This window comes from Hipposideros armiger, unplaced genomic scaffold (assembly GCF_001890085.2).
Source record: "Hipposideros armiger isolate ML-2016 unplaced genomic scaffold, ASM189008v1 scaffold_1097, whole genome shotgun sequence".
Lineage (NCBI taxonomy): Eukaryota > Metazoa > Chordata > Mammalia > Chiroptera > Hipposideridae > Hipposideros > Hipposideros armiger.
In genome coordinates this window covers 303,799-365,064 of record NW_017732447.1, presented here as the reverse complement: position 1 = coordinate 365,064, position 61,266 = coordinate 303,799, and the positions used below count along the sequence as shown (strand labels likewise).

General features: G+C 40.7%; 3 protein-coding genes and 1 pseudogene across 6 annotated transcripts in view; 1 reads left to right on the top strand and 3 right to left on the bottom strand.

Annotated features, from left to right (window-relative positions):
• The first annotated feature begins 8,762 nt into the window (after window positions 1-8,762).
• VSTM5 (V-set and transmembrane domain containing 5) lies at window positions 8,763-16,156 on the top strand. Its single transcript, XM_019632185.1, has 4 exons — window positions 8,763-8,844; window positions 14,772-15,098; window positions 15,206-15,346; window positions 15,477-16,156. The coding sequence occupies exons 1-4, from the start codon at window positions 8,763-8,765 to the stop codon at window positions 15,518-15,520; spliced, it is 594 nt and encodes a 197-aa protein (XP_019487730.1). The 3' UTR covers window positions 15,521-16,156.
• A 5,350-nt stretch (window positions 16,157-21,506) lies between these two features.
• LOC109376312 (U1 small nuclear ribonucleoprotein C pseudogene) lies at window positions 21,507-21,966 on the bottom strand (annotated as a pseudogene).
• Window positions 21,967-27,366: 5,400 nt separating this feature from the next.
• On the bottom strand, window positions 27,367-47,429 carry MED17 (mediator complex subunit 17). Its single transcript, XM_019632196.1, has 12 exons — window positions 46,913-47,429; window positions 43,235-43,401; window positions 41,473-41,692; window positions 39,657-39,793; window positions 39,483-39,567; window positions 38,543-38,695; window positions 37,462-37,592; window positions 36,404-36,588; window positions 33,630-33,767; window positions 30,842-30,959; window positions 28,950-29,109; window positions 27,367-27,924 (listed from the first exon to the last, which is right to left on the bottom strand). Exons 1-12 carry the CDS (start codon window positions 47,160-47,162, stop codon window positions 27,713-27,715), a joined length of 1,956 nt encoding a protein of 651 aa, XP_019487741.1. The 5' UTR covers window positions 47,163-47,429; the 3' UTR covers window positions 27,367-27,712.
• Window positions 47,430-54,338: 6,909 nt separating this feature from the next.
• BKGD (beta-keto-L-gulonate decarboxylase) overlaps window positions 54,339-61,266 on the bottom strand; it is an 18,752-nt gene continuing 11,824 nt past the window's right edge. For 3 of the 4 annotated variants that reach the window (XM_019632197.1, XM_019632198.1, XM_019632200.1), the window contains exons 6-9: window positions 60,373-60,549; window positions 57,984-58,133; window positions 56,283-56,399; window positions 54,339-55,334 (exon numbers count right to left, since the gene is read on the bottom strand). In XM_019632197.1, coding sequence (XP_019487742.1) covers window positions 55,161-55,334; window positions 56,283-56,399; window positions 57,984-58,133; window positions 60,373-60,549 — 618 coding nt within the window. In that variant the 3' untranslated portion in view covers window positions 54,339-55,160. The remainder of the gene's footprint in view (window positions 55,335-56,282; window positions 56,400-57,983; window positions 58,134-60,372; window positions 60,550-61,266) is intronic. The other variant, XM_019632201.1, reaches the window with a different exon arrangement.

The following is a 61,266-nucleotide window of genomic DNA, read 5'->3' as shown; positions in this document are numbered from 1 at the left end:
AGACTCTTGAGGAAAAGGGGTTCTGAGGTTTGGGGTTGGGTGTTGGGGCCTGAATGCAGAGGTGGTCCTCGCCAGCCTGCCCTGGGCGGATGGCTTTGGTGGATCTACACTAGAATCTCCCTGCTTAACGCACAGCCCCACAAAATCCCATTGACACAAACAACAGATTATAACGCAGTTTTATTTCCTCCTTTAATCACTGTCATTATTAGCATTCACATTTTACAGATTAGTCAATCAGCTGAGGTTTAGAGAGTGACCAGTGCAGGGCCACTAAAGGTGGGAGGAACTATAGGAAGAGCCAGCACTTGTTAAGCATGTATGCATTCACCATCCCTCAGACTTTGCAAGACTTCTATCCTTTAATCCCCTGGGCAACCTTAAGAAGCAAATGCTACTCTTATCCCTGTTTCACAAGTGAGGAAACTGAGACACAGAGAGGTTGTTGTTACTTGCATAGAGTAGCCTTTGGTAGAGCTAGGATTCAAACCTGGGCAATCAGCACTCTTGGCCTTTATGCCTCTCTGGCTAGTGCCCAGCTTTGCAGGCTGCAAATCTCAGAAACCCAGAAAGACTGTCATGGGGCATGTGCCTCTGGCTGTCTGTGGGGCAAGAAGTAGCTGCTGTTAGTCCATCAGGTAGGTAAGTGTGTTTGGCATGGCAATGACCTTTTCCATTGTTTTTCAACCCTCCAGCACATGTTTCCAACCACCATTCTCAGGCAACATCTGTACAGATGTCCCTGGTGTTCATGAGCCTGCCATTCGCTTCACTGTATAATTCATTTGTTCACTCACTCATTCGGGGCACCCTCTACCTACAGGAAGCAGGCCACAGTGGGTACTGGGGATACCATGGTTCACAGTCTCGTCCTCACACAAGCAAACAAGAGTGCCAGCTTGGGGTGGTGAGCCCTGAGAGGAGGGATGTGCCAACGTTCTGGAAGCCCTAGAGGTTCAAAATCCAGACTGGGGGAACCAGGGCAAGCCCTCACAGGGAGCTGCACCTCCTCAGACCTGACAGATGGACAGGAGCAGCCAGAGGAATGGAACAGAGGGAATGCAGGGTGTCCTAGACAACGTTGAAGCACATGCAAAACCTGGAGAACATGAAAAAGTTTTGCAATTCTTGATTGAATGTCTGACTCGTGCACAGCTGTAAGCTCCAGGAAAGCACTCTTTTCCAGCTCTGGGTCGCTCGCCAGGGTCTATCCCTTAAAAGACAGTGAATGCCTGTGCCCCTGCCTGAATGAGGCCTGTGCTCCAGGGCCAGCCCTCAGGATGTGTCATGGGCTCCCTCGCACCAGCTCCTTCCATTCTCTGCCTTTCCAGCCTCTGTCAAAAGCTGCCACCCAGAAAGTCTGATATTCACCATTTACACTGAAGTGTATGTTAAAACACACCCCACAAACACACACACGCGCACACACACACACAAACTCCCTGCATTTGAAGTCTTTTCTCTATCAACAGGACTGTTATGTACTGCATATTTGTGTCACCCTGAAATTCATATGTTGAAGCCTTAACTCTCAATGTAATGGTGGGGCTTGGAGGTGGGGCTTTTATGAGGCAATTAGGTTTAGATTAAGGTCATGAGGGTGAGACTTCTATCATGGGACTAGTGCCTTTAGAAGAAGAGGAAAGCACCAGTCGCCCCCTCCACCATGTGATGATACAGCAAGAAGGTGGCCACCTGCAGGCCAGGAAGAGGGCCCTCTCCAAGAACTGAATCTGTTGCACCTTAATCTTAGACTTCCAGCCTCCAGAACTGTGAGAAATAAAGATCTGTTGTTTAAGCCCACCCCTATCCTGCCCCAGTCGATGGTATTTTGTTATCATAGCCCAGCCTGGCTAAGACAAGGACTTAAAGGCTTTCCTCTTAGAAAGCTTGCAGGCTTCCTGCAGCAGGCCAAGGTGGAGTACCTTTCTTCATTTCCCTTCTCAGTTCTCAACACGGTAAGTTAGCCATCAGGGCTATGATTATCCAGTGTTCCCTCTCACTTGGAAGCAGATGATCCAAGACTGAAATAGGAAAGTTTAGTTCATGGCCTGGAACATAGTCAGCTTGCTTCCTGTGTTTCAACCGCAGCTTCTGAGAAGCAGCCTGCTCCCCCAACACACACTACACACACACACACACACACATGCACAGACACACACATGCACACACATGCACAGACACACACATGCCCTTTAACATCCCTACTTTATCAGGATGGGGCCAGGATAGAGGAGCGGACCCCACTGAGGCACAGCCCAGTGCCCTAGAGAGCAGAGAAACAGAGTGGGGGCTCAGTCTGGATCTAGGGAGGGAGTCGACATGCCAGGAGCTGCCACAATCAGAATGGAATTGTGGGTTCTGGACTTAGCTGGGGGTAGGACAGGTGGGAATGGGAGGGATAGCCAGTGTGGGAGGAATCCCCTTGAAGCCCCTGGGGAGACACCCAGATCCATTGCTCCAGGGCAAAGCCCCACTGGTCACCTGGTGCTGCCACTCATGTGACACATGTTTACTGAGCACCTACTATGCATCAGACTCTGCACTAGCCCCAGATGAAACAGAGACCGGTGAGGTGTGGTTTCCCTCTGCACTGAACTTGCAGATGTACAGACAATGTTTTGCACATGTATACATGTACCTACCAAAAAAAGTGGTGTTTGGATGTGCTTTTAAATAATGCAATAGTGCTATACTTGTTACTTAGCGACTTAGTTTCTACATCAATTTTTTAAAGCTCTATCCATGTTGATAAGCAGAGATCTTGCTGATTCCTCTCAACCTCTATACCTATGTTATCATATAAATGTGCTATTTCTTATTTAGCTAGCTTCCTCCTGAGGGATATTTAAGCTTTTAGCTTTTAGCCCTCACTTAGGGGAGAGCAGACCCCAAATACAGGGTGACAAGTGCAGTGCTAGTGATGAGCCATCCTATAGACGATGTGGGGGGCTGGGGCCACCTCCAGCCTGACAGGTGTGCCCTGCACAGACACCTCCACCCCACAACGTTAATACACCAAAAAAAAAAATGCCTGCGGGATTAAATTGAAGCTATTGAGGGAGGGGTGGCATCAACCAAAAAGTCACCCAAATTCCTTCATTCCTGATCTCCAAGGGTGTCCCAAATATACTGCCTGCTGGTCTGGGAAGGGGCTGCAATCAGGAGACCCTGCTTTCTCCATTATCCCCAGGACCTAAGGACACTTATACATTTCATCCACTATGAGACTTAAAAATATGTATTTTTATATGTCTAAAGTCAGGATGCATGTTACAAATCAATAGCTTTGCTATAATCTCTGTTGGTCTGGACTGAAGTTGAGTCCTTCCCAAGAAGATGTGTGCTGGTTCTGTCAGTCACCAGGAAGCATCTTAACCTGGGGAGTAGGAAAGGCTTCATGGAGACGGTGAGGCTGAGTCTTGAAAGATGAGTAAGTGTATATAGCAGGACAGAGTGGAGAAGAGAATTCTAGGCACACAGCAAGTGCTCAGAAAATAGGTGCACTGAATTCCCCTTGGGGCCTGGCAGGTCTGGGTGTGCTAAGCAGAAGAGGAAGTGGGTGCTGCCTTGGCATGCACATACTGGCGTTTTAGCTGGTACCCCACTGACACTACATCTCCATAAGTTCAGTGTACTCAGGACTGTGGTCTGCCTACATCTGGGTTTTTCCTAGAAAAATGGGCTTGGAGTAGGAAATTATTTTCTTGCACAGCAGAAATGGGAGTAGGAGAGAGGCACGACTGGCAAGTTCAAAGTTGGAAAAAGATCTTCTCCCATAACACGTGGGCTGGGCTGTGAAGGCACCAGTCAACCCTGTGGGCAAAGGGAAAATGACACACTGGACCGTAAAAAGAGCACAGGACATTCCTTGTCCACCCGTGGTCCAGGAAGCACATTGGCCTTTCCGTCTGCTGAGGTGCACTCCAGGGGGGCAGCTCAGGCCTGTACCATGCTGACTCCAGAGGCGCCCAGGTGCTCTGGGGCTTCCTGGGAAGTTCAGGAAGGGCCTCGGGACTGGTCACCGTTCCAGTGCTGGCTGTGAATTCTGTACGTGAGGTCACCTTCCTTCTCTGAGCACACAGCACAATGTGAGGGTGGGCTGGCTTAGTGCTTCTCAGCCAGGGCTGCACATTAGAACCACCTGGCAGCAGGAGGAGATGGGGGTCTTATAAGACCTACAGATGCCAACCCCCCACTCCAGACAGTTAAATTGGTACCACCGAGGGCAGGACCCAGCACTGTTTTGTTTCGCCTTTAAGGTCCTCGGATAATTCTAATGTGTGCCAGGCAGAGAGCTCCTGGATTAGACCATTTCCGGGTCCCCTTTATTAGCCTCATCCTATGGAATCAACTTGTCAGGAAGTGTGCATATTTCTACCCCACTTCTGTTCTCAGAATACCCACCATTGTGTGCAGCGTTGTCTTATGTCTTATTTGTGGCTTGATCCTGACAAACAGACGTTCTCAACATGCTTAAATCAGGAGACAAGGTTTCTTTGCTTCAAAGTTTGGTTTGGTTCAATAAATAGTTCATGAGCCACTCATTTCTTCCTTCATCCACCTCCTGTTCCACACACATTTGTGCAGAGGTATAGGAGGAGGACCCCAGTTTCCGGGTCCCCAGGCTGGCCACTGGCCCAGGCCTGACCATAATTCCTGTAGCCCAGCTCTACAAAGGGCAAACCCAGCAGTGCCCCACCCCCCAGCGTTGTTCAGGACCAGGGAGCTGCCTCCACCATACGTAGTTTCCTTGGTACCTGCGTAGAAACACAGCACTGACTTGACCAAAGCCCGCAGCCATTCAGAAAAGAGTTCAGCTTTCTAGCAAGGGTGGCTCTTGGTTAAGGTAAAAAGATCCCAGAAGGAATGCCACAGGGAGGAATTTCAGGTCACCCAATCTCTTGCCACACTTCCATAAAGGAATCACAGATTTACAAATACTCATTCCAGTTCAACATTTACTATGTGGTTTGGGCTGGAAGAACCAGCCTCCTCCACCCAACATTCCAGCTGCCAGTCTCAGATCTACTACTTCAATCCCTGGTACAACTCCAGCTTCTGTTTACACACCCCTGAGGATGGGGAGCTCACTAACTCAGCAGCTCAATGCATCGTCAAAGAACTTTCAATAATAGCTAGCATTTATTGAGTGATTGTTAAGTGTTAGAAACTGTAATAATCTCCTTACGTGTATTGTCTCACTTAATCTTCATTCTGCTGCAGGAAGTGGGCACCACACTATTGTATACAGCAGGTCCTTGAGTAACATTTTTTCACTCATTGTCATTTCATTCACTGTCATTTCATTATAATATCGATAAGAAAAAAAAAAAAAGAACGTCCAGCTGGGGCCACTGTCTGTGTGGAGTTTGCACGTACTCCCAATGTCTGGGTGGGTTTTCTCCGGGGACTCCGGTTTCCTCCCACGTCCCAAAGATGTGCCTGTGAGGTAAACTGGTGCGTCTACATTGTCCCAGTCTGAGTGAGTGTGAGTGTGCACCGCGATGGAAGGGCGGCCTGTCCAGGGTGGGTTCCCACCTCGCACCCTGCGCTGCCGGCATAGAGTCTGGCCTCCATGACCCTGAACTGGAATCAGCGATCTGGGAGAGAATTATCCTACTTGTTTTTATAAATCTTTCTTAAATGCGTAGCTCACATTTATTTCAATGTTTAACATTAGAAATGTTTGGGGTCTTTATTTAGAAGTTAGGTGATGTTTTCATGATCAGAAATATGCCATAGGGACTTGACTCTTGTTTCTATCAATTAGCCTATGGTGAAACTGGTTTCGTTATATGTAGTTTCACTTAAAGTCAGCTTCCAACTTAAGCCATGTTAAGTGAGGACTTACTGAACTTATTTCATAGGCAAGATACCTGTTTAAAAAGGTATAGAGTGAAACGTAAGGCTTTCTTCCACCCCAGACACACAGCCTCCTCCCCAGAGACAGCTATAGCTCCAGGTTGGTAATGTATTCTTCTAGAGGTACATTTATACGGGTAAGTGGCCATCTCTGTGTGTGTGTGTGTGTGTGTGTGTGTGTGTGTGTGTGTGTGTGTGTGTGTGTACTTCAATGGAAACATTCTGTATACACTATTCTGCCCTGTGCTTTTTCATTATTTTTGAGGTCATCAAGTACGAATGCATATAAGTAGACCTCACTTTTTTTAATGTCTCTAGTATTCCAGAGTATGAATATTGATCATTCAAAGTATGAATATTGATCATTTATTTAACTGGTTGTGACATCATAAGAAATATATATTTGGTCTCTGAGCCTGGTTCTTGACACAGCTCCTAAAACCCTAGTAATTTCCTGAGTGATAGGGGTGATAGGAGCATCCTTTGTTATAATTTTTGGTCTTAGCCCCTGGTTCTGACCCAAAAGCTTTTAAAACCCTTGGAATCGCCAGAGCGATAAGAGTGGTTTTTTGTTTATTAATGAGGAGACTCTTGGAAGGTGAGAGCTGGTTGGCAGAGGAACCAACCATGTGGTTAGAGGGTTGGAACTTTTGGCCTCACCACTGACCTCCAGGGAAGAGAGAAGAGCTGGGGATTGAATTAGTCAGCAGTGGCCAAGGATTTCATTCAATCATGCCTATGTAATGGAACATTATGCCCCGCTAAAAAAAGAAGAAGAATAAAACCAAACCGAAGGAGTTCGCAGAGCTTCTGGGCTAGTGAACACATCAAGGTGCTGGAAGGGTGATGTACCCAGAGAGGAAGGGCATGGGAGCGCCACGCCCCTTCCCCCAGACCTGCCTCGTGCATCTCTTCCGTTTGGCTCTTACTGAGTTGTATTCTTTGTAGTTCTGTCAACTGTTACAGCAAATTATCAAACCTGAGGAGGGGGTCTTGGGAACCCCTAATGTGTAGCCAGTTGATCAAAAGTACGGGAGGCCAGGACTTGTGATTGGCGCCTGAAGTGGGGGGGCAGTCTTGTGAGACTGACCCCTTAACCTGTGGGATTTGTGCTGACTCCAGGTAGTTAGTGTCAGAAGTGTTGGGATAGAGTAAGAAACAGTTTTCCTTGACTTGTGAATACACAGGTTGTCTCCAGGCTTTTACTACTACAACTGACTGACTATATACTTTGCTTCAGTGACGATGCTTATACTTATATCATTGCATCTATGTACCCTTAGTGCTAATAGGATAAGTTTCTAAAAGTAGAATTCTAGGTCAAGAGGTATGTGCTATTTAAATAGCCCTATAGGTTTCATCATAATTGCCCTCCAAGTAGGTTACGCCCATTTACAATCCCAACAGTAATGTTTGAGTATAACTTCTGCACACTCCTGACAATGTAATGTTATCAGTCTTCTTTATCTTTACCGGTCTGATAACGGCCAAGTCATTCAACTTTCCCAGCCCAGATTTCACTGGTCTGTGGTAATTGTGCATGACAGCTTGTACCTAACAGGTGTTACCAATAGAAATGGTGGCTATTGCTATTTTGGAGTGATTTATTTGCTTGGGGTACAAATACATAGAACTTCCAGCTTCTATCTAACCCTGCAGCTGTTCATGTTGTTTGGGTTTGGCTGACATCGGTGACTTCCCAAGGCCATTAAACAGCAAGATCATGGGGGAGCTCCCTCAGGGACTAGCTGATCTTGGTCTCTGAGTAATCAGGCATGGGGGCAGGGGGAGGCTAGGTACAGTAAGTCCCCGACTTAAGAACATTCGAGTTGTGAACTTTCACAGATGCAGCCAATCATGCACCCAAGTCGGACTTAGGAACGAATCTGACTTACGAATGTTCTCCCGGAACGGAACTCGTTCGTAAGTTAGGGACTTACTGTAATTACTACCTGAGCTAACAGGAGGGATAGGTACCCTATAAATTATGTGCATATGTGAGTCATCAACACTATTCCTGACATCTAAACCCAAAAGCCATTATTTGGGGTGACTGTGCTAGCCTCCTACACGAAGCTGTGTTTCCAGAATTCCAGGCTTGCTTCTTTCAAGAATGGCAGAAGTGAGGCAGGGACATGGATATTTTAGTTGTGCAAAACTGTACCATTTCTCCTCCTAACTATTTGACTCTCAACCGACTTGGGACTGGGCAAGGAGTCTTGCCAGCTCCTCCTTCAGCCAGGTCCGTTGTCCCCCTCAGTTCAGCATAGATCCTCCCTTCCTGATCTATCCAAATGGGCAGCAGTTTGTCAGGCAGGGCATACATGTCTTTATTCATTCATTCATTCATTCATTCATTCATTCATACAACTAGCAAACATTTGACCCTGTCCAAAGCATCCACACTTACAAAATGTGCTTGGGTTCAAAGGGTCTATAATGTTTATTTCTCCTTTTGGTTCATAGAACTCATAATAAAAAATACTATCATGTTTTAGTGCTCCAATAATTGTGTTTGTGGGTGTATTGCCAATAATAAACCTCCTCACCTCAGTAGCCTAGCTGGTCATAGCACATGGGGGTGGGTAGATGGGTCAGGGTTCAAATCTTGCAGAAGAGCAGGCTTTATATAAACTATGCAGACCAAATGTCTCCATGGACATTTTGGCACAGGATCAAATATCAAGGACCTTTTAGTGTGGACCAAATGTCTCTGTGGACGTTTTGGACAGGACCGACTGTGCCACAAGGATACATGAGTACATTGTGAGCACCTACAAGTGCCAGCCCTGTGCTGGACACTGGGGTGTCTGAGGGGAACTGGAAACGAGTTCTCACAGTCTACCATGCCTGTGTGCACTTCCTGCTGTTCCCTATCTTCTCCCCAGGTTAGGACCATGTACGGCCACACCCCGCTGTTCCCAACAGTTTGGGCTCCAGCCAGGGGTTCTCCTGAAGGTACACAGGACAAGCACGTTGGTGGGTGCAGGGCAGTGCAGGTGATGTGTGTAAATGAGAAGATAACAATTCTGCTGCCAGACTGCCCTTCCAGGAGCCCAGTTCAGATCCTGCCATGCCTCTATTTGAAAACCACCCTGGATCCACCCTGCCTGAAGAATAACTACCAGATTCCTCATGCTACAGCCAACCTGCACTTCTTGCTCACTGGGTCCCACATCTGAGAATCTGCTGTGCCTCCCTGAGTGGCTTCACTGTTCTCTCAGCCGGGATTGTGCTTCCTCCTTTTCGCATGCTTTTAAATTTTTTTTATCTTCCCGCCTCAGCTGACATGAGTGTCTCTCCCCTTCCCCAACTCCTGCAAACCTGAATCTGGTCCTCTATAACATGGGGATAATAATAATCTCCAGGCAGGCACCCATGAGCCAGTGCCCTACGGTGGAGGAGGCGTGGCAAGTGTAGACTGGATTCAGTGACTGGTGGGAGGTCCCCACTAAAATGGGGGTGCAGTGGGAGTGCTGACCCATGGGGGATGTGTTCTGGAGCCAGGGGGTTAAGGGAAGAATGGCTTTTGTCTTCTCTTGCTTATGGGAGCTGGAGCTGGCTGCCCCGCACCGCCCCTCTGAGCCCCTTGGATGCCTTGGAAATCAGGTGTTGTATACCTTGCAGTTTACTCTTTGCTCTTCAGCATTTCTTTAAGCCTCAGATAGGGTGACCAGTTGTCTTGGTTTGCCCATGATTTTCTCATTTTAACACTGAAACTCCCAAATCCTGGGAAAACTCTCAGTCCCAGGCATGCTGGGAGGCTTTGGTCATCCTGAGGCTGTGACACACTGAGAAGGGTGAGTGGTGGGAGCTGCAGCTCCTGGGCCAGTGGTCAGTGCTGTGCCCTGCTGGGCCTGACAATGTGTGCTTCCCTTCTCATCTTCACAGCCTCCTCCCGAAGGATTTCCCGTCCTCATTCTATAGCGGACAACACTGAGGCTTTCAGAGTGCAGGCACTTTCTCCAGGTCCCATGGCTGGGAGGCCGCAGGGTTGAGCCTCTGTGGATCCTGCCCACATCAGGTGTCTCCACCACAACTCATTGCCCCTGGGAATAACCCCTTTGTAAGGGGTTATTATTATGTAAGGGATCCATTATGCCACCACCCGCTGCAGAATTTTGCATATCAGGACTCCTGAGCCCTAGCTTTCTGACTCCTAGTTTAGCAGCTTGCAGGCTTGATAAGCATGAGATGGCAATGATGGCGATCTTTATTTCCTGGTTCTCAGCCACATCTGATGATCACACTGGCTGGATAAGTAGCTTTCCAGATAAGTGGGTGAAAATGAATTGTCTTGATTAAGGGGTATCCTCTATGACTCCTTAAACTCAGAGACTATGTCAGCAATACATCTGCCTCATCATTTGTTGATAACGCTTCTCTACCAAAATTGTGTTCTGAACAGTATTGACCTCTGGTGTGATTTCAGGACATACATCCTTCTTAAATAATCAGTTTTTAAAAGCAGCAAAGCACTACCTCTGTAATTTATTTTTAAGAGAAGGAGTAAGGAACCATCTTGAGTCCAGTTAAGTCCTCACTGAACGTCATCTATGGGTACTTGGAAAAACGAAATGACATATATAACAAAACCAATTATATGTACCCTAAGCTAATTGATATAAACAAGAGTTAAGTTCCTATGGCATATTCCTGGCTACAAAAACATCACTAAACTTCTAAATGAAGCCCAAAATGCTTTTGACATTAAACATTGAAATAAATGTGAGTTAGACATATGTTTCAGAAAGATTAGTAAAAACGAGTTAGAATTCTTTTCCAACCTGCTATTCCAGTTCAGGGACGTGGTGGTTGCAGCCTGTCTCAGCAGCTCGGGATGTAAGGTGGGACCCGCCCTGGACAGGACTTCCTCCCATCCTAACGTATCATGGACATCGTTCCTTGTTCTTATAAAGTTCATTCTTGCTAATGGCTGCCTGGCATCAATTTTCAAAGTAAAATCTGATTTATTAACCAATCTCCTTGAGTAGAATGTTCAAGCTAGGTCTGATATTGGTCTAGCCGCTAAATTTCTCCAGATTTGTTCTGGAATGATTTTAGCATGTGGTGCAGAGGTAATTACTCATTAATTCCACTTTTTAAACAGTCGACAAGCAGTTTGCCTTTAAACTCTTGGAACTGTTAATTTTGCATCGTTGCTATGGACCATTTATTTCTAATTATATGTGGTAGATTCCCAGGAGGAAGAACTCTTTGTTCCTAAAACCTAATTAAGTGCCTGGTTAGTCTGATTAGGAGATTTTTCTGGTCAAGAGAAAATACAGAAATCAACACGAACTATTGTAGTTGGTCAGTTTCCAGCCATATCAGTGTTAACCTAAAAATAAAAGGCCAAAATGAGAGGCAACAAACATTAATTTGAGATTAAAGAAAGAAAAACAGCTATTCAGGAAGCACTGATTCAGGCAGAAGCCCAAATTTTGTTTCGATTAGGAGACAAAGACAAAGGGTATTTATAAGAAAGGGAAGGGGAACAATTACATCAACAGAAGGAAGGCATTTCTATGGGTGCAGATAAGCTAACATAATGATGGTAATTCTAAAGAATATTTTTAATTTTTAGTCAGGTAGTCATCAGTCCAGTAGTCATAATATCTGCTTTTTTGCAAACAGATCTTTGGAGCACAACGTTGCTTTAGGTCCAGTCCAAAGGTGATTTTGCCCTGTTTTAATATTGCAAAGGTTGGAGGCATAAGATCTTCAAGGCAGTTCCTCTGGCATGGCAGTTCCGGGTTCATTTTAAACTGGCTCCATTTATATTATTTTTTTATATCAGCATCTCCGAAACTTGGACTTCTTATTTTTGTTTTTCAGTTTTGCTGTTTCTTGGGCCAAACTAATTGAAAGCCTCAAATGAAGGTCCCTAAGGCTATTAAAAGGGCTGGCAGTCTCCTTTGATCAACATGGGATGTACATGAAATACACACAGGTGATGATACAAATTTGTCACTAGTTCTAAATATGGTTCTCCAGATCTTACAGTAATCACTATTCCAACTGCTCAGGTTTGAGGTCAGAGAAATCAGAAAATATAGATAGATAAATGATAGCTAGTCAGTCACCAAGTAGAATGAGAAAAACATGGGTTTTACATCAGACAAGACTGCATTCCAATAACACCTTTGCCATTTTCTAGCTATGTGGGCATGTTGCTGACTCTTATGTAAAAAAATATTTATATAAAAGAGATAAGGATTATAAAGTACATACTGTATTTATAAGGCGCTCCCATGTATAAGGCGCACCTTAATTTTGGGGCCCGAAATTTGAAAAAAAATGTATTACATAAAGTTATTGAACTCAAGTTTTATTCAACATAAAACTTATGCAACTCCTCATCACTGTCAAAACTCCCAACCATTAGCTTGTCCTCATCTGTGTCTGATGACGAATCCTCATCCTCAGTTCCATCTATGGCATTTGAAATCTATATCCACTGTATAAGACGCACACAGTTTTTAGACCCCAAATTTTTCGAAAAAGGGTGCGTCTTATACATGGGGAAATATGGTAATCTGTGTCTATAAAACTGGCACAGAAAGCCTTGGCTAAATTACAGTTCTTTCCTATCTATTTGTTAGCTTTTAGATGTGCCTAATTTTTTAAACCACCCAAGCAGGAACAGCTCTATCAGGAATGGCTGACCCTTCTTGCTTCTATAAATATTTGACATTTACTTAATCACTCAAGAAACATTTATTGACCAATCATTATGTCAAGCATTGTGCTAGGTACAGGGGACACAGAGATGAAGAAAACACATGGTTCCTGCCCTCCATGGGCTAACCTAAATTTGACCTCTGTTTTCTTCCTGAGAAAAAGAGAAAGCAAATATGGCAAAATGTTAATAATTGGTGAATCTAGAAGTTATATAGATATTAATTGTACTTGTCTTTCAACCTTTCTGGGAGTTTAACAGTTTTTAAAAATACAGAGTTGGGGAGAAAATACATTTCTATTACTTGCCAACTATAATTCTTGAAAGCTACTATTCCCAATTTTTCAGCATGGAATTTATCAAATTATCTCCGGTTACGTAGCCAGATCTTAGGAGAGCAGCACAAATGGGATATGCTGGGGATGGAAGAGAACAATGAGAAAAGTCTGGGAAAGTAACAGGCGTGGTTACCTGGGGCCACGCAGCAGGGGGCCTAGGGCAACTGGACGCCCAACGAGTGAGAGGGCTAAACAGGAGGTGGAGATGGAAACCCAGGGATGGGCTCCAAACTTGAATCTTTCCCAATTCACTCTCTCGTCTCCAGCCAGCTCTTTCCACTCCTTTCAGTGTGGGGGCATTTGTCACTCTCTGTGCCATCAACTGCCAATCGCTGACCATTGATTTGAGCATAGAGGTTTAATATATAAACGTTGGAGTCGGCAGCCCTTATGTCTCAGCCTTGCAGAGTGAATTGGACAAGCTAGTTAATCCTGGGGAGCCTGAGGTTTCTTATATGTAAAGTCTCAACAGAATTACAGTAGGTTGTGTGAGGCTAAGAGATGATGTGTGTAAAGCAGTTAGCACAGGGCCTGTGCCTGGTACCTACTTAATACTTGTATAACAACATATATATTTCCTTAGCCAATACCACTACTATTCATCTACCCATTTCACGCAGAAATCTCTGTTTGATGCCTCTTTGCATCACCCATTCCCACATCGAATTCGTCAGCATGTTCTGTCCTCCCTACTTCCAAGTACATTTCCTTCAAGGTTATATCTTAGTCTCTTATCCAGAGTCCTCTTTGGCAGCCACCCGAGTACCCTTCCTGCTTCCACTCCGCTCCCCTCACCCCTAGAAAGTGCTCCATAGTAGACATTCTCAAGCTTAATGGAGAATGTCACCCTCCTACTTTATTCTCCTGTGGAGTCCCAGCACCCTTGAGTAAAACCCCACCCCCGCCCCTCACATCACCACCTGGGTATTGCCTGGCTCTCCAACTTTGTCTCCTAAACTCTCTCCATGGTTCACTGAATTCTAACATACTGGCCCCCTTTCTGTCCCTCAAACACGCCAGCATTCACTCTTACCTCGCAGTCTTTGTAGTTGTTCCCACTGCCCGAAATGTGCCTCCCAAATATCTTCACCTGGCTGCCTCTTCTCCCTCCCTGTCCTTTAGGTCTCAGTTCAAATGGCATTTCCTCAGTGAGGTCCTCCCTGACCATTCTATCTAACGGTGGTGTGTACCACCTCCACGCCTACGATCACCAGTGTCCTGTTTTCTTATCTTGAAAGCTGTTGTTATCTAAGATGATCTCGTTGGCTCATTTAGTCCTTGTTTGTCTCCCTTATAAAATGGAAGCTCCAGGGAACAGTAAGGTAACTCTGTGTCTTGTTCACTGTCTTCGTCAGCTCAGGGTGCCGAAACAAAACACCACAGATTGAGGGGGCTTAAGGAACAAATTAATTTTGTCACAGACTGGAAAGTCCAAGATCAAGGTGCTGGCAGAGTTCGGTTGCTGTCAGAGAACTCTCTTCCTGGCTTCTAGGCAGCTGCCTTCTTACTGCATTTTCACATGGCCTTTCATCCATGGGTGCCCATGCAGAGAGAGCACAAGCTCCCTGGCATCTCCTCTTATAAAGACCTCAATCCTGTTGGATCAGGACTATACCTTTATGACCTCTTTTAACCTTAATTCCTTTGAGGCCCCAACTCCAAATACAATCACACTGAGGGTTAGTGTTTCAACATAGGAATTTGCGGCGTGAGGGTGGTGGGGGGAGAATCTAAACGTTCAGCCCATAACATTCACCATTGTAGCATCAGCACTAGAACTTAGAAGGGAGCCTGGCATGTAATAGGCACTCAGTCAAAGAAGTATAGAAGTGCACGTCACTCTCAGTCCATATAAGTTGCCCCACATCTAGCGCTCCATCCTGCAGGTCAGGGCGTGTCACTGTACATCCCCCAGTCTGCCATCAATGCCACGGTGAAAGAAAACATCCTGCTCTCAGTGGAATACTCCTGCCATGGCATTCCCACCATCGAATGGAAGTACACATCCAACTGGGGAGTGCAGAAGATTGTAGAGTGGAAACCAGGGACTCAGGCCAACATCTCCCAGAGCCACAAGGACAGAGTCTGTACCTTTGACAATGGCTCCATCCAGCTCTTCAGTGTGGGCGTGAGGGATTCCGGCTACTATGTCATCACGGTGACAGAGCAACTGGGGAGTAGCCAGTTTGGCACCATCGTGCTGCATGTATCAGGTAAGACAGCTCCATGGGCCCGGCGCTCCTCTGACTGCAAGTGTGGGGGGGTCAACTTCATGATATTAAGAGATTTATTTTTCCCTTGTCCTTACCCCACCCCTTAGAGATCCTCTATGAAGACCTCCACTTCGTCGCTGTCTTCCTTGTTCTTCTTGCTGCTGTGGCCACAGTGTTAATCAGCCTCATGTGGGTTTGTAATAAGTGTGCATATAAATTCCAAAGGAAGAGAAGACACAAGCTGAAAGGTAATCTTCTGCGCCTTGTGATAGTCAATTTATGCTTTAACGGCCAGAGGTGGCACAAGTTATCTGGTTCTCACCAAAAAACTACCTTGTGACTGATTTGCAACTCATTGACTTGTCTTCTGCTTTGCAGAGAGCACGACTGAGGAAATTGAGCTGCAAGATATTGAGTGTTAGCCAAGGCTGAGCCCAATTACATTCCTACCTCAAGAGGAAAATATTATTTTCCAATGAAAGGAGTAAATACACCAATCCACCCTAAGAGCCTCCTGTTGTCCTGCCATAGCCACCCATTCCCGGTGGGACCGCCAGATGATAACAAAAGTGACTGCATGTGGTTGAAAGCTCTGGATTGGACAAAGTCAAGTCTTGTACTTGCATGAACTTCAAGAAGAAGAGTGCTTGAGGCTTTGAGCCAGAGATTTGCTTGGCTGCAGTGTCAGAGCCATGCTAACCCATAACCAGTGGCATAGGGCTCGGGCCCAGGGGATGGCCTTTGGGGGAATCCCATATCAGAGGCCAGAGTATCTCCAGATTGAGTGTGCAGCTCACCATGTGCCTGTCTGCACTGCCTGTGCCCTCCAACCACCTGCTGTGGGAACTGTTGTGAGAAAACATGAGGCTTTTAGACAATCTGCCCAAGAAGCAGAGATAGGAAGAGTTGGGGTGCTGCTGTGCTATAGTGAGTAGCTTAGAGCAAGGCGAGGACCCCTTATGGCCTGGAACTTTAGGGAGAAGAGCTTAATGCAGCGGTTCTCAACCTTCCTAATGCCATGACCCCTTAATACAGTTCCTCATGTTGTGGTGACCCCCAACCATAAAATTATTTTCGTTTCTACTCTATAACTGTAATTTTGCTACTGTTATGAATCGTAATGTAAGTATCTTTTTGTTTTCCGATGGTCTTAGGCGACCCCTGTGAAAGAGTCGTTTGACCCCCAAAGGGGTCGCGACCCACAGGTTGAACATCGCTTGGTTAATGTATTGCGGGACCATCACTGGGAACAAGGAATAAGGAGAAAAATTACCTTTCTTTTCCTCTCTTAACATTAATCCAACATTCATTGGATGTTCCCTCCTGTGGCCGCAGTGTGAGGAAAACAACAGTTTGCTGTGGGCAGCATCTGGCCTTCAGAATGCCCCCTGACAAGCTGTGTGAAAGCTGGGCCTGCATGATGGGTGGCACAGCTGGAAAGTCGGGCAGCTCCGGCTTCGAAATCTATCCCCCTCCGTCACTAGCACTTCCTGTCTCAAGTCAGGCTCCCTCTCTCTCCCAACTGGGCGAAGGAACCCTTGGCACTTACCTACCTCACAGTCAGGGTATCAAGTGATATCAAGGTATCAAGTATGCATAGAGCTTTCCAAGCAACTTAAGACAAGCATGAGGTGGGGTGGCTGGTTAGCTCAGTTGGTTAGAATGCAGTGTTCATAACACCAAGGTTGCACGTTCGATCCCTGCATGGGCCACTGAGTTGCACCCTCCATAACTAGATTGAAACAACTACTTGACTTGGAGTTGATGGGTCCTGGAAAAACACACTTTTCCCCAATAAAAAATCTTAAAAAAAAACCCAAAAGACAAGCATGAGGATTCTTCAAGGATCTGAAAAGCAATCAGCATGATACTGAGTACTAGAAATTGATCAAATGCTCTGGGGTTTGGGGCACCAAGGTGAAATTAGGGACTGCATCACAGCTGACCTTGGCCCATATTCTCTCAGGTATTGGTTACCAGGTTTACTCTCCATCCCAACTTCCATTTGGCAATCTCTAAAACAGGCCTGAATTTATTTTCCATTTATCTTTTCTCTAGTATTCTTAGCTACCGACCGAAGGTACCACCCCAATTATTGGTGGAGGTGGCGATTATTAGTTGTGCCCCCAGCTCTCAGCTGCAAATTTACTCATGCAAAGAAGGAGAGCTAGCACATTCCGTTCTTTCCGCCCTCCCTTCAAGTCCCCAGTGTCCATATCTTCTTCCCATGTGGCAGATAAGGAGTTGCCTGGTGAAGTTAGTAGGAGGCCTTTCCCTGAGTAATAAACCCGGGGTTCTAGGAAGAGATTTCTTGGAGTATTGAGACAGGAGCTATCAGTGATCTAGAGAAGGGCTCTGAAGACACCGCCTGACTCAAAAGGCATGAGGGCAGTCAGTGTACACAACTGATTTGTCACTCGAGCAGCAGACATGTCAAAGTTCTCACTTCAAACACCTGTGCACATGCATGTAAACATGCACACCTGTGCCGTTTCCCCAGGCAGCAGAGGAACCAGGCCCGAGCCAGGACGGGTTCCTTAGATGGGTCTCCAGTGCCCTGAGGAAGCAGGGTGAGGAGAACTGGAGAGAAAAGGGCATCAAAGATAATCTGCTTATTTCTTTCTTTCACACACAAAGCCCATCAGCAGGAAACCGATTTGGTTCTGGCAGCTGCTGGAATCTGTGTCCCCTTTCATTCTACCTGCTTTTCAGAGCTCTACATCTCAGCTTGTCAGAAGTCAGGGTGGAAATTCTCATAGTAAAAGGAGAAATGGAAAAGAATACCCAGTGAGGGGCCTCCATGGGCGAAACCCGGATGTAAATTGGTCCCTGTCCCTGAACATTTCATGAAAGATTATACCCTCAGCTTTCCATTTCTTCATTTTGCACTTTTAAAGCTCTCTCCATCCTGAACATTCCTATGGAAAGTTTTTTATTCCAGAGCCTGAGGTTTTTGTCTGTTTTTCACAAAAGAAAATATGAAATCATAGAGGTTAGCCGCTGTAAATGTTAAGCTGTAAGTTATTATGCTTCAAACTGTGAAAAAAAAAGTTTTTAAGAATGAAATAAAACCTGAAAATATAGCCCTTGTCCTTTGTGTGTGAGCCCACCCCTGCTGAGAACTCCAAGGCCCTGTGGGAGGGTTCCATCAGCTGGAGGCATAAACAGAACCCTCAGCCACAGTCTTGGGTCTGGCATATCTTTTTAAATGACAATAGAATGAATCATGTTTGTTCTGTTACCTGGTTGTGATAATATTCCTTGGCTCTTTTTCTTCTTGAGGGAAAGAATTCAGTCAAGAGACAGCGCTTTGTGCTGGCAAAGGATAGTAAGAAGTTTATTAGTAAAGGCAGATGCACTCCAAGATGTGGAGCGGACCGGTCCCAAGGGGGAAAGGCCTCTCCTTACCTTGTATGAAGGTTTTTATTTCTATGGGTAGAATTGCCTCCTCCTCTCCCTTCTCTTTACCTCTTTCTCTCCTTCTGAGATGCTCAGTCCTCCCTTTTGGTTCTTAGGCAGTTTCTGTCAGTTTTCCTTTTATGGTTTGTTTGAGAAGCTCACTATACAGTCCCGATAAACAGGATGTCTTCCTTCTCTGGCTTTTAACAACACATCCCTCTGATTTAGGGGCATGTGTGAGCCTGGAATCCTGCTGGACTAGTAAGGCATTGGTGCCCTAAGTGAGGGCAGCTGCAAGGGGTCTAGAACCAAGTAGGAGCTGCAGCGAGGCGCTTTCTAAAAAGAACTAGGTCTTTCCTCTTCATTTCTATCTACCTATCATATCCATACACATTCTTTAGCAATTTAGAAAAACAGTACTTTATCACCATCGCTCTTCGCTCTGTTGAGCCAGAGGATGAATTTGAAGTTTTACTTCCAGAATAGGAATAGTAGCTCAACAGAGTCCTATGTGCTTCTAGAAAGGGCAGAAACAAGGATGTGACAATTGTATTACCTCGTTCAACAGTGCAAAAGACACTCGACAGGACACACATGCTTTGTCAATGGAATATCTGCTTAGACATTGTGATCTAAGAAACCAAAAAGATATTATTAAAGAACAAAATTCAACCGAGTGAATTTGAAGCTCTAATTGGCTTTATTAAATGATTCATGAATTGGGCAGCATCCCATCTAGCAGATGGCTAGGTGCTCAGGGGGATTGTACAAAAATGTAAGGTTTTTACAGGCAAAGAAAGGGTGGGACAAGGAAGTTAAGAGTGGGTTATTTCAGGGCTGGCCGAGTGTCTCAGTTGGTTGAGAGTTAGCTTAAGAACGTGAGCTCTGAGCAACAGGGCCACCAGTTCGATTCCCACATCGGCCAGTAATGCTGTGCCCAAGCTGAGCTGCCGCGGAGCTGCTAACAGATGGCAGGATGGCTCAGCTGGTGAGAGCACGTGCTCCTAACAACAAGACTGCCAGTTCAATGGTGGGCTATGCCCACTCGCAACTAAGACTGAACTCAGCACCTTGAGCTGAGCTGCCGCCTGGATGGCTCAGTGGATAGAGCGTGCGCACTTAACAACAAGGCTGCTGGTTCGACTCCCACATGGGATGGTGGCTACGCCTCCAACTAAGATTGCAACACAGCACCTTGAGCTTAGAGGCCACGAGCTGCCGACGGACAGCCAGATGGTGACCGGCGCCCTCCACAACTAACATTCAAGAACAACAACTTGATTGGTCCCCCTCTCCAATTCTCCAACACTGTTTACCTCCTCCAATTCTCCAATTTAAAAAAAAATAAAAGAGTGGATTATTTCAGGCAAGGTCACCTTTCCAAGGAAAAGGCAGGGGGTTTTGTGAAGATTACCTCATTAGTGCTGACAGGAAATTTGAGACTGGTTAGAAATTGCACTCCCAGAAGAGTTTGAAACTGCAATTAGGTTTGCTGTTAAGTCTTGGTGGGCTTAGCAAAAGTAACTCCATTTGGGGTCTGTTTCTTTTTAATAGTATACAGTTGGTCCTTGAACAACATGAGTTTAAAAGCCATGTGTAAATGGCCCCAGGCAGTTCAAACCCATGTTGTTCAAGAGTCAACTGTATTTCCTTTCCACAATTGGGAATCCGTGTGTGTGGAAGGTGGACTATATAGTTATACTCAGATTTTTGACTGCTGAGGCAGGTTGGCACCCTTAACCCTCATGCTTTTCAAGGATCAACTGTATACCATTCTTTCTCATTTCATGGTGTTCTGGGTGTGCAAGAGGGGCTAAAACAGAAAACCCCTATCTTCTGAAGCCCACATGAGATGGTTACTACTGGACGGTACTTCACACTCACTCATATTTGGCCTCATACCACACAAAGGTGAGGAGCAAAGGCAGTGAGAGATAAGAAATGTTATCAGGATACCTTGCTCAGTGCGGAGACATGCCCTGAGGGAGGATGCAACTCAGAAGGGCTGGGTAACTGGTAGAGAAGAGGCGGCAGAACCGAATGTCAGGAGATGTAACAAAAAGCAAGGAACCGAATGTGATGGGGTGAACCCCCAGGGCTGTGACTCAAGTGCAGTCTCCTTGACAACACCGGAGGAGGATACTGGGGGGAAGCAAAGCCCTCTTTCTGTCATCAGCTTTTATATATCCAGCATAGTTTTCTTCTGCCCAGGTTCCAGGAAAACATCAGACACATGTGTAGTTTATTGAAAACAGAGCAAATCCCCGTGGTTATTGTTAGCATGTCTATTCAAACTCAACTGCCACTAAAGGATGCTGTGAGTTGCCAGTAGGTGCACCTGTCTGCATACCCAAACCCATTCCAGCTGTCCGATTTCCTTGACAATGTGGTTGCTGAGTTCACTATTTCCAGTGCCTTTTAAAACTTAGGTGGGTGTTTTTGCTTTGGTTTAATTACAAAGGTGATAAATCTTTCTTTAAAATTTGAATGATACTAAAGTCTATATATAAAGTAAAAAGTAAAAGTTCTCCCTCCTTCAATCTTCCCCAGAGGGAGCAGTAGTTAAACTTGATGTGTATCCTTCTAGACTGTGCATACATCTATGTTCATACATCTATGAACATATCTGTCTATATATACATGCATCACAATGGACTTATTTAATCTTTCTTTTTAGTGACATGGGGTTCTACTATACATATTACCCTACAACTTCCTTGTTTTCTCTTAATGTTTCTTGGGCATTATTTTGTGTTTCCATTTTTTTTTTTAACTAAAAGAGTTGACAATTTTCACATTTCACAATACAAATGAAAATTGCCTTGCGAGCGGCAGGTGGTGGTGGGGGGGGACGCCATTGCACCCTCCCAAACTCTTCTCTCTTTCATAGGAAAAGAGAGCAATCTTCCTTGTGATGCTGTTAGAAAACACTCAAAATCACAGCCCCATGATTTCCTGGTGAAGCAGAACAAGTAATATAAAACTGATAGAAAGAGGCTCCCTCTGTCCTTATCTGTCTGGTGGAGTCATTCCTGGCCAAGTGGGTATCATCATGGGATGGGCTGGAGGTATCATTGGAGGCCCCAGCAACATTGGCATGTGGCCTCTCAGAGGTGGCCTCATTCCAGGGGCAGGTCCCACAGGCATCATCCCAGGAGAAGGAGAGCCTATCAGGGGGTGCTGGCATTATACCAGGGTGAGGAGGACTCAGGAGAATGGAGGGAGGTGGGACCTTGCCACTGCAGGAGGAGGAGCAGAGAATGGAGTAGGAATTATCTTTCCTTGTTGAAATGCTGATTGTTTGTCCATCAGGCTCCGAGTCTGCTCTTCCATCCATTTCTGATAGTAGTCTTTCACATTCTCTTTGTGTTTCCTACCACTGCAGTGTGTCTTTCCCATAGATGGAGTCATGGGTGAGGTATGTATCACAGTAGTCAATAAAATTTGGGCACATTGCTCTGCAGGCCATTGGCTACTCTTATCTTTACCTATTCTTAAATGTTCTTATTGCCTGCACAATGCAATCCATAGCACGGATACTTTATAATAGTTTGTTCAGTGAAAAATTACTTTTTATTTCAAATGACATAGCAGAAATAAATATCTTGGGCAATCTTCTATTACATCAAACTTGTTGCTTCAGCCAAGATGGCTTCCTTTTATTAATTAATTAATTAATTAATTAATTAATGTGTTCAACTCTATCTCCTATGAATCTTTTCCTCTTTCAGGGAATTCAGAGTCAATGTTTTATAATATTGGTGGGATAGATGTAAAGTTCATCAGAGATTGAATGTTTGGGGGATGGAGAAAGAGCATTGCTAATATAAAGTAAGTCTAAAGATTTAGCTTTAAATTTGACCTTATGAAGTGCATACACAGGTAGGTTAAATTCCTTTAATGCAACAGACCAGTGGTTGTTCATGCCGTTTTGTCCCTAAAAATGCTAGAAGCATTATTCCTTCAGGTACCTCATGGTTTGAAAGAACTTTTTTCTTACTAAATACTTATTAAATAATTCAGTTTCCTGTTTTATTCATCAACAATGCATAAGTGCCAATTAGAGTTCCTGGTCAACATGAAATGATCAGGGGTATCATTTTGATTTGATTGTGTTTTGGCAAAGAAATCTGATGAAGTTTTAGAGGGTAAACATGATTTTCATTAGGTTCTTTCAAATACCAAACACAGACCACAGTTCTCTAGTACTGCTCAGATTGATCCCAACGGGCTCAGATTGAGAATAGTTATAAACAAAAATAGAAGAGAAGCCATGAATAGATTTTTGGGTGAAAGGAGATTCTGCCACTAGCCTCATCTCCTTGGTATACTCACTAAATTATCGGGAATTTTTCCAGATTGCACATTACTTTTATATCTCAAACTTCTCCCTCATCTATCAAATGTCAAATAGTAGTCTGTTTTACAACAAACGTTTCATGATCAGTAAGGAGGGAAACAAATACAGTATAACATGGACGTTTTTCTGGTTCTCAAGTGAAGGGAGCCAGAGTATCAGGAGTAGAAAAACTTCTCAGCCATTTCAACTTTTAGAGAAGTAAAAATGAGTGCCTGCATTTGAAGCTCCTCTATTTATTCATTTTCTTATTGAAGGGCATTTAGATTGGACTCAATTTTTCACTTTTACAGACCTCCTCAGTAATCCTTACACACTCATCTTTGTGAATCTGTGCTTTGTGAGATATGTGTATAGGATGCATTTCTGGAAGTGGACTAGCAGGTAGGGAATAGCGAACTTTAGAATCAAGTCTAAGCTCTGCTCACTGACTTTTAAGCAGCACTTGTGTTACGGTGCTATGTCAAAGAGACAGGGTTTCTCAATTGTAAACTGCTTATTGTATCAATAAGGCTTGGACATAGTTCCCATCCTAAATAAAGTGAGAGTCAAAGAGACTTTACTCAAGTCTCGGGTATGTAAGGCATCAGCGAAGGAGCAGGGAAGTGAAAGTGAACAAATGAAAGACAAAGGCGGAGTATGAAGAAGAAAGGTCCACCACAGAGGATGGCTTTGAAAATAACCTGGAAAATCTAAAATCTTCATACCCACAATACACTCACTGTTTTTATCATCTGTAAATCTAAATAACACAGAACATTCTGAAATGCTTTCTCTTAATTATAAATAAAAATAAAGCTGGCATTTTAACTTTTTTTCCAACTTCTTGTTGACTTTTAGATAAAACAGTTGCTTAATGCTTTATAGTTGCACAGCGCTTTAAAATTTAGCACCCATTATCAGCCATACTGAAACCTTTGAACCACCCATGAGGTTAGCAGAAGTATCCTTGTCCCGGTTTTGTACATAAAGAAACAGGCACAGAGAGGGTAATCTTGTCAAGCTGATACAGCTAAGCAATAGTAGAGCCAATATTCCAACATAGCTTTCGCCAACTTGTTAAATACTTGGTGAGGGACTAATAGGTTTCCTCCAACCAGCCTCTCAAGTTCCAAAGTACATCCTTCCTACTGCAAGTAATTTGGGCTGAAATGTTAGGCTGGAAAGTGTAAATACAAAGCACACAAGTTGCTGGCATGGCAACTGAGCTGCCACATTTGCTTATAATTTCCACTGTTCTTTAGGTGGGTTATGGCTATTCACTGAACAGTGACAAAATGGCAAAAGGAAGGCATATTAACATGATCAAGGAAGGCATATGATCAGGTATTCCACTGTGATGGAGCTTAAAAGAACAGGTGGTAACATCTGTGCCCGTATTCTCATGAGTTCTACTCAAAATGTGGTCTGGTAACAAAAAGATGATCATAGAAACAAAGCATTCAGAAATTTTTATATTTATAGCCATTTTATGTCTAGTATAATAAAAGGGGGACTTTTATTTTGTATCTTTAAAAAGTTTTTCTAGTAATACATTTTTATCATCTTTTACCAAAGTACCAATTTGCAATGGATGGAATTTTTTTTTTTTTAAATCTAGTCTTTTGGTGGAAGTTTGAGATTCACTGTACTAGTGTGAGCTTTTCAAAATCACATAAAGACTCCTCATGTGAGTAGAACTGTTCAGATTAGCTTGGTAAAATTAGCTAAGGCAACTTTTGTGGGCCACCACAACTTATAATGCACTACAGGTTTTTAAAATAATTAACTGCAGATTCATCCCAATTCTTTCAATTTCCATGGATAGAATGATGCAGTACCTTGATCAGAAGGGGAAAAGTAAGCAAAAACACAAAGGTGTTATGGTATTTTATGGCTTACAAGCTCCATTTTACTTTTTAAACCAAAAAGATAGGAAATACAAAGGAATCTTAAGTTACTTCACAGTCATGTTATGAACTATTAAAAGGGTATCTTTTTTAAAATTAAAGTTTATCGGGGGTGACAATGGTTAGTAGTTACATAGGTTTCAGGTGTACAATTCTGTAATACATCATCTATATGTCACATTGTGTGTTCACCACCCAGAGTCAGTTCTCTTTCCATCACCATATATTTGATCCCAGTTTACCCTCATCTACCACACCCCTCCCCCCTTACCCTCTGGTAACCACTAAAGTATTGTCTATGTCTGAGTTTTTGTTTGTCTTGTTCCTTTGTTGTTTTCAGATTAATATCCCACATATCAGTGAAATCATGTTTCTCGACTTTTTCTGTCTCATTTATTTTGCTTAGCATAATAATCTCAAGATCCTTCCATATTGTAGCAAATGGCACTATTTCATCTTTTCTTATGACAGAATATTCCATTGTGTACATGAGGTCTGACAATTAAATTTGCGAACTCATCCTAGAAAAAGTGCTACATACCTCACTGCTGAATATCACTACAGTCACCTTCGAAATACTCCCCTTGGGAAACTATGCACTGACGTGCGTCGAGTCCACCCTTCAAAGCAATTTTGGAACTCTTTCTGGAATGGCCATCAGAGCTGTCATCTTATTACCCTCGATGTCCTGAATGTCATCAAAATGTCTTACTTTCAATATTTCCTTTATCTTCAGGTAAAGAAAGAAGGCATTAGGGCCCAAATCAGGTAAGGAGGGTGTTCCTATACAGTTATTTGTTTACTGGCTAAAAATTCCCTCACAGACAGTGCCGTGTGAGCTGGTGCATTGTTATGATGCAAGAACCATGAATTGTTGGCAAAAAGTTCAGGTCATCTAACTTTTTCATGCAAGCTTTTCAGCACTTCCAAATAGCAAACTTGGTTAACTGTTTGTCCAGTTGGTACAAATTCATAATGAATAATCCCTCTGATATTACAAAAGGTTAGCAACATTGTTGCAACAAGCTCGGGAACTTAATTGTCAGATCTCGTATATACCACATCTCCTTTATCCAATCATCTAAGGACATTTTGGTTGTTTCCAAGTCTTGGCCACTGTTAAACAAAGCTGCAGTGAACACCGGAGCACACATATCTTTATGGATAACTGTTTTCAGAGTTTTTGGGTAGATACCCAGGAGAGGGATTGCTGGGTCATATGGTAATCCTATTCTTAATCTTTAGAGCAACCTCCACACTGCCTTCCATAGTGGCTGCACCAATCTGCATTCCCACCAACAGTGTATGAGGGTTCCTTTTTCTCCATAGCCTCATCACTTATCATCAGAGAAATGCAAATAAAAACCACAATGAGATATCACCTCACACCAGTTGAAATGGCTATCATCAAGACAATAATAAAAGGGTATCTTTTAAAAATTGAAAGCATTACTCATAAGGAAACCACTAGCTATACATTATTTATAGTGGTACCAAAAAGGCCCATAAGCCTAAATCTCTTCTTAACAGAAGTTCCTCAGGCATTTTTGGATTGGGGCACTATTTCCAAGAAATGCAAATATGTTATTTGCAAAATGTAACCCATTAGTGAAAAAAGCAGAGCTGATAGGAGACTTAAATTGGAAGAAGCAATCGGGCCACTGGATGGAGGCTGGAGAAGGCCAGAGGTAGAAGCATGCGCTAAGTGTCACAGGGGAGTGAGGTTGGTCATTCAAGTGGGAGGACAGAACAAAAGGAGACCTGAGGAAACCCCAAAGATACAATCTGCCTCCTTCTTCTGTACCTTCAGCTGGTGCTTTCTGTGGAAGTTTCCAAGTACCTGTTTCAATTAGAGCCAGGCATTCATAAAGGCAACTGCAGGCAGAGGTATTTTATTCAGAAGACAAGAGTGGGTTTTAACAGCTTTGGTAGGGAAGGGAGGATAGGCTCCTATGGTTGGCATGTACTTTGTTCCACTTCAGGGAATGGGTCTGCTTCTCTCAGTGGGAAGAATTCCTGTATGAAAGCTGGGTCATAAGAGTGTTTAAATATTCTTAAGAAATCTTTTAAAACAAATTGTGGACTGAGACAAGTTGATGAAAGACACAATTCATATAGGTTGTTAAGAATTCAGAAAGGGGCTGGCTGAGTGGCACGTTGGTTAAGAGCTGGCTTGGGACGCCAGCTCTGAGCAGCAGGGCCCCGGTTCGGATCCCACATGAGGGCCAGTGACACTGCCCTCTACAGCTCAGATAGTGAACAACAGCTCGACTTGGAGCTGTGCTGCCGTGAGTTGCCGGCGACGGTGGAGGCTGCAGCCCCTGCTGCAGTGGGCTGCCATAGCTACGGTGTGTGGCTAGCAGCCAACGTGAGCGGCCGGCAGCTGGTGTGAGCTGCCAAGAGCCGCTGTGAGTGGCCGTCCAGAGGCCGGCGACTGATCTGCCTCACCCGGGAAGAGCGCAATGGTAAGACCAACATGGGCCAGTGAAGCAACGTCCTCCACAACTAACTGAAGAACAAAAGGAACAGCAACTTGTCTGTTCCCCTTCCCCCGATTTCCCAGTGCTGTTCCCCTCCCCCAATTCCCCAATAAAATCTTAAAAAAAAAAATTCAGAAAGTATCTGAAATTTTTAACCATGTTTTATTTGATGGCAACATCAAAGGCATATTTTAAAAAGCATGTTCAAACCCGTACAAGTTAACTGCATAAAAAAATTATTTTACATTTCCCCATACTGTATACCCTATAACTGTACATAAATTTCTACATTTCAAAGCATTTGTCACTTATAAAGTGAAGGTTCCAAAATGTTAGGTAAATGTTTGCTAATTGATGCTTTTTAAAAAACAGTACTGCTTTGGAAGATTTCTCTTCCTTTTGCTTATAGTTGATCTGCAAATACCTCAAGTCAAAGTTTCTGGAAACTTTCCTAGGGAAAAAAAACCTGGAAACTCTTCTGGAAAAAAATCACAATAGACAAGGACTAAGTGCAGACATAAGTAGCTCCATTTTATAAACAAAGTTTCGACCTTCCATTTTATTCCACTGAACTTCTTTGAATGGTCCACGAAGATGATTCCATTTGTTATCTTGTAAAACATCACTTTTTGCAAGGTCTTTACACTGGTTTCGCGGAAACTGAACCATAATTTTGCTGCCACTTTCAGGGCCATTACGAACTGTGGAGCAAAACCCAAAACATCAACACACTCATTCTCCAGACTAGAAAACAACTTCATTCTACCATGATTACAAAAACTTAGTCTGTCTACTTACTTGAAAGTTGTGTTTAAAAGTGCTTTTCAGTTTCAATATGTTAGAAAATAATTTACTAATTCATATAGGCTCGTATATTCATGAATTACTATTTGTACTATAAAAATGGGGCAAGATAGAATTTTGGCTTAGGAAAGTCCAATGTCCTATGTTTTTTCAGAAAATCCCCAATTAATTTTTTCTAAAACTCTATTTAATAATCCAAACATCCAGTGAGTTGGTTAATATACACCTAACATATAATGAAACTCAAATGTTCAGAATCAGGACAGTGAGGAATAAAGGGAAGATTCTTCCGAATTAAGAACTTCAGGTTTTAATAAGGTTTTAACTATAACTCAGGGAAGAAGAACAAGATATTTTCAAATTCTTATCAATAAAGATCTAGCAATACCAAGCTTGAAGAGTCACAAGCAGTGATCCTATGGGGAAAAATGTCTAATTACCCACTTTCAAATATTTAGGACGGGTATTAGAAAAGATCACTCTAAAACCATAATCACTCTGAATATAATTTTCAACTAGGTAATTTGTGTAAGTGCCTATTAAAGTGCGGACTCATGGTAGGTGCTTAATGGAACACCTCTCTCCTCTCTGATCCCTTCCTTTACCATCTTTAGCATCAGATAATCACTCTTCCCATATTTGCAGCAGTCCATTTTTAAAAAGTTTTTCTCCATAAAAGGTTTTGAGCTGCAGGATGACAATCTGATGGCAGCTTTCAGATGCTCTCCTAGGAAACTGTGTTGCCAAGCAAAACATTTTTTACAGCTACTAGAGAGAGAAGTAATAATCTGTTGCTATGAATAGTGTGGTCAAATAAACGCTCAGCACTCCCACTACGTGAACTCACTTATTGCAGAGATAAACTCCTCTTAAGGATATGTAACTATAAAAGCTAACGTTAAGGCCAAAGAAGCAAAAGTACCTGAAATAGCATAGTCACCACTGGGGGAGGCCACTGTTATAGCGGAGGCATTGCCAATGCTTTCTATGGGACCAAGTCCCACGTGATTACTGAAGCTCAGTACTTGCCAGCCCATGACCTTGGCTAGCTGCTGAACTGCATGTACCTGATGCTGTGACATCTGCAAACGAAAAAGGAAACTTTATTGACAATTAGCATATATTTACTTTGCAGTGACCTGACATTATGACTAACCTTTTGGTGGGTTTTCACTGCCTAGCACAGGAACCCTATCCTATGTATGAGGAATTCTCTCCTCTGTGTGACCCTTGGGGGCAGAGAGTAGGACCCCAACTTCCCCTGCAGAAGCTAATATAGCCTGATACTCGCTTTCTTTGCCCACTGGCAGCTTGAGCACAGGAACATGACTTAAACTTGGCCAACTGGAGATTCCCATCTGGATCCTAAATGTAGAGCAACATTCAGAGGAGCAGGGCGAGCAGAGTATCTTCCATTTACCCCCTTCAAATCTGCTCCCCACCCTCCTCTGCCCCAGGAGCCTGACCGGCATGGTTACATTAACAGCTTTCTATGTCCTCTGGTTTCAGGCTGGTGGGATGGAGCTGGTGGATGGCGAGAGAGTGTGGTCAGGGCACTTATTCCCTGGGACCTTCCCTGTGAGGGTGTCTAGGCGGGTTGTATCCAGTGAAGGAGGCTGCTGGACTTTTCAAGGTGGTCTGTTCTACCTGACTCTCCCACGTAGGGCTCCTCGTACCTGTTCCTCCTCTGTCCCTCCGGCTTTAGATTAAGCCCCATGGGTTTGGTTATGTGGTTACTACCAGCAGCAGGTTCCCACACTTTCCCTGGTGGTTCTCTGACATCCACACTTGTAAACAGAGCCTCCTAAGTGTGCCACCTGTTTTCGGTAAGACCCTGACTGGTACATAGGGGCCACTTAAGAGTACCACCAACGGTGAAGGCAGTGCGGTCAGGATGGCAACAGTGGCACTCTCCGGCCGTGGTCCTCACCAGCTAGCTTCCTTGGATCCCTACCCATTTGTAAGCCTTGTTGTCTAGACTTCCCCCTGATTCTGAGAGCTACCCAACAGCCTTCCAATACATTTCTGGGCATGTGTGCTTAAGTTGGCCAAAGCCATTTTAGATGCAATCAACCAAGAGCGGCCATACCTCACAAATGCATTTTATTTACTTGGCACCAAAGAAGCAAGTCAGTGTAAAAGACTATTGCTTCTAGGATGGAGAGTGTCAGTATATTTAAATTTTATATGAAAACAGTATCTCACGTTAGTATCTCAAAATCTACCCTTTCTCCCCTAAGTCAATATTTCACTGGATCATCGTAACTCCATGAAGAAGGTAGGAAAAATACTGTTGTTACTTTACAGTTGAAGAAAGAAAAGTCCAGAAATTTGTCCCAGTGTCATAGAGCAAGTTTGTGGTGGGGCTGGGACTAGAACCCAGCACTTTCCATACCGCCCCTTAATATGAGGAACTCTTTCATAGGGTTTAAGACTAAAATATTCCATTTAATATCACGGATAATGGTCACCACTATAGTTTTATACCTAATCTACCTTTCTCTGGTTTCTTGGGTTAATACTTCTCTGCTATCATGTGGTCCTGGAGTGCTTGTAAACCTTGGCAAACATGAGAAATAAGAAGTTTGCTAGTCTCACAACTGGTTCTTTATTCTAAACATGAACTAAGTGGAAACAAATCTAGGATAGTTTATCAACACTTTCAACTAACTTAGAGGTTGTAAAATGTGCAGTAGACATTAAGTAAGATGGCAGGAAGAAATGGTTTTCTTTTTATAATTTACTCCTTACCCACTTTGGTCTGTAAATGGTTATGAGAGGAAGGGGCTTGAGACTTGTAGTTGCAACTGTTACCTGGGACAGAAGGAAATCCTGCAGCTCCTGCTCCTGATGAGAGAGTGTAATTACTCTTCCATCTCTGTGTACCACTCGGATCTGCTCAACTCCAATATTCAATTGCAGCTGAATGGACCTTTATAGATACAGATACTAAAAATCAGAAATGTTCCAAATTATCTTATACAAAGCCACAGACATTAAACCTTAACATCAAAGAAAAAGATAATAACAGACAGTTTTGATAACCTACACCAACACCAACGGGGTGTGGGGTCTTCTCAGGTTCAACTATACCACCAGATTCACACCAAACACCACAGGGCACCCCGAGGGCCAACATCAGCTGCTCCTCCTCTTTGGCAGTCCAAGCGGCAAGACATGCAGCTGTCAGCACAGCAGTGAGAGGAGAGCCACACTGCGTGCGTGTGTGTGGAGACTTGCCCTGACTTACACACCTCATTCCTACAGGAGCCACACGTTCTTGTAACAACTCCGCAGACATGGTTTCCAAGGTCCCCATAAAAGACACTACCCAGTTTGAGAAGTTACCCCAAAAGCATCCAAAGGAATCCCCATCAGGTATTTACAATTTCTCACAATCCAGATCCATTTTAATAATTTGGGATTATTTTTGCCATAAGCAATGTTGCCTAGTAACATAGACGGCATCTTTTCTTATCAGGTTACTTAGGGGCCTAGAGCTAGAGAATTAACCAAAGGTCACATTCTCATACAGAAAGGGAAAGGGTTTAGTTAACTTCACCTTCTCCTGAAATAATCAGCAAACAAGTCAGATTATGGACACCCTATTAACTTGGTTTAGGTCAAACAAAGCAACTCATAAAATAGCCAATGAATAACACGCAGATCACAACACTTCCAAACCAACGTACAAATTATAGCATATGACATGTATAAGAAACACTAGGTTCCCCAAGTCACATAATCTAGATGAACACATGCAGAAAAAATAGCACTATATCTTTTCACATTTGATAGTACCTCTTTTTTAAGCTTTATTTTATAGTAAATATTTAACAATAAACCATTTTGGCAACTGTCTACATAAAATTGTAATACTGATTAAAGTTTATGTATTTCTTTCAAAGAAAAATACAAACTTCAGAAGGCTTAAAAGCAAAAACTTATAAATCTAACCAAATTCTTCAAAGTCGTTTTTTTTTTTTAAAACAAAGGTGTCAGGAAAGAGGAATTCTTATCATTATTGGTAGGAGCATACTCGGGGCAATCACTTTAAAAAGCAATTTGGTAACATTAATTAAACTTTTAAATGTCCTCATTTTTTGACCCAGCAATTACTCTTGTAGACTTTTCCTATGGATGTGCTTGCACAGGTACAAGTTATTTTGCTGGCATCCAACTACAATATTCATCAATAAATGACTAATTAAAAGTCTTGGTACATACAACAGAACACAATAAAGCTGTAAAGAAGGATGAAGTAGGTGTGTACGTGCTGATAAGGAATGCTTCTTCACCAATATAATACCACCGAGTAAACAAGGCAAACTAAATGAGAATGACTGCTAATAGGTATAGGGTTTCTTTTCGGGGTGATGGAAATGTTCTGGAAGTAGAGAGCGGTGATAGTTGTAGAATAGAGAGAATATACTTAAAACCACTGAACGGTAGACTTTAAAATGGTGAATTTTATGTTACATGAATTATCTCTCAATTTTTAAAAAGCATATAATATTGTGTGAAAGAGGCAGGGTGTAGGCAGGCTATATATGCTTGTAATGCATAGACTTTCCTAGAGGATATGTAAGAAACTGTTTGAAATACTTGCTTCTGGGGAGTTCCAAGAAAGAGAATTACCTTCAACTTTAAATAGCATAAGATGATACCAGCTATAAAAGATGAGGAAAGGGCATTCTACTACTTCCTTCTACTTCCTCTCCCCGCTCCTGAGCCTGTCGAGGCTGCAGTACCACTAGCCTTTCTTACAGATGTTTAGAACGTTTACACTGGGTCATGTAACCACAATCCCACAGCTATTTGGTCTTAGTTCTAGAGTTAAACAATTCAGTGCTGATAATTTTTTCTTTTCCTCTCCTTTGCGCTCACTCTGTCTCTTTTTATTATGGAAAATTTTAAACACAAAAATACAGTATAATTTAATGAAAGCCAATGGCTCCATCACCCAGCCTTAATAATAGTTAAAAACGCACACCAAACTTGTTTCATCTGTATTCAACACCTGCTCTCCCACCCACTCCCAAGTCACGCCAATTATTTCCTTAGGTGTAAGAGAAGGAAGCCATGACCCAGCTTCACTCCACTACCCTTTCCTAAAAGTTTCAAGACTGAATTCCTTTCCATTGTATACTCTTTTATCTTCTATATTTGATCTTTTAAATTATGCTCATCTACTATTTTTTATTTTAAAAAATAATGAATTATAACCTTCATAATAAAAAATAGCATTATAAATAAATACATTATACTCCCCTACTCCTGAGTGTGATGACTTTCTTTCAAGGGGTGTTTTGCTTACTGGAGAGACCACTATAGCTAGTTAGGTCTAAGGAGGTCTGGTAGTTTTCTGCTCAATGCCAAGGTTCATTTTTAACCACAGTTCAAATATGTGACATTTACCTCATAGAAACTATATTATTCCTATTTTGCACTCTTATAAATACTCTATGGTTGATATAATTTACAAGAATGTTAGGTCACCCTAGCAAATAAAAACCAAAATCTTGATATAATCATTCAGCCAACATCAATACATAAAAAGCAACTTAGCACATTAAATGAATAACTTATTTTTGACACTTACTTGCATATTTGTTCATAACCTTGTGATGTGATTAAAACTTTCACACTAGATTCATAAACATCATTAATATTTGACCAGTGAGCCTGGATCTGAGGATCCTCAATGCGACTTGCTAAGCTGTCAATGGTTGCAGCAGTTCTTTTAAAGAAAAGAAGTAAACAATTTTTAAAAGTCACCATATAAAATAATAAGATTACAAATCATTTATCAATTTTGTGGAGATTTGAAAACCAGATGACTACTTTTCAAAAAGAGCATCATTTGAAAAGCAAGACTCTAAAGCAAGGTCAGCTGTAGTTGAGGCCCTCCTTCACACTGCTTTGATGTGCTGGTTCTCAGCTTCACATTATAACACACTCGCACGCACAGGCTGATTTCCCTGTAACTCCACTTGTTTTCTCCCACTCAGGAAATCTTACCAGAACACAGTAGAAGGATACTTCCAGGGTAACCTCAGCTCTAAAGGAAATCATTTGTAAATATCAATACTTGGTCCCCGGTAACAAATGACTTGGGACACACCCACACCTGAGACCTATCACTGTAATGGAATTGTAATTATTTCCAAAGGAAGCTAGAGAGACTTTCTGCACAATTAAAACCTTAACTCCAAGAAAGATAAATATGATAAGTATAAATGACAATGAAACTAAGATTTATCATGTGCTAATTATGTAATAAGTGCTTTCAGGAATTATATAATTTAACATTACAAACAACCCTGTGAATTAGGTACTATTATTAGCTCCATCTTTCAAAAGAGAAAAAAGCAGTGTAGCAACGTTAAGCAATTTGCCCAAGGTTACAGAACTGTGAGCCATGGTACAAACCTGCGAGTCTAACTCCACAGTGAGTAATCTTTCCTTTGTATCTTATTCACGCTAATCAATAGCCACTACCTAGAACCAAAGCATAAGTCATGAAGGTTAACCAAACTACTGGAGGTCCGCAGTTTCTAATGATCTGATTCTAGCACTTGACTGAAAAGAGAAGGAAAAAGTGGGAGGAATCAGGAAATGAGAACAGCCATCGAGGACAAGGGGCTTTTACATAAACAGGCTTGGGGTTTGCTCTTTTACTACTTCTGCTCTACCACTGGTTTCTTGCAGTCCCTCCTTAACTTTGTCTTCTTTTTCTGATTCGTTTCCTTGACAGTGTTTCAAAAATTCCTATAGCTGATAAATATGTATATGAGAGTGTTCATCTCAATATTATATGTAGGAACAAACTGGAAATAAAAGATACCTAGCAACGGAGAAATGGTAAAAGAAATCATGGAATATTCATTTAATAGGATATATTAAAATATTCTTGAAGGCAGGGTATAAAATTTTATGATCCCAGATTTGTTTAAAAAAAAAAAAAGATACACAAGCCCTGACACATATATATCAAAATACATGAGCACGTTAATAGATCTTGCTATGTATGGTTTACAGATGGGATTGATATACTGGAAGATTATTTCTATACGTAGGAGGGAAAAAAAGGGAACATTTTTAAAGCTTTGCTGCTTCCAAGACTATAATTACTACTCTGAAATGTATAATGGTTCTACAGATAGCTATTTCCATGCCCTTCATTTATTTGGGGGAATATTTAACTTTATGGTCAGTCAGAAATTTGCAAGATTAACAATATACTCGAATTAGCAGCTTTTATAATTGAAATGTACAAATGAAAAGTAACAGGATCTACCATATAATATTTTGTTTGTAAGGAACTTCTGCATACATTATTTAACTTGATCCTAAGACCAGACTCCTATACCCCCAGAGGAATAGACTGAGGGCTGTAGGTATTATTAAGCAACTTGCCGAAAGTTACTTAGCAAGTTGTTAAGCCCTGACTTAAATAAACCTTTTACCTGAAATTCCTCACTCCTTTCACTGAATCATGCTGCCTCCCCCAACATGTCTTTCTAATTCATTTTACTAAAAGTAGAAGGATCTAAGTTTCCATTCTAAGATTACAAACTAATGTGCTAATAAAACCATGATTATACATACAGGAAAAAAACTGAAAATAAAAAAAATAATATAGCCATAAAATAACAGTGTGCCCACGTCTGAAGTTCTGAATACTATCAAGGCACAATTATGAATGAAGTAAAAACAGACTTCTTCACTAAGTACCAATAACAAAATTGAAGAGCACCCTTTAGCATTTGAAAAAGATACATTTAGATCCAGCCATGCCAAGTTCCTTTGTAAACAATGTGTATGGAAGAAAATGAGCTTTGTAGTTACACAGAATTGGGCATAAATCCTGACTTTGCCACTTTTTAACTGTGTAACCTTGAGCAAGTTACATAATTTCTCTAAGCCTCAATCTTCTCATCAGTAAAAATGGGTTAAGATTAAATATAAGTCAACATGCAGGAAAGTGGTTTCCAAAGTACTAAAATGTGACAACCAAAAAATACAGAAAGCTTCAGGAAAAAAAAAAAAAAGACTTAAATCAGTTCAGGAATAAGTATATCAAGGATGGGCTGCTGCAGAAAGTATGGTGTTCTAAGGTACATTCCTAGTCAGTCGCCTTTCAAAAGTTTAGTGCTATTTAGAAATAATGCATTATGTAACTTGAGCCATAGATCTGAGTCTTCCCCAAACGTGACAGGACCATCTACCGTCATAAACTCGTACACTGCAGCCACCTTCCTTTCCCCCTAGGAAAAAAGGTTAAAACATTCCAAAAATAATGTATATGAGATAACTAATAAAGGAGAAAGGACTGCAGTTTCAAAGAAAAAGAGTAACTCTGTTCATTCTTACCTACTCCTCAGAAAAATATGCTTTGCTTGTTTAATTATTTTTTCCAGAAGCCCTTCACTGGACTGTAATGAATTAATTTCATTTTTATCAAAAGCTTGAGGACCTGAAAGTCGTATTCTCTTGTGGCCGAAAGGTGCACTTGCTGGATGAGGCATCGTGATGGAACTCAAGGTCTGTTTATGGAACTGTAACAAGAACAGCCATTACGAATGTCCAGCACCTGCATATGTACATAATGTTCAAAGCACAGTTTGGACACATGAAAGCCATGGATCTGAACCACATATAAAAGCAGTCTTGGAAAATAGATGAATGTTAACATCTACTAGGCCATGCATAATGTGAATTTGTAAAAAGAAGGGTCCCTCTCAAGCTGTCATTATTTTAAAAGCTTTAAAGTACAGAAACAAACACTACCCTTTAGTAAGTCTCATCGACAAAACACTTACAGTCAGCAGACAGCTATTCCACTCCACCCTAGATGAATGGTTCCCAAACCAACCTGGCTGCCTAACGGAACCACCCGAGTAATTGTAAAAGAATACTGATTCTTGTACCATCAAAAACACCTAACCAGATTTTTGGGGTGAGGCCGGGAAGGCTAGAATATATACTCCAATTCAAAGTTTCTCAGGGGAATTCTTTTGAAATTAGCCTAAACTGTCAACCAGCACTCAGGAAAAACAGTTCTAGATGACCTTAAAGTAGATTATGTCCCAAAGAGCTCAACTATCCTGTTACAGGCTCTGGACAAACGTTTTCCCTGATAACCCAATCAGACTCACTTCCCTCTGTGCCCTTTGGCATGTGTTTCTTATACCTCTCTGTAAAATTTGTGGTATATTTCCACCCCTGGAAGCTATGCTAGGAAACAGAGACTGCGTTCCGATCATCTCTGTATTCCCCGAGCATGTAGCAAGGATCTTTCACATCGCAGAGCGTGAATGTCGTTGCAATGTGAATGATGAGGACTCAGCAGAGGGGAGTTTGTGTGTATGCATCTTCACTGCCCTGGATATGCTTTACCACAGTGCAAACAAAAATATTTATTTCATTACCTCTCTAATCAGTAGATGCAAATTATGCTCTAAGACATAAAGGTGGTCCTCCGGACTTTGCTTCTCAGTAGCAGATTTTTGGGATTTCTTATCATTTGAGGAATGGCACAAAGAAATAGATAATTGCAAGCCTATTTATAAAAAGAAGTAGGAAAGATATAAGTAACCTAAAATATAAAAAGCCACAACTGTTCTTTATATATAATCACAGAATTCAAAAGATGCATTCTAACTTGAAGAGGAGGCTTCCTGAGAAACATATTTACACCAAAATGCTATTCATGAATGCAGTAAACTACCACGTATTTTAACAATTCAAATTCTGTTGACCTACAATATGGCTGCTGATCTTGAGCTGTGGCTAAAGATAGGTGAATAGAAGCTATCTATTAATTTGTTTCTTTCTGACTTTAATAAAAAAAATGCCCTTACACACATGCACGTACGCGCGCGCGCGCGCACACACACACACACACACACACACACACACACACACACAGTTGGTATCTGGTCTTACTAACTAGCTGATACTCTCCCCTGCTTCCAAGTGAACCAGGATGAAATTTATCATTCCCAAAACCCATTACCTCAACCAGATCTAAGAAGATACTCCTTAGAATTTATGTAAAAAACAAATGCACAGCTAATCTCAAACTGATCTCCAGTCTAACTGCTTTTAAATAATATAATTAAAACTTAATTTCCACCAACTTAGTAATATTATGGGTACTTAATGAATTAAGCCTTTTCTGATTAACATCTCATTTAGACAGTAAGGCAGGATCCCTAAAACATCTTCCACAAATGGTGTCAGCATAGACACCTCAAAGCCATGATGCTGAATAATGGCCTTGCAAATGCCAATTTTTAATACGGACTGTTTAGAATCCAGGAGTTACACTATTTAGGACACAAAATAGAGTTGGCAGTGTAGTTACCAGCTGCCACTATGACTATGGACAGCACACTACCCCTTTGATCTTACTGTTCCTTCAATACACCCTAATAACTACTCACTTTGTCCTGTTCTCCAAACCACAGAGTCCTACTTATAAATTTCAAAATGGTTGGTTGCTCTTACTTGGAAAGGGCTGAGAGATAATCTGGTTTTTCACCACAATGTGAGGAATCTGTGATTTAATTTGAACAGCTTCCCGAGAGAGCTGTGCAAAAATCTCTTTACACAAGAGAACATTTTGTGCTGCTTCTAATTTCGTCTGCCAATGTGGGGAACCTAAAAGACAGGAGACATATGTATATATTAATTATCGAACTACATTATGTGTTAACTAGCTTAAATGGTGATGTGAATACATACAACAGAAGTTCAGAAAACATTATGTTACAGCATATCCTTTCCAAAATATAAACATTATTTCTTTTACACAAAGAAAACTGGGAAATAAGTTCAATCTTTAAAAAAAGGATTGCACAGGGGCTGGCCGAGTGGTGTGCTGGTTAGGAGTTGGCTTGGGACGCCAGCTCTGAGCAGCAGGGCCCTGGTTTGGATCCCACATGAGGGCCAGTGACACTGCCCTCTACAGCTAAGATGATGAACAACAGCTCGACCTGGAGCTGGGCTGCCATGAGTCGCCGTCGATGGCGTAGGCTGCAGTGGGACTGGCTGGCAGCAGGCCTGAGCTTTCGTGAGCTGCCCTGAGCCGCCGTCCAATGGCCTGGTGAGCGACTGCCTCACCTGGGGTGACTGCAATGATAATACCAACATGGGCCAGTGAAGCGACGTCCTCCACAACTAGACTGCAGAACAAAAGGCCAGCAACTAGTCTGTTCCCCTTCCCCGATTCCCCAACGTTATTCCTCTACCCCAATTCCCCAATAAAATCTTAAAAAAAAAAAAAAAAAGATTGCAACTATTCACTAATGGTTAATTAACAAATTGTAAGTTGTACATTTTCAATTGTTCTTACTCCAAAGTACAGATTTTTCCTATTTATCTTCAGTTTATTTGTACATGTAAGCTCAGATAAGACTAGAAGTTAGAGGATAGAACATAACTATACCTGGTTTGGATTTGGGCAAAGGTCGTTTGAAGAGGTTAACTGTGCCGAGATCACCTATGTCTGGAGCCTGTTTTTGAATTGAAACCTATGTGACAATAAAAACACAAAAATGTTAGCAAATTAGCTTCTGGGCTATTAATAAAAAAATGATCTGAAAAATACTCTGACAAATACCTTGATATATGCAGATCCCTCTAAATCACTAGGGATTTGAACATCAAGAGGACAGTAATCTTCAGGTATTTTCTTATCCAGATCAATATCTGTATTCTTTATTACTTCAAAGGTACCATGATGGGGAAAGAGAGATCCTAATAGGGTATTAAAAATAGGAAAATTAAAAGGTTAACATATTTAACATACATCATTAAGTAATATTTCACATCCACATCACTGAATCCTAAATTAAGTTCCCACCAAAATGTGTGTTTTGGGGGGGGGGAAAGGAAGGAACGGTAAGCCAAGGGAAAAAGGGAAGCAGAAGAGTTATTTACCTTAGAAAAATAACACTCCTTAATCTAACGGCATCATTATCATACAAACTCCAGGAGCCATACAAATTGTTTTATTCCAATGGAGTTTTGATAAAATCAATGTACTTCTAGAAAATACTTCTCAGGTTTAAACCATGGAGATTAAATACTTCTGGAGCTCAGCCTCTATAATAAGGTGGCAACTGAAGTGTCTGAATCCAGCAAGAAGACAAAAGGACAGTGCACAAAAGGCCCACTTTTTTTCAACCAGTTCCTAGATTTATATGTGATGTCTGTTTGTTCAGTTTAAAAATTTGGGTAAGGTGTTCTGGCTGCTAGATTATGTGAGGAGTGAGTGGTTAAATGTTAAGTGCTGTTTTATAACAAGGGAAGATATTTAAGATCTTCTGGCAATTAAAAACAGAATGTAATCAAATCCTTTTATAATCATGGGTGACTGTTCCATAGAGAGAAATGAAGTAAAGTACTTGTGCATAACTATTTGTTGGGAAGACTTACAATGTCCAGAGCCAGAAAGTACTGCTTCTAGAGACCACTTTATACAATGTAAAAATGTCTCTGTCATCTTGAATTCATCTTTGTGATGGGATTTTACCTTCAGAATTCACAATTTCCCAATTCACATCAATGCTGAGGCACGTAGGTCCTCCAGTGTTGGACTTAACCACTTCAATTACTTTCCTTTAATTTTAGGATAACGATGGCTTGCTCTGGCAAATGAGCCTTTTAAAATATCAGTCCACTACTGTTATCTCAATGATCACAGCCAGGGCTCCTTGCTTTATGCCTTCGCCTTCAGAACCTTTACCCCATTGAGCTGTGACTCTCATAAACTTTTACTGTGTAGTTCCCCCTGAACACTCTTCAGCAGCTTAAAGAGATTACCATGATTACCTTGAGAAAGGTGGTATTATGGCTCAACAACAAAGTATTTATATCAAAAGATGGGAATTCAGGATCAGCAAACTTTGGTACACTTCAACAAAATATATTTCTGAAGTTACTGCCATAGCCCTGGTTGAACGGGAAAAGGTAGGCTAAGTGTTTTCACTGTCCCCTTCCTTCACCCAGCATGTGACAACAGTGTAGCAGACTAACGAGAGAAAAAAACAACAAGGAAGAAATGTTTCTTTTCTCCTTTTATGCCCGATTTCTGATGGTTACAGGTGAGCCCCTGATGGAGGAGTCCGGTCCTACCTTCTCACTTCTGACTAAAATGCCAATTCTAGTTAAGGGTGTGTTAGCACATAAGCCCTATCTCTTAACTTTCAATTAAATGTAACTAAAAGGTTTTCAAAGTGAATCTAAACTATTTATATATATTTACATAAGGGTATAAGAGTAATTTTAGCTTCTTTCAGGCTTCTGAAGTTTCAATATGTAACTGAGAAACAATAGATTATAGAATATGTAACATTACAATCAACCCTGTATAGTTTTTTGTTTTTTTTTACAAACTATTGGTTAAAAGCATAGTTTTTAACAAAAGTCTATACCTGCACTTCTGTAGCTGAGATCTCCAAGAATTTTATCTCCAACTTTTCGAAGTTTCCAATGTTGCCTTAATCTCAAAAGCTCAGAGTTGAAGTCTCTTTGTAGCTTATTTTCTTGGTTTTCAGTAACTGATTTAGTCAGTCTTTCTGCCCCCTTCAATAGGATTTGTGCTGCTCCAGCAAGTGACTTCTTTTTAGATATCAGCTGCAGTGTCTGAGGATTCTATCAAAAACAATCCAGAAGTATAGTTTTTAAATGTATTATTTTTAAATGATTTTAAAATTATGTATTTTCTCAGTAATAAAATACACACTCAAGAGAAGTTTCATAAAAATGTCACAATAGGGCCGGCCGAGTGGCACATTGGTTAAGAGCTGGCTTGGGACGCCAGAGGGCCCCGGTTCAGATCCCACCTATGAGGGCCAGTGACACTGCCCTCCGCAGCTAAGATGCTGAACAACAGCTCAACCTGGAGCTGGGCTGCCGTGAGTCCTCGGCGACAGCGTAGGCTGCAGCCCCTGCTGCAGTGGGTTGCCATGGGCTACCATGTGTAGCCAGCAGCCAGCGTGAGCTGCCAAGAGCCACAGTGAACGGCCGTCCAGAAGCCGGCGACTGATCTGCCTCGACCGGGAAGAGTACAATGACGGTGCCAACTTGGGCCAGTGAAGCAACATCCTCCACAACTAGACTGAAGAACAAAACGACAGCAACTTGTCTGTTCCCTTCACCAAATTCCCCAGCGCTGTTCCTATCCCTCAATTACCCAATAAAAAATCTTTAAAAAAAAAAAAAGTCACAATAATCTATTGTTCATATTAGGGAACCTAATTCTAAGTTCTTAGAGAGCTCAAGAAACTCCTGGGGACTCCTTTTTGAGAAAAGCACAGAATGGTAGAAAAAGCAGTGGGCTATGAGTCAGGTGTTGGAGGCAGGGCTTTCTAACCACTGGCTTTACGCAATCTGAACACATCACAGATGTGGGCCTTAGTTTTCTCTCTCTAAAGTGAAGGAAGCAGAATTATCTCTAAGAAGTCTTCCAGTGCAACATTCCTAGATTCTGAAACTATTATCACATGAGTAATTACATTCAATAATTTGATCTACAAATGAGTTCTTACTACCATCACTTTCTCTCCATTCCACTAATTTGCTCATTGTTCTGATGCTGTTTTCCTTAACGACCTAAGTGGCCTTACTGACTTCAGACTCTTCATTCACCAATTCATCCTTCTGCTGCCTCCCTTTCATCTTCTAATGTTCAAAAATTAAGTATACTCTTCACCAAATCTCAGTAATTCTGCTTCATTTTTAATATCTTCCGTAATTTGGCCTAATTTTCTAACCAGGCCCTAAAAAGGGGTCAGGGAGTTAGAAGGGAAAATTGAGACTTATAAAAGAACTTGTTCAAGGTCACAAGGCCAGTTAGGGCAGAGGAAGGATTTGAACCCAGGTCTATCTGACTCCAGAGTCATTTTACCATCACATTTTTGTATAATACAGTACATACCAAGGACTAGGCTGTAAGATTTGGGAAACTTTAAAGTATTATATTATTGAGACTTCACTCTTCCGAGGGTCACAGGAATATTAATAAAACAATAAAGAAGATGTGGTTTTATGCCTTTTTTGAACCAGTTAGTATTTAAATCTTCAGCTTGACTTAATTTTGTATGTAAAGAAAAAGGAATAACAGGCACAAAGCCTAAAAAATGATCCTGGGACTTAATAAAATGGTACCATTATTCAGTGGAAGCCCACAAATACCTGTTTTGGAGGAAGTGCATCCTGAGAGACGGGATCAAGAGTCATAAATTTTTTATCCCTAACAATACTGAGAACGTCATAGAGAACGCACATCTCTGTCAAGGCACTTCTCAAATTGTTCCTCACTGAGTCCCAAGGCCAAAGGGAAGGCTGAAATTTTACCAACCCTAGAAAGGAAACACAAAACAAAACATAAGTTTTAGTTATATTGACTAGAAGATACAAAACTCATTTAGAGATTTAGAAGTACTAACAGAAGAAATAATCAATTTTACTTCAAATTGTTTCCTCTTTTGTCCTATCTCTCCACCCTTTCTTGAATCTTTGCTACCATTTAAGTAAGCATTCCTACATGGTGAAAAAATGATACCTAATTTCCATATATTAAATCTAACATTACAACATGATAGGTTGGCATTCAAATACTTTTTTCAATTTATGCAGGCCTTTTTAAAACCTTTGTTTCTTCCAGCTTTTAAAACATGAATAAGTAATTATAGGGAATTTCCAAAATATAGAAAAGTACAAAAATAAAAATGACTTATAATGGCAGCATTTGGCTATTAAATACTATTAAGATATCTTCCAACTTTTTAAACATTTTTAAAGTTTATTTTTAAAAATAAATTTCATGAACACATGCTTACTGTACAGAGTTCAAACAAGAGAGTTACAGAGTAAAAAAGTGCAAGTTTTCCCTTATTCTTCACTCCTAATTCTCTTCCCTCCTGAGAAGTAATCACTACTAACAGTTGGGGTGTAGCTGTCTAAATGTTTTTCTATGTATTTACATATATATACTCCCATCTTTCTATTACTTGCTTTTTTCCCTACTTAATATGTTTTAGAGACACTTCCATGTCAGCACATATAGATCTATTCCATTCTTTTAACACAGTATGATATTCTGGAGTATGGATGGATATACAATAAATTTAACCATTCCTATTTATTGAATATGTAGATTGGTTCAACAATGTTAACAGCAGTAAACATCTTTTATTTATTTATTTTTTTGGACCAGTTTATGTTTATTGCCAGATTTATTTGTTTGGACAAAGCATCTATATATTCCTTCATTAATCTTTTTTTTCTTTTAAATTTTTTAATTAAAATATAGCTAGCATACAATATTAGTTTTAGGTGTACACCATAGTTATTCAACATTTATTAACCTAAAGAGATGATCACCATGATAAATCTAGTAACCATCTGACATTGTACAACGTTATTACAATATTACTGGCTATATTCCCTATGCTGTACATTACATTCCCATGACTTATTTATTTTATAACTGAAAATTTGAATAACGGTAAACATCTTTAAAAATACATATGTAAACGTTTGTGTACATGTATATTTTCTGTAGGTTAAATTTTAGTAGTGATATTAGTGGGTCAAAAGAGATACACATTTAAAAATTTTGACACATGCTGAACTGCCAAACTGTCTTCCAAAAAGGCTCTATCAATTCGCACTCCCAACCCTGGATATTAACAATCTTTTAAATTTCTGCCAATCTTATTCATGAAAATAGCTTCCTAAGGATGTATTAGTTTGTTTCTCCTCTCTCTGTGAGCTGACTATTTAAATCTTTGGCCTGTTTTTCCAATGAGCTGTCTTTTTCTTTGCAGGTTGAAGGGACTCTGAATATCAGGGATATCAACCACTTGTGTTATCATTTTTGTTGCAAATATTTTTCTCAGTCTGTCACTTATCTTTTTACTTTATTTACAGCATTCTTTTCCATTAATATTTTAAATTTTATGTAATTAATACCTTTATCTTTTCCTTTTTAACCTCATTTCCTATTTTGCTTAAGAAGGTCTCCCTTACTCCCAAAGTTATACAATTATAACTTCCTTCCAATATTTTTTTTTATTCTCTTCATTTGAATTTCAATCCTTGTGGAAATAATTTTTTTTGTGAGGTATGATGTGGTATTTACCTTTGATTTCCAAATAGACCCCAAACTGTCCTAAGATCACTAGCTTTAAATTCCATCCTTAAATTCTCATTTACATAGGGTCTGTTGCACATAACTAAATCAAGAATTGTGAATATTTTAAATCCTTGACAATAATGATAATCATACTTTTTCTACAATCTTCTTTTTTTTTTCTGGGAAAGGTTGAACCCACACTTAGATCAGGTATTAAATTTAAGGTTGGTATCATGGGCTTGTAGCATGAGTATTGTCATATTGAGCCTGTGGTTTTGTGTTTAACACATTAAACTGCAAAATCATTAGTATCTGTTAGTGTTCTATGCAGGGGTTGCCCAAGTAGTATAAGAGGATTTTATAAATGATCATCCAAGCAAGGTCACTACTGGGAGTAAAAGCAGTAGTCAAAAGACAACAGGCATAAACTGAGGCTGTGCCAAGCAATCGAGGGTGAAACAGGATTTTTTGATGAGTGTTTTTTGTGTGTGTACCGGATCGTGGTCTCATGGAACCGAAGAACAGAGACACAGACCAGAGAAAAGTTGCAGAAAAAGACAGTTTATTAGAAGAAAAAATACATTTCAAAGAAGCATAAGCCAGCCGGAGGAGTACAGAATGGCTCAAGGGCCATTATTAGAAGGGAAAGTACACTCCAAAGAGTTTGTGGCAGTCCGAGCAAAAGAAGCTCAAAAGGCCTACAATTTTCTAACTAGCCTCCCTCCTTCCAATTTTGTTTTTCATTTACTACATACATAGAGCATCTTGCTTATCCTGGCATACTGGCTCTACACGATTTGGCCCCTGCTTATCTCTTAAAACATTATTTCATACTCCAGTCAACACAAACCTCTTTTCAGTAGGTGTTACTATTAGTATCAACATTGCACAGGGAAACAAAGTTCAAGCTCACACAGGTAAAAAGGGTCAGAGCCGCGAACTGAACTACAGGACTCTTAACCAGAGGGTGCCACGCTGCAAAACCTCTATTAACAACGTATTTAGGGGGCCAGCTGAGTGGCGCGTTGGTTAAGAGTTGGCTTGGGATGCCAGCTCTGAGCAGCAGTGCCGGGGTTCAGATCCCAAATGAGGGCCAGTGACTCTGCGCCCTCTATAGCTAAGATGGTGAACAACAGCTCAACCTGGAGCTGGGCTGCCATCAGTTGCTGGCGATGGTGTAGGCTGCAGCCCTTGCTGCAGTGGGCTGCCATAAGCTACCATCAGTGGCTGTCCAGAGGCCTGCGAACAACTGCCTGGCCCGGGGAAGAGCGCAATGATAACATGGGCCAGTGAAGCAACATCCTCCACAACTAGACTGAAGAACAAAAGGACAGCAACTTGTCTGTTCCCCTTCCCCAATAAAATCTTAAAAATAACAATAATAACTGTGTCAATTATGTTACATCCACACCATGGACTATTATGCAGTCATTAAAAAAAAGTAGTTAAACACTTCAGCAGTGGCAGTGTCGCAAATGCTCCAACTCAAAGAAACCTGCAGAAGGATAAGGAGTAATAAGAGTCAAGCAGTGCCCTAAACTGACAAATTATTTTTTTAAAAAGACGACGAGCACAATCACAGTTCCACGAGGGTGTTCCTTTCAAACAGACGTGTTGCTTTAAAACACGCACAGCACCTCACCTAGCGCAGAAGAGGCGGAATGGCATTACCGGGGCGCCTGCTGGGGCCCCGGGACCGCCCAGTGGACTCGAGCGGTAGACACGGGCCTTACCTTCCTCATCGTCCTGGTCGGCGCTGGACCCGGCGCCCGCCCAGTCCTGCGCATCGCCCTCGGCCCCCGCCGCCTCCTCCTCTTCGGAGCCCGAACCCTGGCTGAAGTCGATCCGCTGGGCCAGACGCGCCAGGTTCTGCGACATGGACAGCGGCTGCAGGTACGTCTCAGTGCCATCCAGGCCCACCTCCTGGACCTGCTTCTCGCAGGCCGACTCGATGCTGATCCGCACAGCGCGCACCCCAGACATGCTGGCGAGCGGCGGGAGGAGCCCCCACAAGCCCAACACCGAGGTAGAAAGCGGAGGCGCCTCCGCGGGGAGGCCGGAACCCCGGAACCGCGGAACCGCGGTGCCTGTGCGGGCCCTGGGGAAACGAAACGCAACTCCTCCGCCGGAAACAAAGCCGGAGGCTCAGAGACTTCCCCAGAATGCACTGCAGGCCCCACTCCCTGCTCGGAATCTCCCGGAAAGAAACTAGCAGGCGCGCGTGCGCTCGGGACTTCCGTGCGAAAACTTCCGGTGAATCCCAGGGCTGCGGCCGGAGGAAGGTACCTGCCTGTAGGAGGTGTGGACCGCAGCGGAGGTAGGGACCCGGCTGCAGAGAGCGTGGGGAGGCTGATCCCTGGAGTCCATCTGCATTTTAAGTGTTCCTTGTTTCAAGTAGGAAGGGAAAGCTGAAGAAGACCGAAAAGAAGTGGGGAAAAAGAAATGGATGGGTCCCTGGATCTTCGCAATGACAGTCCCTCTGGCAATGCTGAAATTTGAGGGCTTACTCCTAGAGTAGAAACAACAGGTCTGAAGAGTTATAATAAAATAAGGGCGTAGTTTGGGGAAATCAATTGTGCTTATTACTACTTTAGAGTATACTAATTAGTCTATTATTTGTTTTCGCTTTAGTCGTAAACTCCACGACAATGACTATCTCCAAGACACTTGCATGTATATGCACTTAATAATATTTATTTCATGCCTAAGTAACTGAAAATAAGTAATATTTAAAAGATTAAGAAGCAATGGTATAAGTCCCCAGGAAAGTATTTCATTGGTAATAATTCCACAAGGGAAGATGGATTATTTTCTATTACAAAATTCTATTTCATTTAAGGAATTGTGTATGTCACTTATGAATCTTTCCAAGTTTGGTTCTGACCAAGATTAAGTTTTTTAACTACTTTCCAAAGGTATTTAAGAAAATAAGGTTACCTTGGTGTCAGTCTCTGACAAAACAATATATGTGGCAGGGTGTGTTGGGGCATGTCAGTTTTCAATAGGAACCTATTTTTGCACGCTCAACAGTGATTCTGTTGCAAAATCATGTTTGAGAACTACTGTACTCTTTATGCATACATTTGTAAAAAGTTTTAATACTTTTTTTTAAAGATTTTTTTTATTGGGGAATTGGGGGGATGGGAACAGTGCTGGGGAATCGGGGGAAGGGGAACAGACAAGTTGCTGTCGTTTTGTTCTTCAATCTAGTTGTGGAGGACGTTGCTTCACTGGCCCAAGTTGGCACCATCATTGCGCTCTTCCCAGGAGAGGCAGATCAGTCGCCGGCTTCTGGACGGCCGCTCACTGCGGCTGCTGGCCGCTCACGCTGGCTGCTGGCTACACACGGTAGCCCATGGCAACCCACTGCCACAGGGGCTGCAGCCTACGCTGTGGCTGGCGACTCACAGCAGCCCAGCTCCAGGTTGAGCTGTTGTTCAGCATCTTAGCTGTAGAGGGCAGTGTCACTGGCCCTCATATGTGGGATCCGAACCGGGGCCCTCTGGCGTCTCAAGCCAGCTCTTAACCATTGCGCCACTCGGCCGGCCCTTAATACTTTATTTTAAATTTAACATTTATCATGGGCTCTATTTGTGCTAGTCACTAGTGCTAAGTATTTTAAACGTATTTCTCATTTAATCTTTATAAGGTGCTCCTTCTTCTGCAGCTTTGCTGGGGCAGGGACCATGTCTTATTCACCTTTGTATATTCTCAGTGCCTGGCACATTGATGATGCTCAGTAAATTGTCGTTGAATGATAGAACAGGCCACACAGAGGCTTCACAGATGGAAGCTGGAGTTAACCCAAAAGCAAATGGGAGTCTTCTTTTGGATATCTACTGTAGTGGCAGACATTAGGTTTGCTAATGCAACTAATTCCAAGCATTATTCCAAACTTAAAGAAGTCAGTCTTCTTTGCTGTCGTTAATACCCTTCAGAAAAAGAGAACGTTTCAGTAAAACAGGATGTATCATAGAAATAAGGCCAAAGGTAGGAGTTCCAGGAACAGTAATCATAGATTTGACCAATGAATTTACTACATTTTTGTAGAAAACCCAGTTTTTAAGATTCGATTAGTCACATAATTGCCCTATCTGTCAGATTGTGTTCTCATTTTAGGTTTGGGAAGATGATGCAAATGCAGCTGGTCCTCAATCTTTTGGAACTTCTGTCTGTCAGCAAAATAATTTTCAACTGACATTCCTAACATAGTGTGGTTTAAGAAATATATGCAAAAATAGAAATTAAAAAAGGATGAAATAAAATATGTAAACAGACTTTCTAATATTTCTGCACCCCTTGGAATGTCCTGTGCACTTGCTGTGGTTCATGCACCCCACTTTGGAAACACAGATGGAAGCGTAAAGGTAATATTCCCACTATCTAGTCAGGGGAAGAGGCCCTGGACTTTTTAAGATGACACCCTCCTCCCGCCCCCATATTTGAAATCAGATGGGAAGCAGCCTTTGAATGGGATCCAAGCTAATTCACTCTAGAATTTTTTTAATATAGCAGACGTTTTCAGCTGAGGTCCTTAAGGCAACTTCTAAAGACCTCAGGTGTGAACTCAGGCAAGCCTGCAGGAGGGCAGCTCACTTCCCCAAGGGCTGTGATACTTAATAACTCTGCCCATCTCCTGGCGTCTTGTTTGGAGAGGCTTCCTGTTCAGAACAGGTTCCTAGCTCACTCTGCGGTTAGTTCTACATTCACTTCTCTCTCACTCAATGCAGAACCCTCTTCCTGTTAATACTCTTCAGAGCCAAGTCCTCTTAGCCTTTTACCTACACTTGTGTTGATTTTTCTTGTCACTGTACCAGCTTGTCATTTCATTCATAATATGCCTCATAGGAATTCGCTAGTATCTGAGAAGTTTGTATATCTTAATTCAGTCTTACTTGATAGATCCCAATACATTTCATAGAAAAACATCACATGAGTATGCACGTCATTGACACTTTCCCATCCTTTCAAAGGCAAATAGGAAAGCCTCACCCAACATGGTCATCTCTCCCCAATTCTGTCTACCACTTTCCATATTATCATAAATGGAGGTCACTGAATATAAAAAAGATAACTCCTTAGGAAAAAAATGGTATTATATATAGGAATAGGATATCAGTAGATCAGAAAATAATTCTAACCAAGTCAAGAGAACAGAAGGAAATATTTTTAAATAATTGCACATTAATTACTAAATCTCCATAATCCTTTAGTATAAACTTAAAGCTATTTTAAGAAAATATAGGAAAAATTAAGTACATACTTCCAAAAAAGGAGATTCAAGGTATTGTATCCTTAACTTTATATTTAAGAGTTAAAAAGGTAACAACAAACACTTCTGTATTCACACCATTTTATTAGGAAATACATTACTGATATAGTTGGATCTCCTTTGTAATCTTCCTAGTTCACATTTCCCTCCCTTCTAGAAATAACCAGGACTTATCATTTCCATATGTTTAATTTTAAATCAGTCACCTATTGCTGTGAAATAGAGCACCCTAAAAGTCACAAGTTTAAAACAAAAAGCATTCATACTTGAAGCATTTATGGGTCCTAAGGGTTGGCTGACCTAAGCTGGGCTTCCATTTTCTCCTACGTACTGACTGGCTTACTAGTTCATCACTATCTTGTTAACTCTAGTACCTTCAAGGAGGTACTTTTATTTTTTATTATTATTATTTTTTTAGCTGAGCCATCCTGTCACTTGTTGGCAGCTCAGAGGCAGCTCAGCTCAGTCCGGGACTCAAACCGCTGTTACTCAGAGCTCACACTTTTTTTTTTTTTTTTAATTGGGGAATTGGCGGATGAGAACAGCGCTGGGGAATTGGGGGAAGGGGAACAGACAAGTTGCCATCCTTCTGTTCTCCCGTCTAGCCGTGGAGGACATTGCCTCACTGGCCCAAGTTGGCACCATCATTGCGCTCTTCCCGGGCAAGGCAGATCAGTCACTGGCCTCCGGACAGCCGCTCACTGCGGCTGCAGGCCGCTCACGCTGACTGCCGGCCACACACGGCAGCCCATGGCAACCCACTGCCACAGTGGCTGCAGCCTACGCCGTCGCCGGCGACTCATGGCAGCCCAGCTCCAGGTTGTGCTGTTGTTCAGCATTTTAGCTGTAGAGGGCAGTGTCCCTGGCCTTCATATGTGGGATCCGAACCGGGGCCCTCTGGCATCCCAAGCCAGTTCTTAACCATCGCGCCACTTTTGAGTGAGCTCTTAACCAACTGAGCCGCTCAGATGGCCCAAGGAGGTACTTTTATATTTTTCCAGCTTTTACAGTTGTCTGTAGTGAGATGATTTGTCTGAATTATTTAATCCACTATTACTGGAAATAGAAATCTTAACATTTAACACCGACCATTATTTTTTCCTTTTCTGCCAAATGCCAGTTCACAATTTCTGCCTAGTTTTCTTTTTTTTTTTTTCTGCCTAGTTTTCTATTGGGTGTTTGTCTTTTCCTTATTGACTTGGAGATGTTCTTAATATGAGCTGAATTTCATCAGGTGTGTTTTAAAAATATGTTTTCCCAGACTGTGGTCTGCATTCTTCCTTTTTGAGCTATACTTTGAAAAACAAAAGTTTTTACATTTTTACATCAGATCTGATTTTTCTATCTTTCATAGTTTGTGCCTTATGTTCTTTAGGAAATCCTTCCATACCACTAGGTCATAAATATATCCTTTTATACTTATAAAACTTTAAAAAAATTTTTTTTTAAAAGATTTTATTGGGGAAATGGGGGAGGGGAACAAAGTTGCTGTCCTTTTGTTCTTCAGTCTAGTTGTGGAGGACGTGGCTTCACTGGCCCATGTTGGTATTAGCATTGTACTCTTCCCAGGTGAGGCAGTCACTCGCGGTGGCTTATGGCAGCTCAGAAAGCTCATGCCCGCTACTGGCCAGCTCCACTACAGCCTACATTGTCGCTGGTGACTCACGGCAGCCCAGCTCCAGGTCGAGCTGTTGTTCACCATCTTAGCTGTAGAGGGCAGTGTCACTGGCCCTCATGTGTGATCTGAACCGGGGCCCTGCTGCTCAGAGCAGGCGTCTCAAGCCAACTCCTAACCAAGGAGCCACTTGACCGGCCCTAAAAGTTTTAATAGTCACATTTAAATCTTTAGTTTATCTAGTGTTGAGGCCAATCCAATTTTATTTTTCCATATTAGTAACTGGTTGTGGCAGCACTATTTCAGTACATTTTCCTTTCCTTATTGATCTACGAGGCCACCTGTCAAAAAAATCAAGTATCTACATATGTGAAGATCTGTTTCTGGCCTTGGTTTTCTGTTCTATTGGTTTGGTTGTCCATCACTGTTTCAAAACCACACTGTCTTACTTTTAATAAGTTTATACATTTTGATATCTTCATAATCAAATAACCCTGACCTAGTTGTCTTAAAAATTGTCTTTGCTTATCTTGGCTCTTTGTTATCGCATATATTTTAGAATCAACTGGTGAGGTTCTATGAAAAGCCCTACTGGCATTGAATTGAATTTATAGCTTTGAGAAGAATTGATACTTTTATGAGATTGCATCTTCCTATTGTTAACTACTTTTTGGCACTTATTTAAATTTTCAACAGTTTTATGATTTTCTCCATAAAGGTTATGTGTAACTTTTGTTAAATAAAAATATTACTGTGTACTTTTGATAACATTGTACTTGATAGCTTTTTCACATTTACGTTTTTGTTTCTTGTTGGTATACAGAAATACAACCCATTGTATATTGAGCTTATATTTAGGAACCTTTTAGAACTCAGTCTAATAATTTCACTATAGGTCCTCTTTGGTTTTCTAAGAATTCAATCACGTTTTCTAAAAAGCTTATTTTTTTCTTCCTTTTCAGTAGTTACACTTATTCTTTCTTTCCTTTCCTTTTTCCTGGTTGAAACTCCAATATTTCATGATATTGAGCATCCATGTCACATTCCTAATTTTAGTGAATATGGCATATAATTTTGTGAATGTATGTGTGTGTGTGTGTGCATTTTTAATTGCTTCTCAGAGATCCTATTGTGTTCATAGTGGCCTCCTTGCTGTTTCTTGAACATACCAAATTTTCTTTTCCTCTGGGCCTTTGAATCTACCAGGAAGGATGTTTTTCCAAATAACTTAATGGCTCACTTCATTTCTTTCAGGTTTTTGCTCAGATGTCTATCAGAGGCTTTCCCTGAACTCCCTATATAAAACGTTTAACACAGAGTCAGCTTCCATTTTTGATGTTTGACTGCTGACAGCTATTAAGCCTTAAACCACGTTTTCTTCCCCTTCTGCCCCACATTTGGGCAAGTTGATAAGAAAGCCTGGCTGCTCCTTCCTTCCACGCCTGTGAGAAATTCAGACTTCATGCGGCACCGTCAACCTGGCCCTCCCCTCTAACCACCATAAAACCCCCAAGCCAGTCTCCTTTCCCTGTTCTCTCAAGCCACTTTTGGACTTGCTTGGGAGCTGCCTCACTTTCCCCAGAGAGCCTCATTATATAAATAAGAAACCCTTTCATATGTGTGTGTGTGTGTGTTTAAATTTTGGGTGGGTAGTCCATTCTGTCTCAATGTAGGAGGCCACAACAAAATAGCAGCCACCTTTACAGTCCATCCAATGCTTTACTTTTCTTCATTGCACTTGATACCACCTGACATTATTATAGATTTACTTATCTGCTTATTAATTTGTCTTTCCTACTGTATAAATGATTGAATGCTAGATCCTAGCATCTAGTGATATATCTGGCATAATCATCCACCCATTTATTCATTCAACCAATATATATTGAGTGCCTACTTTGGCTAGGCACTGTTAAAGACTAGTGCTATTGTGGTGATCAATACTGTTGCCCTCATAGAGCTTACATTCCAGATGGTCAGGGTAGGTGTTCAATACGTACTTGTTAAATGAATGAATACGAGCATTAATATTTTTGTTGGAAGAATATTAAAAAGAAACACAATATCACATTAGGAATATAAAATTTTTATTCACATTTTTGCTACAAACTAGTTATTTTAAAATAATATTTAGTAATTTATACTCAAAGGACATGTAATAGCTAACATCCAAAGAAGACAAAAAATATTTTTTGAAAATTTATTATGTGCTTAGTACTAAAGAGCTCCTAAATCTGTATATTGTTAGCATTGGTAAAATTAGAAAGTTGATTTTTGGCTAATGATTATTATAGGAGAACATTGAGGAAAATTTCAACCATAATTAGTAAGAGTATAATTTTTATATTTCACGAAAGACAGTGGTCATGTTTAGCAATAGCCTCATTTATAAAGTACACTCACTTCAATGTTGTATTTTGATGCTGTTTCTTTTCCCTTCTCTTCTTACAAATAACCAACCAGGCACTAACTGCTTCCAGTTGGCAATCCAAACAAAGGAGGAATCATGGCTAACCATCTAGTTGCTAATGTTTGTGAAAGGCAAATTGCAAACTGAGTGTGGTGCAACTGCACCAAAAGGGGTAAAGTTACTCCCTCTGACCACCTTATTCCATGAAAAAAGTATACTCTGACTTCTAAAATGGATTTTTAATATTCAATACAAAGATTCAACAACTATCAAAATTTCCAACATTGATTTTTCTAATACTCAGAAAGATCCAATTAGCAGTTGTGAGACTAATTTGGAAAATTTAATAATGTTAAACAAATGTAAGTTATTACTATTAAATAGTAAAAATAATCAATCACATAATTCCAGATCATGTTTATATTTAAGGTATAAATATAGGACTGATTTTTAGAATAAAAAAATAACGAAGAACATGTCCATTATGTATCTTTGTTCCCAATAAACTTTGCAGATAGATCTACAAAATAATACAGAGCCATGTCAACATACGTTTCATTTCAAAGCCCAAAAAAATAGGGTGTAAGTAGTGAGATCATTTCTATTGGATTTTATATATGTATCAATGAATTAATCAATCAATTAACCTTAGTTAATCATTTCTTTTTCTAAATATCAGTTGATTTAATCTCGCCCAAATGAATGGGTCTCTTTTGGTTGGTCAATGCGATAGAGAAACTCTGCAGGTAAGAAGTAGCCATGATATTCCACTGTTTCTGGGGTAGTGTCATAATGGTAGTGTCCCCCTTCTCCATGATGACTAAAACAGTGAGTGTGCTCCAGTCGCAAATCAAACCCCTAGGATGACAGACAAGCTGTTAATACTGAAATTTTGGATAGAATTTATTTAAGGGAGAGGGAGACCTTTTTAAATTTATGTTAGTTTTTATTTTATCGTTTAGGTAGGTAATACATTCACATGATTCAAAATTCAAAGGGTGAAAAAGGATATATTCAGCAAAAAAATCTTTCCATCTCCTGACCTCACCACTCACTTTTTTTTCCTTGCAGGCAACCAATGTAAGCAGTTTCTTCTATATCCTTCTAGGAAGATTTATTTTATTTTATTTTTTTACTCAAATGGTAGCACTCTACATAATGTGTTGTATATTGCTTTTCTTCATTTAACAGTATAGCTTTGAGATCTTTGTATATCAGATCATAAAAGAGCTTCCTTATTCTTTTACACCAATGTGATATTCTACTGTATGTAGGTACTACTTTTCAATTGATGTTTAGATTATTTTCAATTCTTCTATTATAGCAATGCTGTCATGAATTAATTACCTTTTAAGTAATCATTTTACACACTTAGGCAAGTATGTAATATTCCTAGACATGTAATCATTGGAACAAAATATATCACTAGTCAGTATTTTGGTAGATATTTGCTTTGAATTGGTCTATATTATAATGTTTTTTTTCTAGTGCGTAGTATTAGAATATAATGAAGAGTATAATGAACAGCAAATAAAATGATAGGAGACCTGAATCCTATCATGATTCTGCTATTTAATAACATGACTTGGGTGTTATAATGCCTGTGCCTTCATTTTCTCAAAGGTAAAATCTGCTCTGCCTAACTTACAGGGTTGTTAGCCACCTGCTCCCTTATCTTTGAAAATAATTCTAGAGACTCTCCTAGTTCTTAAAAAAACAAAAAGTGCTTAATTCTAAAAAAATATACTAAAAATTGAGCATTATCATTGTGCTATGCTGCAATATAAAAAACAGACGTAGACTTACTGGGTCTCTGGAGACAAAAACTGGCAGACAAACCAAAGGAGCCTTCATCTCATAAAAACGCAACCATTTATTCACCTCTTCATCAGAGTTCAATGGGCAGGAAGAAAATTCTGCAGGCTACAATAAAAGATCATTAAACAAGTAAACATAATATTGAAAATTAAAATTTTATATTAAGTTAAAAACTTTAAGCCTTCTTATACATTCTACTGACTATCTTTGGCATCAAAAGAAGTTACACACCCTAGTTTTCAAACGGATCAGTGTGTACACACTAAAACATAAATGAATAAATGAAGGAATGAGTCCATTATATTTTTACTTTTCATAGCCTCAGTTTTTCTATGAATATATCCTCATCCTAATCTTAAATGTCATCCTATATTTATTCAAGTACACAATATTTTATTATTAACTATAATTACCACAATGTGTATTAGATTTCTAGAACTTAATTCACTTATAACTGAAAGTTTGTACCCTTTGACCAAATTTTCTCATTTCCTCCCACTGTCACTCCCAAGCCCCTGACAACCACCATTCTACTCTGTTTCTCTAATTTGGACTTTTTTAGATTTCACATATAAGTGATATCGTGCAATATTTGTCTTTCTGTTCTTATTTCACTTAGTATATAATGTCCAAGCTCATCTACATTATTGAAATGGCAGGATATCCTTCTTTTTTAAGCCTGAAAATTTTTATTTATATATATATATATATATATAATTAGATAGGTAGATAGGTAACAATTTCTTTGTCCATTCATCCATTGACAGATACTTAGGCTGTTTCCGTAATTTGGCTATTGTGAATAATGCTGCAGTGAACATAGGGTGCAGATTATCTCTTCAAGACGCTGATTTCATTTCCTTTCGATAAATACCCAGAAGTAGAATTGCTGGATCAAATGGTAGTTATGTTTAAAAACATTTTTTTGAGGTACCTCTATTCTGTTTCCCATAATGGCTGTACAATCTTATAATCATTTGCTATTTACAAATAGATTTGTCCATAATTTTCTTGTAAATAATTTGGAAAAGTAAGTAGTTTCACAAATGTTATATCTTTCTTTGCAGGATCAGCTGGCTTGCCATTTAAAATTATCAGTATAAAAAAACATTAAAACAAAATGTTTTCTAATGGTTTTACTGATAAAAAGAAAATAAAGTTGTACTCACTTTTATACTTCATTCATTCATTCATTCATTCACCTACATAAAACCATTTTAAAAGTCCTGAATGCCCTGGGTCTGTCTTCCTATAATATTCTATGCTTAATGTCTTATAAACTTATTATATTTAGCCTATAAGATTGTCATTTTCATGAGTTCTTTCCCCCAAACCACAACTATCCTAATAGCAAAGTCTATGTATTGAGTTTGGGATTCTGGCAGTAAAAATTATAATCAGTTTTTCAGGCTTACATTCACATCTATCTGGATCTTAAAAGCAAACACATTGAAAAGAAAGTTCTAACACATTCACATGAAAAAGGACTAGCTAGATGTTATCACACAATATGATTTACAGTATTGTTTGTCATTTAAATTTAAAGTGATACAATCTAGTAAAAGGATTTGTTCAGGGTATCTTTAAAAGTAGAATTCTCAATGTATATTAAAAGAATCCTTAAGATCTTAAGCATGTGCATACACGCATACCACACACGCATGCATTCATGCAACCACAGGCCCTTACCATAACGTGAGTCTTCGCTTTTCCCTTCTGAATTACAAAAGTACCTCCCATCCCTACAGGCTTATCTCCATAATGGTTTTCAAGAGTCTGTCTCATACAAGTCACAAAATTAAGTATTCCAGTTCTTCTTTTGGCTTTCACCTCAATGACCTAGAGAGGACATAAATATGCATACCATTGTTCTAAGGTACAAAATTTTATGTAAATAACTACCAGAGTGAAACATTATATAATCTAATGCCATCAAGCAACTATTCACTGTGTGCTTAGAGTACCCAAATATGAGTTGAGGTATCTCAATTCTTTGTTAAGTCTTGATCAATTTTACATATATATGTAAACATTTACATATATATATATATAATCCTGATCAACTTTACATATATATATTTACATATATAGTCTTTATCAATTAGTCTTGATCAATTTTACGTAAAATTGATCAAGACTATATATATGTAAATATATGTATGTAAAATTGATCAAGACTTAACAGAGAATTGAGATATATACCGTATTTGCCGGCGTATAAGACGACTGGGCGTATAAGACGACCCCCTAACATTTCCACTCAAAATACAGAGTTTGTTATATACTTGCCGTATAAGACTACCCCCTCTTCCGCACACCTTCCACACACCAAATAAAAGGTAAAACAATATCAGATTTGATTTGGCCCACTGAAGTGCAAACAAGCGTATTGTATTTCGTGTCACCACATAACCGTTTTGGCGATGTTGAGCCACCATGTCTGCTACATGTTTTTTGAGTTCTGGCCAGTGTGGGGTGCCTCTTCTTAATGCACACTTACCCCTTGGCATACTCTTTAATGCTTTCTCATTTGATTTCCAGTCCCGAACCATCTTTTCTGTTACTCCATATTGTCTTGCAGCAGCACAATTATTATTTTCCTTAGCAAAGTTTATAACTTTCAGTTTAAAATTTGCATCATACTTCTTTCTTTTGGCTGGTGCCATGATAGGGATGATAGGGGTTTGACTGGTCGACATTTTCTATGCTGTACTGTACAATGGTGCAGTATTGTGGTTGGTTGTTGGCTGTATACAAAGCCTGATTTGATTGGTCCCTGCTCCCTGTTTGCCCGCCCTGTCACTATAGCAGTCTGGTCCACCCTTGCATCAGCATCTCCCTGGGACCTCACTAGTGCGCAAGTGCGAGCTCTTCAACATTCTAACAGGCACCATGATAGCGCAAAATCGCAAATCTTCTTCAATGCATATGTAAAGAAATATACGGTAACCCGAATTTACCACACTCGCAAAATCGCATAACAGCCGAGCATACACCCAGCAGCGCTGCTGATGCCTGAACGGTATGTGGAATGAAGTGGGCGGGCATCGGGAGGCCACTATGGCACGGGGCAAGCACTATGGGCAGTCTATCTGAAGTGTACCTGGCGTATAAGACGACCCCCCACTTGGAGGCATATTTTTCAGGGCCAAAAAATCGTCTTATACGCCGGCAAATACGGTATATATATATATATATATATATGTATATAAAATTTACTCTAATAATAAGTCTTATTCATGCTTTCTTGGACTGAGAAAGAGTGATAGCTAAATCCTATACTGAACTCTAGAGATTCTTATCATTATATGTCAATGTGGTCAAAGGTTAAGAATTTCCTGGCTTAAAAGTTATTGCTTACTAAGTATTATTCTTAACCTAGTTTTTAAATGAGACTTTTGCTCTGCCTATTGTACTCTCTGAATCTTTCATAACTGGGGTTATTTAATTGCAGGTGGGTGGGGAGAAATGATTTCAATTTCTCACTTCCTTTAAAATTCTGGACTTATGTTACCTTCACTTTTTACGTATTTTTACTTCACTGCCTCATTTCTCAAAGTAGCTGAAGTACCTATCTGTGCTTACAAAATCAGAATTTTCACAAGTGCTAAAACTGAAATCAACTTTTTGTGTACTAATAGGAAGTAAATCTGAAGTGAGGCATTAACTTTTCTTACCTCCTTGCTATAATTTTTGGCTACCATCATTTCTATCTAGTTTAATCAATGGTCTGGAACGAATGAATTACATATATACTAACTATAGGTAGATATTATCTATATTAGCTACCTGGTTCATCTATTTGACTAACTCACTCCCCACATGAATATCCTGTTACCTTTTAGTTCCTCAGAGAAAAAAAGAGTATTGCTTATTAAATATTATTTTTAACCTCAGTTTTAAATGAGACTTTTTCACTCTGCCTGTAGTACTCTCTGAATCTTTCATAACTGGGCTATTTAAAGAGCTTTGACTTGGGTACTGTGGATTTTCCTTGGAAAACCATATTTTTGGCAATAAAAGTTCAAATTTTTAGCTGAGAACTTTTAAAGAACAACGTTTTTATGAACAAAATCACCTTTCCAGGTTGGCCCTCACTGGCAAAAAGATTAGCCAGTAATGCACACCCAAAATCATGATATTTCTCACTGTATTTCTCTAGTAGGCACCCTCCATCTGCAGGGTTAACACGGGCAAAGTAACTTCCATTTACAGGAGGTTTGTGTTCACTTTCTGTTTGAATGACTGGCATAAACTAAAAAAAGAAAAGTAAGGTAAAATTAGTTAATCCTAGTATGTCTTTACAAACAGAATATCTTGAATAATGTGACACAATTTTATCCTAGACTTTAAGACATTTTATTTCAAGACCTAATAAGAAAACATAAAATATGAAGTATTTAATTTTAGATTCAAAACATGTTAAAGATTTATAAATATCAAAAAACTGAAAAAAAATTTTATAAAATGTTAACAGTATTTCTTACAGTGTTCCTATAACATTGTAACATTTGCTTTAAAATGTCTTAATTTTAAACTATTTTTTTTGCTATCTTGAACACTAGGCAAATTATATTAATGATTCTGCAAAAGCACTTGTATGATTATTGACTAATGGTCACATCTGTAAAGGTTGTGAGAGAATGGGCAGACCGAAGCAGCCATTCATTCTTCTATTCATGAGATGTGAAGAAACAGTGATTTTTTTTTTATGTTGGAAATATATTGACATTCACAGTAATAGATATTTCCTTTTGTAAATAATCATCATAATACTGGAGTAGGCTCCTACTATTTGGTCTGAAAGGGGAAGTTGAGTAGATCATTAAATATTCCATTCATCTTCTGATTGAAAGTTGCTCTCATACCAAAAGCAAAGATTTGCGGAGAAGCTAGGAATCCTCTGATGTATAAGGATTAAAAATTTTCACAATCCAGAGTCCTCAGCAGACCACAGTAGGACCTTGGACTC

What these genes read in the sequence shown, in the direction of transcription:
- VSTM5 (XM_019632185.1), top strand. Translation starts at nt 8,763, where the DNA reads ATGTACGGCCACACCCCGCTGTTCCCAACAGTTTGGGCTCCAGCCAGG. An exon ending in CATCGTGCTGCATGTATCAG is followed by an intron (nt 15,099 to 15,205) that starts GTAAGACAGCTC and finishes CCCACCCCTTAG; the next exon opens with AGATCCTCTATGAAGACCTC. An exon ending in GAGAAGACACAAGCTGAAAG is followed by an intron (nt 15,347 to 15,476) that starts GTAATCTTCTGC and finishes TCTGCTTTGCAG; the next exon opens with AGAGCACGACTGAGGAAATT.
- MED17 (XM_019632196.1), bottom strand. Translation starts at nt 47,162, where the DNA reads ATGTCTGGGGTGCGCGCTGTGCGGATCAGCATCGAGTCGGCCTGCGAG. An exon ending in TATCTCTCAGCCCTTTCCAA is followed by an intron (nt 37,593 to 38,542) that starts GTAAGAGCAACC and finishes TTTTATAAATAG; the next exon opens with GCTTGCAATTATCTATTTCT. An exon ending in TGGTGACTATGCTATTTCAG is followed by an intron (nt 27,925 to 28,949) that starts GTACTTTTGCTT and finishes TTTGCTCCACAG; the next exon opens with TTCGTAATGGCCCTGAAAGT.